We start from the raw sequence: 72,089 nt of genomic DNA, 5'->3' as shown, positions 1-72,089 counted from the left end.
CGAAGTAGCGGTCGGCTGTGCGAATAGTCCCAACGCAGCACAACGTCCAGATTTCCGGCGTGGGGCGGGTCATCAGTAGCAAACTGTTGTGCGAATAGTTCCAAGGCAGCAGAACGCGCTGAAATCTAGATGACACGAAAGTGATGTCTAGTAAGTTGCCACCCAGCAAATAACGGCGTGGGGCGTCGCGGGGGGTGGGTCTTCAGTAGCAAACTGTTGTGCGAATAGTTCCAAGGCAGCAGAACGATGGCACCAAGGTGATGTCCAGTAAGTTGCCGCACTGGTTTTGGTATCCTACAATGCTGCTCCGAATAACGGCGTGGGGCGCCCCGGGGGAGGCGGCGTGAACGGGCCTCTCCAGGTGGAGTGTCATCTGTTGTAGTGGGGCGCCCCTTTACCGTTTCAGTTGCCATTCCGTCCGTTTTTGGTCCACTGTGTCAAAAGCCGCAATTCAGCTGAGTTGCGCCCACTCTTGCGGTGCAGCGATAGGCGGCTGTCACAGGACTCTCAAAATGGCGGCAGGCTCTTTCCTTTTTGGGCCTGGTCCACTGAAATGGCCCTGGGACACCTTGGAAATCGGACGCTTGTCTGCTAGGTCTTGGACCCCATTCTCGAAAGCGTCCCCTCCGCCTTGAGAATTCATCAAAAGTTTTGGGGGCCCCGACTCCTGCAGGCTTCTGGTGGGGAGCGGCTGCCATGATTGCTCGCGGAATGACTACGACGGAGCTACGAGATGGTGGTGCTCTCATGCTGACGCCAGCTTCAGTCTGAAACATCCAGAAACAAGGTGGGGCTTTCATCGTTTGAAAAAAAAAAAAGTTTTCATCCAATGAAAAGTGTTGTTTTTAGGTCATATGATCAAGCCTTCCATCATTAGGAAACCAAAAGTAAAATGAACCAATGAAAAGTTTTATAAACAAGTCACATGACCTGTTATGCGGCATAGGGTATAAAATGCGGAGAAAATACGTTGGCACGTGAGGCGGCGTCAGTAGCGGACCGATGTGCGAATAGGCCGAAGGCAGCACAACGCGCCAAGATCCGGATGGCACCGAGGTGGTGTCCAGCAAGTTGCAGCACTGGTGTGGCCATCCTACAATGTTGAAAGTCGGCGTGGGGTGCCCCGTTGGCCTGTGAGTTTGCGTCAGTAGCGGACCGATGTGCGAATAGGCCGAAGGCAGCACAACGCGCCAAGATCCGGATGGCACCGAGGTGGTGTCTAGTAAGTTGCCGCACTGGTGTGGCCATCCTACAATGCTGAAAGTCGGCGTGGGGCGCCCTGTTGGCCTGTGAGATGGTGTCAGTAGCGGACTGATGTGCGAATGGGGCCAAAGGCAGCGCAACAATATTTTCTGACGAGAAGACACCACAAGGCGCTGAGATGCCAAGATCCGGATGGCACCGAGGTGATGTCTAAGTTGCGGACTGATGTGCGAATGGGGCCAAAGGTAGCGTAACAATATTTTCTGTATGGAAGATACCACTAGGCGTTGAGATGCCAAGATTCGGATGGCACCGAGGTGATGTCTAGCAAGTTGGTGTGGTCATCCTACAATGCTGAAACTCGGCGTGGGTCGCCCCATTAGCCTGTGAGATGGCGTCAGTAGCGGACCGATGTGCGAATAGGCCGAAGGCAGCACAACGCGCCAAGATCCGGATGTCACAGTGGTGGTTTCATAGTTGAGAGGCACTTCATCTGCAGTGGGGCGCCGAGATCCGGATGGCACCGAGGTGATGTCTAGCAAGTTGCTGTACTGGTGTGGTCATCCTACAATGCTGAAAGTCGGCGTGGGGCGCCCCATTAGCCTGTGAGATGGCGTCAGTAGCGGACTGATGTGCGAATGGGGCCAAAGGCAGCACAACGCGCCAAGATCCGGATGGCACCGAGGTGGTGTCCAGCAACTTGCCGCACTGGTGTGGCCATCCTACAATGCTGCGCCGAAAGTCGGCGTGGGGCGCCCCGTTGGCCTGTGAGTTCGCGTCAGTCAGTGGGGGCTGTTTGAGGATCTGACTGCATTGGAAAGCAATGTGATGCTGTGCGTCGCCCCCAAGATGGAGGTTCCTCGGCTGCAGTGGGGCGCCCCTTGGTGTTTCACTCGCTATGCAGCTGAGTTGCGTGCGCACTTGTGGCGAATAGGCCGAAGGCAGCACAACGCGCCGAGATCTGGATGGCACCGAGGTGGTGTCCAGCAATTTGCCGCACTGGTGTGGCCATCCTACAATGCTGCGCCGAAAGTCAGCGTGGGGTGCCCCGTTGGCCTGTGAGGTGGCGTCAGTAGCGGACCGATGTGTGAATAGGCCGGAACCAGCACAAGGCGCCAAGATCCGGATGGCACCGAGGTGGTGTCATAGTTGAGAGTTCTGAGCAGCGCTTGTAACACTGTCTGAAGCTTATTTGCACCTGCTGCAGCTTCACTATTGCCCTGGTGTGGCCTAAGATCGCCCATGACATAGGCGGCCACCTCCCGGGGTCCGGCGGAACTTTTTTCCTTTTCCTTTCTGCATCTTGTCCCAAATTCGTTTGACCTGAAGACACGACCAGGTCCCTGAATGTGTGCAGGGGGACGCTATTGATTGAATCAAAATGGCGGCTTCACACAAAGCTGACTCAAGCGTTTTCTGGTGGTTTCATAGTTGAGAGGCACTTCATCTGCAGTGGGGCGCCGAGATCCGGATGGCACCGAGGTGATGTCTAGCAAGTTGCTGTACTTGTGTGGTCATCCTACAATGCTGAAACTCGGCGTGGGTCGCCCCATTAGCCTGTGAGATAGCTGTTCTTTGGATTTGGGCCTGGTCCACTAAAATGGCCCTGGGACACCTAAGAACTCGAACGCTCGATTTTTTTTTCCTTTCCTGTACATGCAAAAAAAGGTAAATGCCCGGTATGTTACACGCTTCATCTGCCACGATGAACTCTCCAGAGGAACCGAAAAAATATATAGTTGTGGTAACTATACCATGCATCGTCATATGGAGAGGTGGCACCAATTAATTATAGTGCTGCATAAAAGAGAGATTTGGAGGAGAACCCCTGACCTGCTAGTACATTCATCAAAGAAGTGGCACTGAGAGCTTCAGAGGCAAGGGAAACGGTCCCAAATATTTAGAAGAACTTTGGAAAGATTAAAATGACATGTTTAGATTGTGGTAAATTAATTTCATGTGGGCAGATGAGTGTTACTCTAATAAATACAGCATATGAACATCATCATAGTCGATGGTTGGTAGAGACATTTTGACTATATCCTGGACCTGCCCGTCCTCGCCCAAAATGGCGCCGGAATAAATGGGACTCGTAACTCCTTGTTGTGTACTGGTTGCAGAACCTTGAAATCACGAGATACGTATGCAGTTTTGAAGCACATGGCGGGCGGGGACGAGAATTGATTGAATATTTCGACATCCCTATTGATATTAAGTTCTGATGTGTTATTGATTACTGTACTGTTGAAAGTTCGAATTAACGTCACCCATGGTACTTGCCCGCAAATGTATATCTAGATAATTTTATTGTAACTGGCCCTGTCGTATTTTAATTATAAAATGTACGTCCACCGATTCCGTAACTGTTAGACACCTTAGTTCTTGCAACCTAATGGCCCGCCCGTTACGTTCCTCTACAGTGTAAATGTCTACTCATCACATACGATTACAGTTTGCTCCGTGGCCGGCCCACGTGGTTATAGGCTCGTATTTGTATAATGAAATTTTCACAATAAAGGTTTTTAAAAGAAAACATGGTAGTAGTATATACATTGGTAAAGTTTGTAATAATAGTCACTGTTTTAGAATCATTAAAAGGCAAGTGAAATAAAGCAGACCAATTACATGAAGGGTAAAAGGTATAATACGAAGGAACGCAGTAAAGATAAATGGTCAAGGGCTGTTGTGTTTTCTATTCCTGCAACATAAAGTGATCGATAAGAATCTCATATTCAGGCGTATCGGCGACTAAGACAGCAGGTCGACCCTCTTTTGCTCAACGGCTCCATCATGGGACGAAGAAACGCTCTTTTTCTCGAAAAAAGAATATATTTTACTTGCAGGACAGTTGTAAAATTTCCGGGAAAGTACATTAGCCTGGAACATTATAACATATATTTAAGAAAAAATAATGTTCGGAAGTAATGAAAAGCGTAATTTTTAGGTCATATGAGCAAGCCTTTCATCATTACAATAAGAAAAGTAAAATGAACCAATGAAAAGTTTTATTAACAAGTCACATGACTTGTTATGCTTACGTTACGCGCTGCGCGCCCCGGATGACTTCCGGATGCGCTAACGCGGCGCGTCATATGACGCATTACGCGACAACGCAGGTCCAGAATATAGTCAAAATGTCTCCACCAACCAGCGGTCGGAACACAACCCCTTTCAGCAGGCTAAATAGTTCTGTTAAATGAGAACAGAAGGGACAGGCAACAAGAACCATCAGTGAAAGAGGGGAGGGCTAGTTCTTCTCTACCGGGTTACATTGGGGCGCTACCGGAACTGATCGAATTGGTAGTCTACAGTGTTTCTGGATGTTTCAGACTGAAGCTGGGGTTAGCATGAGAGCAGCATCATTTCGTAGCTCCGTCGTGGCCATTCCGCAACCAATCATGGCAGCCGCTCTTTATCGTTATTTTGGGCGGGGTGGGTGGCGGAGCCGAGCTGTTTTGCAGCCATCATTGTGTGGAGTTCAGTTCATCTCACTAGTTTTGTATTTGTCATGAGGTGTTGTTCCTAATGTTTCTATTTTAGCGAGGTCAAAAAGAGATCCCATTAGTGGCCTACTGATTTTGCTCGATTCCTTTTCTTTTTTTTTACACGATTTTTCGTTATCTGCAAAGACTAAACAGAGTATTGCGACTCTGTGTTTGTTTGTAAATAGAGAATGAACCAAAGAGAACTAATTCTAAAACAGTAAATACTTGGATAACAATCAATCAAATGGAGAGAGAAGCAGGCACGACGGATTACAACGGGGGCAAAGGCCTGCGTTAACTACCTTTCACTATCTGCAAAGAGAGAGTACTCCTAATAGAAATGAGGGGGGGGGGGCACCATTCAAAGCAGATCAGTGTGCATAAACACGAAAATGTTTTCACTTACCACGTACTTGACATTCGACAGCTTATGATATTTGCTATTAAAAAACCATTGAAATTCACTGAAAAAACCATAGGTTATAGACCATATATAGTTAGGAATTAGCATTTACAAAACCTTGAAAATTCACTGAAAAAACCATAGGTTATAGACCATATATAGTTAGGAATTAGCATTTAAAAAACCTTATTTTACTCACACAAAACCATTGAAATTCCATATATAGTTAGTTGCACTAACTATATATCGCGCACCTGCAATCCACTGCTGATCATGTCACATATTACATCATTCATGATATGGTCAGTGACATCACTGATGACATCACTGATGACATCTCAAATGACATCACTGATGACATCACTGATGACAACATCCAGTGACTGTATGTTTCTGTAAAGTTAAAATATATCTTACATATTGAAGAATGAGTGGATGTATAAGTGTCTGGATGAAGGATTTAGTAGGTGCGTGACTGACTGTATGAGTGAGTGATTAAATGTGTCTCACTGAATGCATGGGTTAGTGACTAAACTGTCTTAATTTGTGCATCATTATGTCTGTTGTTCTGTAAACTGCTGCATGTGTTGATCATTAGCTATACGAGAGGCTATATGTGTTATTAATTGCTTGCCCAAGTATTTCTATGGGAGATTGAGTTTGTGTGGGGGTGGCTGGAAGGTGTGTGACTCTATGCATAGATGTGTGAACAGTTTATTCACTAGGTGTATGAGTTCAAGAGTGCATGTGGAAACAGCTACATGGGCAGTTGACTGTGTGCATGAGTGTATTGATGAGTGAATGGATATCTCAATGCTACATGTCATAGTAAGTACATATGTAAAACACAGTACATGTGAGAGTTGGCATATATAAATAACTGTGCATGAGAGCCACCGAATGAGTGAGTGGTTGTATCGATCATTGTGAACTTGTATCAGGGATTGTATAAGAGAGTAAATATGTGTTAGTATATGTTTCAATAAGTAAGGTGTGTTTAACTGTATAGTTGAAGAAATGGAGATGAGATTGTTTCTTTGCATGACTGACTGGGTGTGTGAGTAACTCCATGGATGAGTGGAAGTGTGTGAGTGTCTGTATACACTGAGTGTATCTAAGGTTATATTAGAGTCTGAAGAGGTTTATCGTATTAGCACAAGAATGATGTCAAATGAGATGTCATCAGTGATGTCATCAGTGATGTCATTTGAGATATCATCAGTGATGTCATCAGTGATGTCACTGACCATGTCATGAATGATGTAATATGTGACATGATCAGCAGTGGATTGCAGGTGCGCGATATATAGTTAGTGCAACTAACTATATATGGAATTTCAATGGTTTTGTGTGAGTAAAATAAGGTTTTTTAAATGCTAATTCCTAACTATATATGGTCTATAACCTATGGTTTTTTCAGTGAATTTTCAAGGTTTTGTAAATGCTAATTCCTAACTATATATGGTCTATAACCTATGGTTTTTTCAGTGAATATATATATATATATATTCACTGAAAAAACCATAGGTTATACACCATATATAGTTAGGAATTAGCATTTAAAAAACCTTATTTTACTCACACAAAACCATTGAAATTCCATATATAGTTAGTTGTACTAACTATATATCGCGCACCCGCAATCCACTGCTGATCATGTCACATATTACATCATTCATGACATGGTCAGTGACATCACTGATGACATCACTGATGACATCTCAAATGACATCACTCATGGCATCACTGATGACATCTCAAATGACATCACTGATGACATCACTGATGACATCACTGATGACATCTCAAATAACATCACTGATGACATCTCAAATGACATCACTGATGACATCACTGATGACATCTCATTTGACATTACTGATCACATCACTGATGACATCATTCATGTGATAATACGATGAACCTCTTCAGACTCTAATATAACCTTATATACACTCAGTGAAAACAGACACTCACAGACTGTCACTCATCCATGGAGTTACTCACACACCTAGTCAGTCATGCAAAGAATCAATCACACCTCCATTTCCTCAACTATACAGTTATACACACCTTACTTATTGAAACATATACTAACACATATTTACTCACTTATACAATCCTGGATACAAGTTCACAATGATCCATACAGCCACTCACACATTCACTGGCTCTTATGCACAGTTATTTATATATGTCAACTCTCACATGTACTGTGTTTTACATATGTACTTACTTTGACATGTAGCACTGAGATATCCATTCACTCACCAATACACTCATGCACACAGTCAACCGCCCATACAGATGTTTCCACATGCACTTTTGAACCCATACACCTAGTGAATCAACTGCTCACACATCTATGCAGAGAGTCATACACCTCCCAGACACCCATAAACACTCTCAGTCTCCCATACAATTACTTGGGCAACCAATTAATGACCCATATAGTTAATCATATAGCTACTGATCAACACATGCAGCAGTTTACAGAACAACAGACATAATGATGCACAAATTAAGACAGTTTAGTCACTAACCCATGCACTCAGTGAGACACATTTAATCACTCACTCATACAGTCAGTCATGCACCTACTAAATCCTTTGTTCAGACACTTATACATCCACTCATTCTTCAATATATAAGACATATTTTAACTTTACAGAAACATACAGTCACTGGATGTTGTCATCAGTGATGTCATCAGTGATGTCATTTGAGATGTCATCAGTGATGCCATGAGTGATGTCATTTGAGATGTCATCAGTGATGTCATCAGTGATGTCACTGACCATGTCATGAATGATGTAATATGTGACATGATCAGCAGTGGATTGCGGGTGCGCGATATATAGTTAGTACAACTAACTATATATGGAATTTCAATGGTTTTGTGTGAGTAAAATAAGGTTTTTTAAATGCTAATTCCTAACTATATATGGTGTATAACCTATGGTTTTTTCAGTGAATTTTCAAGGTTTTGTAAATGCTAATTCCTAACTATATATGGTTTATAACCTATGGTTTTTTCAGTGAATATATATATATATATATATATATATATATATATATATATATATATATATATATATATATATATATATATATATATATATATATATATGTATATATATATATATATATATATATTGGGTCCAGCGCCCGCTCCCCAGAAAGGACAAGGCACGACACAACTCCGAGGCTGTAGGCAAGTGGCTTTATTGATTTTCTTTAGCGCGTGGTGCTAATAGTTCCTGAAACGCTCAGGCATACGCGTTTCAATTCTCCAATGGCTCTCATCAGTGCCGGTTCCACGAACTCCACGCTCGCTCTGGGGGTCAGATGACATACAGGTGGTGATTAGACCGCTCCCATGATGGTGTCATCGAGCTCCAGTGCAGGAAATACTCGCCCCTCACGCTCGTCCTGTCAAGCAGATGCATGCTGGTAGGTGTATATATATATATATGTGTGTATATATATATATATATATATATATATATATATATATATATATATATTACCTACTGGCGGTCGCCAGTAGGTATATATAGTTAGGATTTTTTCCCTAACATTTTCACTAATTTTCAACAAAATACGCTCCCTGGGGCGCTACCCGGTACGCGTACCGGGAGCTAACCTCGCGATTTTTTTTTTTTTAAATGTTTTTTTTTCGCACATATAAGCCTCCTCAGCCACCCTCAGAAAACCTAGGGGGTCAAGATAACTCTACCGTGCCCCCTTCTACCCATTCTGAACATTATTTGCCCTCCATCTTGTATCTTAATTCGACTGAAACACAAAATGGTGGACTCCCGGAACGCTTAAGGTCCGCGAACCGAGGCGCTCAACGGTTCGCGTACCGGGTCGCTCCCTGGGAAGATAAAGAAAATAAAAAATAATCAACAAATCCAACAATCAATTAACATACAGCATTTGAAAAGTCTATCATTCATTTTTCATTGTAGTACGCTCCCCAGAACGCTTCCCGGTTCGCGTACCGGGAGCTACCCACGCAAAAAAAACAAAAAAAAAAATATTTTTTTTTGCCCCGCGGGGCCCTTTTAAAACCTCCACATTAAACCTAGGGGGTCAGCGAGGATCTACTATGCCCCCTTATGGTTATTTCCCCCTTTGTTTTGGCCTCCTCTTGTCTCTCGATCCTACCGAGAGACAAGATGGCGGCCGCTCCGGACTGTTTAGAATGTTGACAGACACCGGAGAGCCAATCAGCTTCGCTACGCGAAGTTTTGGTAGGCTTAAGGTCCGCGAACCGGGGCGCTGCCCGGTCCGCGCTTACAGATATATATCTTTTTTTGAACGTTAATTTCTCAAAATCCACTGCAGCACATATATTGAGACCTACAAAAGGCACATCGGGCTACCAGTCCCTACAATTTAGCCAAGTTTCGTGCAAATCCATTCAGCCGTTCGGGCTAAAAGTGAGGCTAACCGCCCTATGGAAAACTCAATGTTAAAAACACGTTTTGGGACCCCCCTTTGTTCTCGGCCCCCCCTGGACGAACCCCCTCCAAATTTTCAGGGGCTGCTCAGAAACAAAATGTTCCATTTTCCAGAAAATTTCAGCCAATTCCGTCCACAAACGCCAAAGTTATTAGACATAGAATTTTCAAAAATCCCATAGGGAAAAAATCCTAACTATATATACCTACTGGCGACCGCCAGTAGGTAATATATATGTATTACCTACTGGCGGTCACCAGGAGGTAGATATAGTTAGGACCTAGTTTCCATAGGAAATCCGCAACATTCTATTGGGAATAACTTTGGCGCCGGTTGATGAATCTTTGTGAATTTCTCAAAGAAGATGGCCCGCTCTTCTCTGCTCCTTCCCGAAAGTTTTAGGGGGATTCGTGAAGTGGGGGCTGAGAAAAAAGGGGGTCCCAAAACGTGTTTTACCCATGTTATTTTCCATAGGACGATTAGACACGGCTACAGCCCGAACGGCTGAACGGAATTACAAGAAATTTGGCAAAATGGTAGAGTCTGATTCGCAGATCACCCTTTTGTTTAAATGGTACACGTACGGTACGCGTACCCCGCAATTTAAAAAAATTAATAAATAATCATTTGGGGCCTTGTGCGGCCCCCTGAGCAGGCCTAGGGGGTCAGGGTGCTTCTACCCTGCCCCCTTTTTGAGTTCTACACTTTTGTTTTTCTGCTTTCTCGTGCCTCAGTCTACCGAGGCTCAAGATGGCTGCCAACAATTTCTGTTTTGGAGTGTTGACAGACAGTGGCAGCCAATCAGCACGAGCAACATGCTCATTGGCTTTCACCACTTCAAACCAGGAAGTGTTGGCAGCCATCTAGTGCTCGGTAGACCGAGGCACAAGAAATCAGAAAAACAAACGTGTAGAACACAAAAAGGGGGCAGAGTAGAAACACCCTGACCCCCTAGGCCTGCCCAGGTGGTCCCACAAGGACCCCGAAGGCCCAAAAAATGTTTTTTTAAAACACGGTCTGTTTTTTTTCAAATTACCCCCCAGGGGGACCAAATCGCGGTGGCATAGTGATAAAGAAGTGTGGGGGGGCCCCCAATCCCCCACACTGCCCCGGGGACCACCGTCCCCCGGGACAAAGCAATGCAGCCCCTGGCGCATACTGGAGGCACCTGGTGGGCTAGTTGGCCCCCAGGGACCCCCAGTATCCAAGGGGAATTAGTTCCCCCTCTGCAAACGCGCCCTGGGGCTGCGTTGCAGAGAGGTGTAAAAAAGGGTGTGGCCTCATTACACCTCTCTGCAATGCAGCCCCCTGGCGCATACTGGAGGTGTCAGGTGGGCTAGGTGGCCCCCAGGGACCCCTAGTATGCAAGGGGAATTAGTTCCCCCTCTGCAAACGCGCCCGGGGGCTGCGCTGCAGAGAGGTGTAAAAAAGGGTGTGGCCTCATTACACCTCTCTGCAATGCAGCCCCCTGGGGAATACTGGAGGCTCCTGGTGGGCTAGTTGGCACCCAGGGACCCCAGTATACAAGAGGAATTAGTTCCCCCTCTGCAAACGTGTCAGGTGGCTGCGTTGCAGAGAGGTGTAAAAACATTTTTTTTTCAATTTATATTAAAAATATGTAATGTAATTTAAAAAATAAAATATCTAAAAATAAATAATTTAAAATAATGTAGTAAATCAGTATAAAAAATACAACAAATAATACATTTAAATATTATCATTTACAAAACCATTGAAATTCACTGAAAAAACCATAGGTTTCAGCCACATTATAGTTAGGAATTACCATTTAAAAAACCTTTGAAGTTCCCCCGTTATAGTTAGTTGTACTCACTATAACTTGCGCGCCCGCAATCCACTGCTGATGATGTCACATAATACATCATTCATGACATGGCCAGTGACATCACTGATGACATCTCAAATGACATCACTGATGACATTATCCACGTGACGATACACCTCATCATACACTAGAATAACCTTTCATCACTCACTGTAAAATACAGAGTAACATATTTAAATCCATTGACACACCGATACCAGTTTCTAAAAAAACACTCAGTGATTCGTAGATCTATACACACATCTAATCATCCTATTCACTTATGCATACAATGGATCATACTTACATTTACTTAGCTATACACTTATACAAACACCACTTTATCTATTCATATAGATAGTAAATTATACTTACTGTGTTATAAAATCACTATTACAAGTATGCAGTTATCTATACAGTCACTCATACAATCAGTGAGTCATACGTATACTTATTTATAAACAACAACTGACACATAAATTGCCTTTTATTTTTCGACTTTGTTGGACATGTACCATTAAGAGAGATATTTGCTCATCATCACACCCATAAAGATATTCACTCACCCAAACAACTGTTATAACATGAAGTCTTAACGTCATATACCTACTAAATCAACAATTCACACATCTTTGGGCAGTCATACACCTCCCACCGAACCACACACACATTCACTCTCCCAAACAAATACTTAGTTAACTAATCAATAACTAATATAGACTTTCAAATAGCTAGTAACCAACTGGAGAAGCAGTTTTTACAACAACTGACAAAGTGATACAGATATTCACACAGTTTAGTTACTATCCAATATATTTAGAGAGACACTTTAAATTAGTCAAGTAAACAGTCAATCACACTGCTACTAAAACCTCCATCCAGATATTTATATTTATATATCCACTCATTCTTCAATGCAAATTGCTATGTATATAATACATATTTAAATAACAAAGCAAACCACATTCACTGGATGATGTCATCAGTGATGTCATTTGAGATGTCATCAGTGATGTCACTGACCATGTCATGAATGATGTAATATGTGACATCATCAATAGTGGATTGCGGGCACACGAGATATAGTTAGTACAACTAACTATGGGGTCGATTATGATAGCGGATAATCTGCATCCTCCGGGCTGGCGGATACCACCGCCGGGCCGGAGGATGCAGATTATCCGCTGCGGACTGAAGAAATACCCCCCGTCAGATTAGGATGGCGGGGAGATATTTTTTCAGTCCTCAGCTTTTCTGCCGCGGTCGCTTTCCGACCGCGGCGGAAAAGCTCTAACATGTCTGGCGGTGTCTATCTAAAAAAAAAAAAAAAAAAAAAAAAAAAAATCTTTACCCATTGGTTCATAGCAGTACCAATTTCCTGAAAGTAAAGGAAAAACGAGCAAATCCCTCGTTCTATTTTCCGACAAACAACAATTACCCATGGTTCTCATAACAACCATTAGCGTGTAAACACCTCCCTCAGGCTTAGCGCAGGGATAGGCTTTTCAATCCAAGCCTCGGTCTGATTACAAACGCGCTCCGCCCAAGTGGGCGTGTGCGCCCCAAGCCTCGTTTCCAGCGTGACACGCCCAACCCGAACCCAACGAGGCACGCCCAACCCGGAATCGAGCGCGTAAACAAAGCGCTCTTAAACGCATTCACCGGCCCCGCTCTCCATCGTCGGGGTCCGGTCTAGAGGGTTCTAACAGGTTGCCAAGCGGGCTGTGAGCGCTGAGGGCGTGAGTCTGCACCCACAGCGGAACGATTACTACGATTAACAAAAGCTAAGTGCCTGTGTGTTGTATGGGTTATGCTGACATTTTTATTCCGGTTTTTCTTAGGATGTGCCAAGCGCGCTCCAACCCCCCTCCCGAGACCCATGGTGCAAGTAGCGCCCAATTTTAAAGTGAGATGTTCTCCATATTTCACCATCTTGTGGGGGTCACCGACCATTTGGTCAAATTGATCCCTTCTCATGGAGAGTTCACATCGCGTTTTTATCTCCTTCACTACAAACAGTAGTTTTTAACCACCTCTAGCACTTCACCTCCTAGCAAGTACTTATATCCCTAAGGGCTACTTGGATGGTGCATAAGTTATCTGTTATTGTGTGCACACATAGGTTTGCCACCATCTTAGGAGCACTATGATAAGTCTACGCTGGCATATACTAATTGTATGTATGTCTATATCTGTTTGTCTGTATGTCTTTTCTTACAGGTGCTGATACACCCCTAATTTGGGTTTTTTGGATTGAGCAAATTGCTCTCCCAATTTTTAAGCACTTTTTTCACTTTTCCTTTTCACTTTCACGCCCCCAGGTTAGGGTGGACTATTAGAGTGTCCATACCGCCGGGGTTATAGTCCTGAAGAATGCCATGGTGAATATATACCACACTGAAGGCAGAAACATGTTGACTGATTAATTTTAATAAATTTGTGGTATTTAGCTGAATTTAAACAAAATCCTAATAACCTTGGCTTTTAAATTCAGACACATATACCACTCACACGTGTCTTAGGGATCACTCATTAAAGTTTTTTTGATACCCTGTTAGTCACTTTTAATTTGAGAATTTTCACAACACTTCCTCCCCACACAACCAGCTCCGCAGTCTTTCTGGCGTCGTAGCACACCGAAGAGACACTCGGTCTCTTCGGTGGGGCCCGATGATGAAGCATGACACTGACTAGGTCGGTGTATGAGGGCTTTCATACTCAAATAGAGTGACTGTGATCCCACTCAACTAGAGTGACTGTGATCAATACTATCCACTTATCCTTTTGCTCCACATTTCTGGTAGTCGTGTACTTGACCAGACGAGACCTCTCTCTTTTTTTTTTTGTTGGACATTTAACCGGGGACTAAGAGAGTGTCTTTGAATTTCCCTACCTCTCTCCTTGTTGATATAAGTCTATCAGACACCGCCAGGCATATTAGGATGTCTGCGGTACTATGCCTTTCCACGGCGGCATTTCCGCCGTGGAAAGGCATTCGGTTTTTTGTTTGGGGGCCCGTTGCGGGCCCCCAGGGGTGAAGGGGGGTGGGGGTTGCACATGGGGGGTACCCTTTGCGTGCATGAAGCGGCAGGCACCACGCGGTGCCTGCCGCTTCGTGCATGCAAAGGTCAACATGCATTTTTTAACCTTGCAGCGGGTGCTGCTTGAAGCAGCATCCGCCGCAATGTTAAAGGAGGGGATGTGACCGCCAGGGTGGCGGTCACATCCTAATTGCTATGGAGGGACTGCCGCTGTCCATGCGGTCGGTCCCTCATCCTCGGGCGTGGCGGACGGACGCAAGTCCGTCCTCCATCATATTAGGGCCCTATATCGGAGGAATTTTAATGGTTTTGTATGAGTGAAATGTCCAGCTAACTATAACACCCCTAAAATCTACAGTTTTTTCAGTGAATTTCTAAGGTTTTTTTAAATGCTAATTCCTAACTATATCAGGCCTGAAACTTATGTTTTTTCAGTGAATTTCAAAGGTTTTTTAAATGCTAATTCCTAACTATATCAGGCCTGAAACCTATAATTTTTTTAGTGAATATACAACTGGGTTTCAGGGACATTATATTTAGAAATTAGCTTTTAAAAACCATTGAAATTCACTGAAAAACCATAGGTTTCAGGGACGTTTTAGTTAGTTGGACATTTTACTCATACAAAACCAAAGAAATTCCGCCGTTATAGTTAGTTCAGCTAACTATAACTCACGCCACCGAAATGCCCTGCTGATGATGTCACATATTACATCATTCGTGACATGGTCAGTGACATCACTGATGTCATCAGCAGTGCTTTGCGGGCGCGTGAGTTATAGTTAGCTGCACTAACCATAACACATAGGGGCAATGGTCCCAGAAAGACAGCAATGCACTGTAAACAAATTCAAAACAAGTATGCAAAATTGAACATAGAACACAAGGTATTTTGTTAGACACAGTGTTTAATTCATACTGAGCAACGTGGTCTTAACCCCTTGCATGCTGATGACGGCCCCCAGCCATCATGCACTAGAGTGCTCGTGTGCTGATGATGGCTGGGGGCCGTCATGACCGCACCCGTGCTGAAATCTTCAGCACAGGAGCAGAATCGGCCCAGCATGGAAGGGGTTAATGGAAATATATACATATTATTATATGTGACAATGTCCCAAGACGGGGGCATGGCGAAAGGATGGGAGAAGGAAGGGTCGGGAATGGTGCTTCAGTGAGGGTAGGAAAGTTATTAAAGGATAAAAGTGACAATCAAAAGCAGTATGTTATTTACGATATATGAGGCTCCTTCCTTGAGCCAATCAGTCTCCATTTCAATATAAATGGCGCCATGTTTTCAACAGTTGCGCTGTATAAAATATCTGTTGACCAGGAGCATTTTCTAATTGGAATCCCACAACATCATCACTTGTTAGTATTTTCTGTAAAGCTTGTTTACCATGTTTGCTTAGAACACCAATTCTTACATCTTTCAGAATACTTCCATAATCTTCATCACTTGCTTATCGCATATTCTGAGTGCGTTCTTTATATTCAAAATTTAACCAGAGATTCTCATTTCCAATACTTCCCAAATATTTCCTAGTGTCTTTATGTAGAAGAGTTTTAAAGACTAGTTCTCCTTTTACATGAGTTAGTTGTAGCAGATCTCCAAATACAATTAAATGTTTTCCTCCAAAGAGAACGTTGTAATATGTTTTTAATACCTTTTGCATTCTTAAATGTACGAAAGCAAGCATTAAGTTTGAGATCATGCTCACCTCATCAGTAATTAAAAGTTTAATCTTCTTCAGCACTCTTGACACTTCATAAGAAGCTTCTCCAGACAACTTCTGATATTCTAATTTATTATCATGCTCAACTGGTAACATCAGTAATCTGTGCATAGTAATTGCTTTAACATTGTGCGCAGCTAATCCAGTTGGAACTGTTACCACACAAGATAAATGCGAACCACTATTTTTTTGAAGAAACTTTTATTAAAAATCTTTTACCACCGTTCCAGCTTGATAGGTTTAAATGATGAACATACACATTCTTTTTTTATGTACAAACCATGTTCTATCTGTTCTCTCACTTGAACATATATTTCTTTCTGTTCAATATTTATTTGTTCTTCTAACTTTTCTAATGTAGTTTTCTTCTCTTGTGCTTGTTGCATTGCAATTTTGATCTCATGCATAGCAATCGCTACTTCTTTTTCTACTATTGGTTGTCCAAGTGGATCTTGACTACATGGACTAGAACGTTGACTATCTTGAGAACTGTCATTAGCAACTTCAGCTGTAGTAGTCCTTTTCTGTTCAACTTCATCATTCAACATTTTTAAATATGTAGGGAAAATTGAACATGCAATGCTATCTTTACATGCATTAAAAGAATCTTCGTAGCAGTCAAAATCTCCAAGTAATTTATTTTCGCTACACCATGGTTTGAAGAGTTGGAGACGTGCTAAATAGTAAAATTCTAGCTTATCTGGAGTTTCACAACTGAGTTTCTTGTGGTTGATAAGGTTACCTTTTGTGTGTTTTACTAAACATCCATGACATCCAACTACTGCATATTTTCCTTCTTTTAAATTCTGTTTAACATTTATTTTAAAGCTGTAATGTTGAAGTACTTCATACAGACATAGCTGTTCCAGATGTCGGCACATTTTAGGATAGTATGTATCCAACATATTAGTTTTAAGAATTTATGTACTGCCTGGTTTATTTGCTGCTAAGTATTCAATTTCTTCTAATAATTTCAATACTCCATTTCATGAGCAGGCAAGACCTAAACTTACCCAAATGATCCCTCGTGATTTTGAATATAAACTTGAAGAGCACAAGCGGTCTGAACATTCATAGGATCTAATTTCTCTTTGGGAAAGCATTTTAAAAGTAAAGCTGTACAATATTTTGCTACGGCTCTTCTCTTGTGCAATTTCTTTCCACATTTGCTTCATCTCATTTTTTTCTGATTTTGTTATATACGATGTAACGTAGCTTGCAGCAACAATTGAGTTGTCTGCAACATACTGGATGTCCATGCTTGCATTCCACATTTTAAAAAAAAAAACAGATTGTAGTCATTAATATACTTTGACAGTTCTGTTCTTTTTAAGTTGTAGGTATTATTTGGAGATTTGCGAGTTATTGTGTGCCTTACAGAAGAAGAAAAATAATTGACTCTTTGTTTCGAAATTACTGGACTTGGAAATCCAAACCGACACTCATTATAAAATGTTCCTTTAGACTTGTATTTTTGTTGGCAGTATTTTCAACAACGGTGACTTTGGAAACGTTAAACTTGCTGTCTCAAGCTTCTATCTCCTCCTTCTCTTGGTATCTCACATGTCACATAGTGTTCAATGAAAGACAATACTATTTCATCTGAATCAGATTCCAAGTTAGGTGCATCCTTGATCCATAATAGCATATGTATATGAGGAGCACCTCTCGCTTGGTACTCCTTTCTCCTAAAGAAATTGGTAACTTCTTCAAGAGGTGGAATCTTTTTATTGCAGATAAAAGACATCACAGCTTGAAACCCATGAATAAAATATCTGCGCACATTTACAGGATCCAAAGAACACAGTTCTCCAGGTGTCTTCGTTTCAACAATTTTTATATTGGAATTTGCTTCTCGTAGAAATTCAAGCAAATCTATTCATGCATACTCGGCACAGCTAGGTGTCAAAAACAATTTTGGTGTACTTAAGTTCAACATACACTTCAGTTCTCCTTGATGATGATACCAATACTCATTGGTTCCTCGTTGACAGGCCATCATATTAATTTACTGTGCTTCTAAATTTTCATCTGTTTGTTGAACTTTCTCCATATATCCTTTTGCTGAAAGAACTGATTGATTAACTTCAGTTTTCAGTATGTGATTCACTGCATAGGACAGAAAAGACAGATAGCTTTCACAGAAAAGGTGAAATATAAATGGAATACACTGTCGAAATCTAGAAACTTCGGAGTGTAATCTTGTTGGGCGATATTCTGAAGCTGGAATCCATACCGATCGGTCATCATATCGTCCACCTTCTCCAGTAGGAAACAGCTGAGGAAAACAACAAGCTTCTAAACTTTTCTGCCATACACTCATTGGAGTTCCCTTTGCTTTTTTCAATTGAAACAACTCAAAGCTGTTTCCTTTTACTTATTTTTAATGTAGATTACATATTGTGTAATGTTCATAAATCTCTTCACTACTTGACTTGTCCACTTTCTCTATTTGACCACTTGAAATTTCACACTCATCTTCCAAAGTTATTACCTGTTCTTTCACATTTACACTTTTTATAATAAATATTATTCTCCACAAGATATAACGTAGACTTTTGAACTTTTTTAACATCCACAAATTCTTGCCATATTTTCCAACTCTTTGTTGGTACTCCATTTACTGGAATGACTACTGCTTCATTTTTCTCTCTGTCTCCAACAACAATTTCAATATTTTTCTTAAAATCTAAAGGTAAGTACACCACTCTTCCTTTTAGACTTCTTTGTAAGTCTGTTGGTGGCAGTTTACCTGTTTTAGGTTCCATGCAAATTATAGTTTGAAATGGATGAACAGATTGAATTAGAACTGACTCATATGTATTTAAATCTGCCGGTTCCTCCGGAATAACTACTAATTCTAACTTATTTTGTACTGCTCTAAAGGACATGTTGTTCTCTTCAATTTGTTATAACAATATTTACAAACGCATTGATCATTGCCTAACTCAAAGTGACATTCTACCAAATAAGTACGTTGCAAATTCCTTCCATTTATCATTATTCTCCTTTTCAGATTTCAAATACAAATCAACCTTCCTAGTTTGAGTTTTATAATTAGTACATCGACAACAAACACAAATATAGTTTGGAATGTCAGAGCACACTATTTTAAACTTTCCAATTTTTTCTTCAAACTGATCAGTCCTAATCACTTTCCCATCTTCTTCAACATCTGTAATTGTCACACTTTCACTTTCTATTCACTGCTCTTCTGAACCGAAATATATCGCAACTCAATATCATCACACTTTTTTATACATCTAATGAAGAACCGTGTAAAAGAGCTGTATTCAGTTCACTTAAACGTAGTGCAGGACTTTTTACATAGAACACTTTCCTTACAAACCTCCGCATTTCTGAATGGTGTACTGCTAACATCCTCAAGTGATGAAAAACACTTTTACACACTTTTCGTGAAAGACAAGCCAGAGAATGCCCATGTTTCTCAGTAAATGTTCTTACATTACATGAATCTAGTCCTTGTAACAACCTAATCTTCTGTTTAACACTTTTCTGTGCATATTCTCGTTACAAATTTCACATTATATCAATAGATTCCTGTTGAATACTACAAATACTGCTACAATCCCATTTATACACAGGAGCTTGTGTGTGTTTCCCTTGAACTTCTTCAGCTATTAACTGTTCTGCACTAATACTAACCATTTCTTCTTGAAAAACAGGACAACCATTCTTAGCTTCATAGTAACGACCTCCAGCATCAACTGCAAATGGTAAACTATTTTCTTGAAGTAACTCTCTTCCTTAAAAAAAAGTTCACTATTAGACGTATGTTTCCATTTTCCACTGCAGATTTTACAAAAGTTGCTTCTGTTCACAAGTCTTTTTTTAACACTTTTGTCTTTTAGAATCTTCATTGTTTTATCCAACAGTTTCATCCTCTTCAAAATCAAAATGAATATTTGTTGTTTTAACTTAAAAGCAGTATCCACTATGCTTTCAATCTGCTGTTTCTGTTTCAATTGCAGCAGTTTCTTTTTATATTTCCGGCATCCTTTTATTAAATTCTGAATTACTCTATTTCGAAAAAGTCTTTGAGGAATTACTTGAAATTGTTTTTGTCTATGGACAACAAATACTCTTTCCATATCATGATTTTTTCTTGCAATTTTAAGTCGAAGTCTGCTTCTCCTTACTTGAAAAATTCTTCTTTTTTGTTTGTGTGATGTTATTTTCATTAAATGTTCATGCTGCTTATTTTAAAAATTGTCGAGTGTTTTTACCAGATGAAAGTCGTTTTTTAGTACTCTCATTTACTTGTAATCCACATTTGTGACTTTTTTTTAAGTAGATTGCCTTTTTGTCTTTCCTTTTTTTTAGTTCTTCTAGGCATTTTCAACTTTTAATCCAAACAAAATAATTTTCTGAGAAAGAAAAAAAAGTTTCAATTATTTGTTATATCTGCTCAATATGTAAAAATAATCGCATACAATTAGATACGTTCCACTGACAGCTTGCAGAGGGAATGCTGCATGGTAGTGGAGCGGAATAAGGGAACAGTTAGATGGCAGGTAGTGTCAAAGGCCGAACAGCACGTATTTATTGAATTATTTAGATTAATCTTCCCATTTTGGTAATGTGCCAGCCTACTCGTGGACGGACCTTTAATACCAGAAGAAAACCTTGTAATTACGTTAAATTACATTTACTTGTGCTTTAGTACTGTAAACAACACTTTGTGCCCCTGAAAGTACTGTTTATAAAAGTAAACAAACAGAGCTTTATCTAGTATAAAAATAGCACACTGTGGGAGTGTGACATCCCCCCCAAGAGCTGGCTCACGGAGGGAGAGCTGCTAGCCATCGGCTCCTTGAGGGACAGCTGCATGCCGCATCACGGAGGGAGAGCTGCGGGTCGGCGGCTGGCTCGTGCAGGAAGAGATGTGAGCCGACTGGCTGGCTCGTAGAGGGAGAACTGCGGCCCGTCGGCTCACAGAGGGAAAGATGTGGGCCGGCTCGCAGAAGAACAGCTGTGGGCCGACTGCTGTAGTGAAAGGTGCTGTTTGCTATGGCAGGGTGGGATTTGAGGTTCCCGCTCTGTCATAGCAAACTTGAGGACATATTATCAAGTGCCATTTCAACGCAATCTTTTTTAAAAAGCTAAAAATTAGGTGCAAATTATATTGTCCTATTTACTAGGCGACACTAAGATGCATTAATGCATGTTAGCAGACGGTTTGCTAGCGGCTCGCCTTATATATCCAATGAGTTGCAATGTAGGTGTTCCCAGTGGCAAGGTAGGTGTTCCTATGACAATATAACATGGAAGAGGGAGGTATGACAACAGCGTTGTATTTACAAGGCGGCCCTGGATTTGAAAACCGATAGAAAAGCTCTTGGTAATTGCGGTTTATTTTGGATCCTAACATCTGTTCTGAAGTAGACTTAAGCATGTTTAATATGTGAGGTGGATTGATATGTTAAGATATTCTTTTCGTCACACTCTCTTTGAATTGAGTGATCCTCTCAGGTATTGAATCCGCACCTGGTTTTCTGCGAGACACGAGCCGGGACACGACCTGCGAGCGAGCCGCGAGCGAGTGGAGCACACCGAGAACGCCGAGACCAGCGGCCAACGCTAGCGCCGAGACGGAGAGGCTGTCGCGGGTTGTGGGTGCTCCAGAGCTGTGGAAAGCCGACACGTGCAACGTGAGCAGTGAGTGAGCCGAGCGAGTGAGCCGCTTCCACTCCAGCCGCTCCAGGAGCTCCCGCCGAGAGTCACCGTGAGGTGCGGTGCAGAGCAAGGGGCAAAAGAAAGCGGGCAGAAGAAAGCGGCAGAGAAACAGCTGCGGAATTGAGGCGGCTGGAATATCGGTAGCGGAGCGCCAACACTACCGCCATTACCGCGAACAGCAAGACACCGCTGAGTGCCGAGACCTGTGAGCCGCCGGCAGTGTGAGTTAATCCCGTTTTTGTTGTTGCTGCCGGGAGGCAGTCCTGCGGTTGGGACATGTGGCGGGGCACTATTCAATTACAAAAGCAGCGCTAGAACTATTAACTATTGAGCCGTGAATTGTGGGAGGCGAGTGGCTTGGGAGCGGTTCTTGAAACGCCTAACAATTGTCGAGCAACTGCCGGAGGAACAACGGTCGCTGGCCGAGTGCCGAGTGCAGAGAGCAGTGAGCCGCGGGGTTTGTAAAAAGGCAAAGAGGCGTGAGGAGCCGTGACCCGTGAGGATACAACCGCCGTTAAACGCTGAGTTGAAAGGAGCCGAGAGGGGCTGCGGTAAAAACTGAACACCGTTTCAAAAGATCTTTGGGCAGTCAGGTGGTGTGAGCTTCGGGCAACCGTGCAGCGGTCAGTATCCAGGCTCATTGATAAAAGGCTCGTGGAGACAAGGCAGCTGGAGGGGGGCCCTCTGTTTAATACCATCGAGCTGAGTACCCACGGCATGTGTCTTTTACCAATGTGATTGGAAAAAGCACCCGATAGTGGTCTGTCTAAGTCCGACTAAGCCCTCGCAAACCCATGTTTAGTTGATCATTGACCACTGAACATTGACTACTGAACATTGAATATTGAATATTGAACATTGAACTGTGCGACTTGAAGTCAGCCTTACATAGTCTGTTTTGTTATTATTTGGTGTTGGTATTAGTTATTAGTTATTGTTATTGTTATAATTTGTAGCCCTAGCTGGGAGGCGGTTGATGATGAGATCTGGTCGTCAGCGCGGGGCTTTGCCAAAACTAAAACAACGCCAGAAGTCTGATGCATCAATTAATGTGGGGTCCCAGCTAAAGCAAGATGAAAACGAGGGGGTCAGTGGAACAAGCCGCGCAAGTAGAGGCTGTGCTTTTTCAAGGGAGCTGCTGAATGAGTCCGCTGAGTTGAGTTCCTCACATTTATCCCCCATATCTCCTATAACCCCCCGGGAAGATTCAAAAGATCTCCAAGACCGACGTCCAACCGTCGATTAAGAGTTTCTTTTTTAAGTACCACCACAGTCTTATTTATAAACAAAAAAGAAACACAACTAAGAATATTGATTCTATTACTGAATGTGGAATATCTGACTCATCATCTCCGGTATTATATCTAAAAAGTGCTCAGCCTTGTGAAACAACTGAGTCTAAAACTGGCTCAAAAGTAGCAAAGTCATGTGAAGGGGCTGATTCTCCAGAAAGGAGTTTAAAATCTGATCAATTCAGTACAGTAAAAGAGTCTAAAATCGCCCTGGGTTCATTCAAGTCGCATGAAGTGGCTGGCCTTAAGGAGAGGAGTCTAAAGTTTGACAAAGTGGTACAGGATTCAGTGCTCCTACCGCCCGAATGTTTATTGGGGCAGTCTAGCAGGCCACAGACGCAAGCTCAAATTCACTGCCAAAATATGGCGGAACACCCTACCAGGCCAATCCTGGTGGAGGACTCACAAAGTATCGGACCAGAGGAGCTCTGCAAAAAACCACTGAGAGCGTAAATGCTGTCGGCTCAGTAATCAATATCTCCTCTGGCTCGATCCATAATGTGAGTGATGTGGCCGTAGTGTTGGATCATAATGCTGACAATTTAAATAATAAAGGTGGTGTGGATGATTTAGTATCAAGCCCTATTGAACAACCTTTACCAACTGGTGATGCACGTCCTTTTAACTTGGACCAGTCTAGTATAATTTTGGCGAATAGTTTTTCTATCAATAAGTCTATTCTGATTCAAGGTGTGGCTAGTAGGCGCAATAACCCTAAGGCCAATACAAGTGAGCAATGTCAATCTCTTAACGCAGCTGACTTATCTTTGTTAACAAAATTTGACGGAAATTTTCAGGCAAGATCTGGTGCCTTCGAAAATAATTCCAATAAGCCAGAGCGTGGTGTATGGGATTGTATGCTAAACACTATGGATTCTATAACGAACGCCCTTAATTTTCATTCAGACAAACTAGCAACACATGTTGTAGGAATTGATGCAAAGCTCCTTCAACTAATTAAACTGATCCCTAAGGTACAAGCAGATAAAGAGAATCAGCTAATATCTTGCACATGTGCTCAATTGATTGATAACATTTCTGACTTGCCTTCAATTGTTAGCTCTATGGTCCACGAAGTAAAATTGTTGTCTGGTAGAAAAGTTGAGGGGTGTTATAAATCAACAAACACGGGAAATGGAGTCAATAATCCCCAAGTTTTAAAACGTACCCACTCGTTGATCAATAGCGACAAAAAATACCGCCCCTCCAGACGGTAGCTGGTAACATCCGTGTACCTCCTGAGTCCGATCAATCCCCAAATTCAAAGAAAAAATTGGAGTCGAATAAGATCTATATCAAAGAAAGTAGGGCTACAGAACTTACTGCAGAGTCCGAGGTTTTATCAAAAAGGGCGAGTAAAAGGTTAAGGAAAACACATAATAAAGCAGTACAGGACAAAAATAAACATAGTGGGGTAGTAAATATTAATCCCTCATTAACCACTAACTCTAAATCTGTGGCTCTCTTCCCTATTTTTAGACCAACGAAAGATTCTGAAGTCGATAAAAAGGAAAAACAATCTAGTAAAGACAGGAGTAGTGTGACAAAGGAGGAGTCCGAACTAAATGTGGGGACCAAAATCCAGGCCCAAGTATTTTCGGGGACTGTAGGAGGGCTAGCCCAGTCAATTTATAAATCAGATTCCCAGTATGGTAAGCAAAATTTTACTAAGCATAATCCGAATGCTACCATTCAAGTAATAGTAGGGCCCAAAGATAATACGCAAAAAAATCCAGGGGAAATAGTGCTAGTTCGATCTAAAGACGATGGAATAATCCCACAGGGAGTCCAACATATGGTTAACGAGAAAAGTGTAAATTCCATCAATTTAAAACATAACCAGATCAGTCAGAGCGAAACGCCCTGCAGCCAAGATCAAAATCCTCCTAATGGGAAATTTGTAAATCCCGATTACCTACAATGTAATACGAATGAACAGGAAGATCGGTTTCGCATTCTGGTCCAATCACCCTCAGAGCAGAGTGAACAAACAAACCTGCAGGTTTTAGCTCTGCCAATGAATGCTGGGCTTGATGGTATTAGTTGATTCAAGGGTAAGGGGAGATATAGAACCCCCCGAAGTATTGGTTGAAAAGAGAAAAGTGTTTTTTTTGTCCCCAATATTCTACTCGAGGTACTTATGATATGTTGAATAGGGGTAACGTCCTGAAATTACTAAAAGCAATCCCAGACCTAAAGGATGGATTATCTGGTTATCTGGATTCTGTGGAGTTTATGATCGATGGTGGTAATAGGGAGACAACCATCACGACTTGGCTAAATGAAGAAATTGTTAGAAAAATATTAGCCAATGCTAACAACTTTGAAAGTTGGGGGATTAAGGTAGGGAGACTCCAAGGTCTGCAATACCCGACCCCATTAATCCCGATTAAATTGTTGTGCGGTCCAATAGTGAAGAAGGATGCCCTACAATTAATTGAGGTTGATCAATTTAGAGTGTTGAAAGGCACCTTAGGCCCATCATCAGATTTAAACAAGTTATGTGGCATTAAAATCAAAAATTATCAGCCAGGATCACCTGTATGTGAGGAGTTAAAGAGGGTCCCCGAGGCGGTTGATGATTGAAGTTGGCTCCCATCTACACTATCAAGAAAAAATACAGTAAAGGCTGATTGAAGACCGAAGCAGGAATACGTGGGTCTGCTCTAACTTGGCTAACATCCTACCTTTCCAACCGTACCTTTCAAGTCTGGGAAGGCAACTCACAATCCGACTTAATACCCCTCCAGTGTGGAGTGCCGCAGGGCTCATCCCTGAGCCCCACATTGTTTAATGTGTACATGGCCCCCCTGGAGGATGTGGTCGCCCCTTTTTGGGATAAAAATAGTTAGCTATGCTGATGACACCCAACTGGTCGTCTCACTTTCGCAACTCGACCAATGCCCCAATAACTTCCATCAGTGCCTGACTAAGATCCATGCCTGGATGTGTGACTCCTCACTCAAGCTAAATGGATCTAAAACAGAAATCATGATGTTAGGCCACAAGTCGGCAACTATGCCCTCCTCCATCTGGCCGGCCTGTTTAGGGGACCCTCCCGCCCCAAAAAAAGAAATCAAAAGCTTAGGGGTCTGGCTCGATCCGGACCTTTCGCTTAAAACACAAGCGAATAAGACAGCAGGCACCTGTTTCGGCCTACTCCGCTCTGCCCGCAAAGTCCTCCCCCTCCTTCCCCTTCACTCCAGGAGGTTATTGATACAAGGTCTAGTTCTTTCAAGACTAGACTTCAGTAACGCAATTTTCCTAGGAGCCCCTGAAGCCACAATCAATAAGCTACAACAAACCCAAAATGCCGCTGCCAGGCTATTAATGGGTATCCCCCTCAGATCATCAGCTAAACCTGCTCTCAAAGCGCTTCATTGGCTCCCTGTGCGAGAGAGGATTATCTTTAAATCCCTCTGTATTACCCACAAAATCCTGCAAGGCAAAGGACCCCCTATTATGAGAGGCCTAGGCATCCCTTACAAACCCAATAGACCCTTGCGCTCAGACAAAGGGTTCCTGGCCTCGGTGCCCAGAATCAAGAAAGCCCGCACCGGAGGCCGCCGCTTCTCGGTGAATGCGGCCTCACATTGGAACTCTCTCCCACTGCAATTACGCGCTGAATCTGGCCATCTCCGCTTCCGGAGAACACTAAAAACCTTCCTCTTTCCCAACTGATCCTCTTTCCTCCCCCCCCTCAGAGTATCACTCAATCTCAGCGCTGGGATGCCTTCTGGTAACCACGCGCTTTACAAAAACGACATACAATACAATACAATGTTGGGGTACTCTAGTTAATGTACCTTCCTTTAAACTTTGCTCTTGGAATACGAATGGTTTTAATTCACTTATAGAGGATGTAAATGTTGTAGGCTTTTTAAAATCTTTTGATATGTTAATTTTGCAAGAAACATGGAATATGTGTAGCACTTCACTGATCGGCTATTATGAATACTTGTATGCGGCATTTAGGGATGCCGCTTTTGGTCGACCAAGTGGTGGTCTCTCTATATATGTTTCTTTAAGTCTTGTTGTTAAACACTATGGGCCAGATGTAGGTAGCTCAATACCGGTCGGAAACGGCCCAAAATACCGATTTCCGGCCGTTTCCGACCGGTATTGGTCTATGGAGATGTAGGGGCTGAAAAAACGTACATATTCGGTCATTTTACCGAATCGGTAATTTTACCGAATCGGTAAAATTACAGAATCGGTAAATTTACCGATTCTGTACATTTTACCCATTCGGTAAATTTACCATTCGGTAAAATTACCGAATATGTATTTTGAGATGTAGGTAGCATTTCTAGCAGTGCTACAGGGCCTTTAGAATTCGGTATTTATCATGCAATACAATTGCATGGTAAATTACGAATTCTTGAGTACATGCACATCTGTGCATGTACATCTGTGCCATGTGGCTCACAGACATGCCCTAAGGGCATGTATGTGTGCCACATGGCGCACAAGCCAGTTACAGGGGTGCAACAGGGTGTCAAAGTGACACCCTGTCCCCCTTAGCAATTCGGTATTTTTACCGATTCAGTATTTTTACCGATTCGGTATTTGCTATTGAATCCTATGGGCTTCAAGGCCCATAGGATTCAATTGCAAATACCGAATCGGTATTTACCGAATCGGTAAATACCGAATCTTACCGATTCGGTAAAAAATACAGATTTTTTCCTACATCTCATTTACCGATTCATAAATACCGAATCGGTAAAATTCGGTATTTATGAATCGGTAAATGAGATTTACCTACATCTGGCCCCAAGACCTTCAAGTCAAATGGATACAGTGCGTTAAATTGATTGCTGGACATTCGTTAATTTTTTTAAATGTTTATTTAAGTTCGAAAAAAAAGGTTAGATCGTTACAACTTATCCTGTTATGGGAAATGGTGAAAGTGCTATATTATGATCATATGGAGATTTTAATACTCATCTTGTAAGTTATAAAAAGCGAAATATTCAATCAGATCTTTTGGCCCAATGGTCTAATTGTGAGTTTATTAAATATAACTTAAAGATTTTGTATGATAGAAAGCATATTCCAACATTTAATAAAACTGATAATCCATCTATAATTGACTACACTATATTGTCAGATAAACTCTCTGATTTAGTTCAAAGTTATGAGGTTGTTCCAAGGATTGAGAGTGACCACAATCCCCAAGTTATCGTCTTTAGTTTCCCCTTTGAGTATTTACCAGAAGCCAGAATATTAAGATCTCCCCCCGTTGCTTTTAATCTCAAAAGGCTAATATGGAGCCACAAAACTGAGAAAGATATTATTGAATTTCTTTCTCATTTAATTCTTGAAGCCCTGGCTTCCAACTCCAAAGGGAATTCGATGGTTGCTCTATGGCCCTCCCTATGTGATTCCATTTTGGATACATTTTCTAAGAAGGAACCCTCTGGGGGTGTTATTTTGAACCCGAAGAACCCTGGTTGGTTCTCTCATCGCTTATTGTACTTGAAAAGAACCCTTAACCAAACAATAAGATCTTTATAACGAAAAGCAAAAGGGACTTCCTACTTTTTAATGTCACTTAAAATCAGAGACTTAAAGAGGGGTTATAAGAATGAAATCCGGAGGGCTAAACAATCGTATTATGAAGAAACTTGGGCCAAACTTCATTTCGCATGCAAATCTAAGGACTTGCGACTGTTCTGGGGCATTATTAATAATTTAGAAAATGGTAATTTTAGAAGTAATAGTGCCAATATAGATGATTTAAGTTGGATAAAATGTTTTTAATAAACTGAAAACAGCTCATCAAAGACTACCGATCGACGATGATGATCGTTTAGACCATGACTATATTTTGGAACCAGTAGGAGGGTGTGTTCCCCTAAGTATCAGTGACTCACTATGCTCCCACGATATTGAGCCATGGTCGGTTGACACAGTTAAAACTGTTTTACTTAAGATCAGATCTAATGGAGCACCTGGCCCTAATGGACTGCCGAATGGTATTTTTAAAGCTAAACTTATGAATTGGCCAGAGTTACTAATGCTCCTTTTTAATGACGTTCTCAAATCTGGTCATATCCGGGAATCATGGCGGGGAAGCATTATACAGCCGATCTATAAAAGTGGCCCCCAGGACAACCCTGCAAATTATCGCCTAAAAACCCTCACAGACGTAGAGGCGAAAATATTTGCAAGTTGTCTGTTAGAGGAGTTGGAATCTTGGGCGCTAAGAGAAGAACTGATTCCAATTTTCCAAACGGGTTTTAGGAAGCGTGAATCAACTCTCACTAACTTGATTTTATTGACATTACTAGGCGAAAGAGCAAAATGTAGGAAACAAAAATTGTACATCTGTTTTATTGACTTAAAAGCCGCTTTTGGTTCTGTCCCCAGAAATATTCTCTGGAATAAGTTATTTAATTGGGGTATATCAGAAACTCTTCTAAAAATGATTAAATTATTGGGTTCAGATCAAAATTGGCGACGGTAGACACACCACCCGTCGCCTTGATACAAATGTCGGCTTAAAACAGGGTTGTGTGCTCGCTCCTTGCCTTTTTAATGTATTTATGTCTGATCTCCCAGCCCATTTTAATGATGTAATTTCGCACTCCCCCGCTGTGATGGGTAAACAAATTAAATACTTACAGTATGCAGACTATACCATTTTACTCAGCTAAACTATAATAGGCTTAAAGAGACTAATAAATTCATTTAACATATAAGTTACTCAAAATGGTTTAACAATTAATACAAAGAAAACAAAAATAATGTCGATAGGGAAAGGCAAATCAGGGGTAAAGGATTTGAATATTAATGGTTTGACTATAGACTGTGTAAAATCTTATAAGTACTTGGGAATCACATTTGATGATGGATTGACATTTAGACAGCATTTTAATAAATTAGAGGCTAAAGGTATCTCTCGATCACTTACTCAAAGTCATGAGAGCAAAGCTTATTCCCTCCCTGGACTATGGATCAATAATTTTCAGGGGTAGGGATGCGAAATTGCTAGAGGGCATAGTTGTAAGGACTTGGTTTAAGGAACCAGTTATTGGTCCGCCAAGCTACATTTTTAAAAACATTATTGGCACTATCTCGAGCAGATGAGGGCAAGTTAGCAAATTTATGCTGGCGAGAGATCTCGAAAGGCCAATATTCGAGAAGATGGCAGGATTACCTATCCGAGTGTCTTTTAAATTCCGAATGCCCTAATCTGGTTGATGAAGTGAGGAGCAACTCGGTATATAAAAAAATAATGAATTCAACCGTTGCTCTGTTGTCAGAAATAAAGGATAAAGATGAACTGAAAAAAAAAACACTTCTGGTCTATAGCAAACTCCTTTGAGAAACCGTTTGTCCAACCTTATTTATTTTTTCATCTAAAACCCTTGTTTAAAAAGAAATTTATGCATTTAAGGTTTGGCATATATCCAACCAAATATGGAACTCCTAAGTGGGAGTATAAATGGTCATCAAATATTTGTAGGCTTTGCGGGGTGTATGAGGAAACCTTTCTGCACATTGTAACACTATGCCCAAAAATGTGGCAGGAAAGGAAGATAATTTTAAAACCCATCTTTAAAGAAATGGCAGTCAGAACTTGTAGATCGGCATTACTATCCTGTTTAAGTGGTGTCAATGTTTATAATATACAGCAATTTGTTCAATTCATTTTTAAAGCGGAAAAGAAATTATGTAAGGTTGACATCCAAAGTAAATGATAAACCCGTTACGGCTGCGAATTAATGATTTTACTGTTTTTAGGGAGCAGATGGGCAATTTTAAGGCAATTTTAATTTATTTTAAAATTGTGTAATATTTGTATGTTGTGTGTAATATTTGTATGTTGTTAGGCAACTTTTATAGCTATGGTCGGCTTAAAGACCTGAGTATGTGCACTTCATTTCCGAATGGTGCTATGTTTTATAGATTAGTTTTAAAATCAATCAATAATTTGTTGCTGCTAGTATAAGGCACTTTAGCTTTGTTGGTGAAAAATGTAATGCACTTTTCATTTTGCTGCTGACAGCATAAGTCATTTTAGTATCGATGTTGAGATACTATTGTATTTTTGCTGCTAATAGTTATAGACAATCTGCAAATTTGTTCTTTTACTCTGCTGCTAACTGTTATGGTATATTTGCTGCTAGCACATTGCACCTTAATCTTTGCTAAGTGAGCTCATCGCACTTTATCTAGACATTACAGGCTGCTATCAAAATTTGGATAATATCTTTTGTTAGCATCATGCACTTTAATCCCTAACTGGAAAATGGTTAAATAATTGTCGAGCATTTTATATTTTGGCATTGTATTCATATATGTTCAATCAGACTTTGTGCTTGTCATGTATTTTCTTTTTTGTAATGATTTTCATTAATCAACAAATAAACAGTTTCCAAAGATATGTAAAGTCTACAGTCATGTTAACAAGCTTTTCACTTGCGGACATGAATTATCGCTGTATTTCTCACGATATTGGGGGCATATTTACAAGGACAGCGTTAAAATTATCGTCACTTTAGCGTTGAAGTGCAATTAAAGCGGCAATTTTGGGCTCAATAATAGGCTTTTGAGAATTTGTGAGAATTCCAATAGAAGCCCAGGTGGACACCAGAACATGTGAACGCTATCCTTGTAAATATGCCCATTACAGGCTCCTAATTTTACTGTAAAAAAAATATCACCTACTACTAATTTTTATTCTTCCTCTAGATCCCATCCCATCGGCGTATATTCAACGTTGGGGACTGTGGGTGGACGCCCAATGTCCCTAGGGTGCCAGTCGGCTCCCTGTGTCCTTCGGAAGCCACCAGTACTTTTCCACATGGGGACCTGCTAATATGCAGCTTTCCGTGGGGAAAACCAATTTGCTTTGCATTTAAAAAGAGAGAGTAGGTGTTTGTGTTCTCTCTTTCAAAATGCAAACCAAGTTTGCTACGGCAGGGTGGGAGCCTCAGCTCTCACCCTGCCATAGCAAACAGCAGTGTTGAAAAAATCTTCCGGTAAGACAACAAAGGATTTTGAAGTCCATTATCGTCGTTTTAGCTGTAGTTTGCTGCTGTTAAAGCAGCGAAAATGTTAACGTCGTCCTTGTAAATATGCCCCTAAGTTTTGGAATGTCGACAATCCAGTCTCCCATTTAAATAGGCATTCAGTATTTAGTGAAGTGCACACTGTGAATCGTGAAGCAACCGTGTCTGATTGTGATCGATAAATAATTGCCCATTGTTGAGTACAAAGTAGGAACATTGTACATGGGGTTTTGTAACGTCAGTAGCTATTCCTCGAGCCTTCTCTTGAGGTTAATTCGAAAATTTGTCTACTTTATTTGCTCGTAATTTACATAGTGTCCTGTCGTCTCAGTTTGCTTTGCCCTCTGTCATGTACAGGATCCTGGGTAAATATAACGGCTTCTGTACAGCCAGTACCTTTCAACTCTACCCCCAAACTGCTTACTGCCTGTTACCATAGTAACAGTTCATGGAACACTTAACTGAGCACACAGGTCACAAGGTCACCATACAATGTTGCTAATCCAATCAGCAACTGTGCTGGACTTTTTAAAAATTTCCATAGGAACCGTTAATCACAGCTACAGACTCTTGTAAAGAGCTGGTAAAGAGTTAGCCTCAGTATTATACTTCTAGTTATAAACATCAGTTCTAATTTTTTACTTTTAAATCTTCTCTAAGCATATGATTATCACACTAATTAACAGTGAAATGTTGTCAGAAAAAGAAGACGTATACACTCAGTTTTTTTAATTAACTTTTATTAAAACAAAAACAAATAAATAGAAACGTATCTTTAACATAAGAGTATAATGAACAAAATGTGAGATGGACTCCAATGGTAGGAGTGTAGGTAACCTGCAAAACAAAAATGAAAATAAGTCTTTAAAATTAGATTGATGTGATTGAATGAGGTGAGAGATTACATCCTTACGAAAGGCAAGATCGTCTTTTCTCACATGCACACAGAATCAGCCTCAACTAGAGTCTGTAGGGCAACGCTGCTTGTAGGCTTAGGCCTTTCTTATGGTATAGATGGTATTTAAAATGAGAAAAAAGATGTGACTGAATGAGGTCAAAGATCACAAATTAACATAACACTTGGCAATATTGCTTATTCACACGTGTGCAGTGTGCCTGATACATCCCACCCCTCTCATAGGCCTGCGCTGAAGAGGTGTCTGTAGGGAAGTGCCTAACGGGTCAGATCTACAGTATGGTCCAGCAGGTTTTTAAAATGATTCAGAGATGAGACAGAACTAGGTGAGAGATCACGTCATTATGCAAGACAATACCATTTATTTAAAACATGTTTAATTGGAGGCATTGTGTATCTATGCCGCTCTGCTTAGCTTTTGGAAACACTGTTTTCAGCAGAGCTCACAACTTAAAGTCTGCTTTGGTTCTATACTGCAGACTGTATTACACTCAGCCTTGAATTATTTATGTGCAGAGTAGACAGCAGTGTCCATAGCTTAAAAAGAGAAAGAGAAACAATGTGAGAAAGAGGGAGAGAGAGAAAGAGAGAAAAAACAACATTGAAAGTGTGAGAGAGAGAAAGTAATAGATTAAGCAGGGGAGGTAGTGTTGATACTTGAAAAAATCTTCACAGCTCACCTTTTTGCCTAAGGTGTGTGCCCAAGCACGTGCCGATTCATAGTACACCCTCAAGTTTAGTGATCTGAAAGATAGTATAGAGTTAGTAATAGCAGAGTAAATATAACTGCACACGTATATTTCTGCGTTATGCCTTTGGACACTCAAGATACTGTAATACATCAACTTCCACTGCGAGGAGGTGTCTGTGCACTCTTTTTCTCCTAGGGTACTATACTCATGCACTGCATAGCGGTGAGTTTGTATTACTGCGTACCCAGACTGTTGCACCCCATTGACTCCCAATGTCCGGAGGGGAGTGCCGGTTCTTGCGCACCCAGACTGTTGCAACCTATCCACTCCCACTGCCCGGAGGTAATTGTACATTCGTAGGCAGTCAACTTGCTGCACACTATCCATTCTCTCCACCCACAGGTGACTTCTCATTGCTTCGGAAACATGCTTCTTTGCTCACCTTGTGCCATTGCAGTCCACCACGTGTCGAAGCTGCCTTCTAATCCGTTGTTACGATGGCCACGCATCATCGCAGAATCCTCAAACGTTGAGCTTTGGAGGTGTTGGGGGGAACGACAATTTGTGAAACACAACCTGTTAGATTAAAAGGAAGATAAGATTGTGCATCATTTCTTTATCAAAGGAGAGAGGAAGTGAGAGACTGACTGAAAAGAATATTCGCAGCTCACCTTTCTGTCACCGGTGTGTCTTCCACCATGTGCCGGGACATAGTACACCTTGAAGCTCTACATCTAAAAGATAGTAAAAGAAAGATGTTATGATTGGTAATTGTTACTATCTTAATGTGGAGTAGAATAACATTGCCCTTTCTCACACCTTCCCTCCTGCATTAAAAATACAACTATTTGTACAGTTCCAACTTGTTTAATGGGCGTTGATTTATGAAGAATTAGTAGAGTAGCAATGTTTTCCATCTAGGTATAGAAAACAAGTGGTGCGCAGAGATCCACGTGGTTTCAATCATTACGAGCGACTGACTTTTGACTGACTATAAAAACTTTCCAGCTATAGGAAAAAAATACAAATGCAATAAGATACGGTATATAGGACTGCGCATGCCTAGATTGCTGTGTCGCTTTTTTGTATTCAGTCTGCTACACCCCATCTGCTCCCTCCGCTGCCTTCCCAGGCCTCACTGCTCAAATTTTCGCGGACAGGGTACGTTCTACATCATGCAGGCCCGCTTTGCCACGAAGAAGTCTCACATTTGGTGCTGAGTCTTGATATCACTATGGCAAAGGATATACTCATGCACCTATCTTCATTGCAGATTCCTCACATGCTCAGTCCTTGTGGTACCACTAACTAAGTGACCAAAGAGGCCACACACATGGTGGTGGGCCTCCTCTTTGGTAGATCAGGCCTACATGCAGCGTCCGAAGCACTAGGACGAGCCATCACAGAGCTTTTGATGGGAGCAACTCTAAAATGGCGTAGAGCACGTGCACCCCGTCTTTTTTATTGGTAGGGTCACATGTGTTGTGACGCATGTGCTGGATGGGTGTGGTGTGGGTGTATACCAGCAATGAGGGAGGGTGTGTGTGTGCCGTTCTGACAACTAGACCTGGAACTAAGAAATCACTACAATGGAAATCAGGGCAATGTAGCGTTGTTGTGCTTTCCTGGAAGCGTAAGCGGAGTGGGCTGGACTGACGTTCAGCAGTGCTGCGCGAGGCTGTGAACGATGACTCCGGAGCTATGGACATGGTTCCGTCGTGAGCTACATGAGAAATCAACTGATTCGGGTGTCTGTGTTGTAGGGCTGCCGTCACCCGGGTCTTACACTTAAATGTGTCATTATGTCTGTAAAGTCCCACAACGTTGCCAACATGAAAGGTACAGGGAATCACTAATCCTACATTTATCCATAGTTGCACACATAAAAGATGGTGGACATGACGCATTTCTGCGAATATGAATGTTTGTTGTACATTCAGTGGAATGTTGTAACTGTAGTAATACAGGGCTATGAAAGCTTTAGGTTGCAGTTTTTGGCACATGAAGGGCAGCTAATATATATACGTGTGTGGTAATTCGGGTATACTGTCGAACTTGGTGCTGGAAATCAGCGTTCAAGGCTTGGAGTCGCGTCCACATCCTGTTATTGTAGAAAAATGACGTAATCTACATGTGCCTGAAAATGTCATGTAAATTGCAAATATAGTTTTGGGTTGAGTTTGCGCTATATAAATATGCTAAAAAAAAAAAAGAATTGAGCAATAGCACAAACTTATAAATTTACTATACACTTTGTTTGCAGTATTGTAATGATCCAGTTTGTACGTTCATATTTGTAGAATGAGCGAGAGAAAGGTATATAATCAAAGCTTTTGTTACTGGCAGAGGTAAGATGGTTGCCTATGCTATTTACAGCACAATATAATGTGGTAGGGCGCAGGAGCAGCATTTTACAAACATAATAAATACACGGACACAGATAGATATTTGAAGTGGGTACGGGCATGTGTGCTCGACTCCATTTTATTACATTGCTGTTAGTAATAAGTAGAATAGTAATCATGATATCATACACAGATATTCAATCATAAAGGTTTCTGACTTCTGCTGTAAAAAGGTAGGAGCACTATATGTGAAATATTACACAGAAGATTCTATCGTAAAGGGTTCATGAGTTGTGGTGCACTGAGGTAGGGGAGGTTTGTGTGGAGCCTGCGATGATGCGTTGTTCAGGCAGACCGCACTGGTAAGAATGTCTTTTGACTACTGATTTTTGCCATAATAAGGCCACTTGGTGATTATTTATGGTGTACTGAGTTAGTGGTACATGTGGTGTTTAGCGTGTGCTCACCCTGCGATGATGCGTGGTCTGAACGGGCTGCACTCAAAGCATTGACTGTTGCATACTGGACTACATGAACTTTGAGGGGAAAAAAAACTACCATTGATGGTTATCAATTGCTCTGCACACTAGGTCTACCGATTGCGCCCCATAACAAATTAAATGATTGCTCTTCATGCAGTGCATTCTAACTTTCTCAAAATGGGGACCTATGTCTGGTGGCGATGTTGAAGATGATGTCCCAGAGGTAATTGGTATTGCCGGTGGTGGAGGTACATTTTGGCGCATTCTTATACATTCTTTGTGAGCATAGTTCACAGGATGCAGGGATCGAAGGCGCTTGCTCATACTAGCAGTGCCACAGGAGTATTTTTTGTCTCTGCCTTAAATAAATCGAGGCTGAATTCAATGCTGTCTGTAGTATAGATCCAAAGATGGATTTAAGTTGTGAACCCTACTGTCCGCAGTGTACATGGAAGGTAGTAGTTAGCACAGTAATAGAAGAATGCTTTTTTTCACTTATTTTAACAAAATCTGAATGCATAAAGTATAATTGTCTCTGCATTAGGTAAATCAATTGTGAATTCACTACTGTCTGTAGTGTAGATGCAAAGCTAAATTAAAGTTGTAAACCCCGCTGTCCGCAGTGTAGATCTTAGGCTGGACTGCATCATGTGTAATCACGATTGAAATAACAGATAAAACATGTATGGAATACATTGTGGAAATATGTATGTTTCAGGGACATTATAGTTCAAATTGTGACCTGTGCTGTCCGTAGTGTAGACTTATTCAACTAAACCTATAAGTGATATAAAAGAAGTTTTTGAAGGAAGCATACTAAAGGGATATTGTATAGGTTTGATAGGTGTTATACTTAGTTTGGTATTGTACTCTGCAAATAATGAATCAATATTCTATTTCATTGTGAGCTCTGATGACAACAGTGTAGGCAGGAGGCAACGGTTAGCAAGAGCCTACGGCCACGTGGGGTTGAATCGAGCTGCACAGTATTGGTAATTTAGAGTGTGTGCAGCCAGTGATGATAAGTGGTGCACTGGGTTAGTGGCACCTGAAACAACAAGGTTCTGTGGAGCCTGCGATGATGCGTGATCCGGGCATGCCGTACTTATAGTAATGTTTTTTGTCTTGTGAATTCTGCCTTAGTAGGGACACGTGGGAATGATTTTTGGTGCACTGAGTTAGTAGTACCTTTGGCGCTTAACGTGTACGTACCCTGCGATGATGCATGGTTGGGGGAGGCACAGTAATTGTAGTAATGTCTTTTGTCAATTGAATTCTGCATGAATTCCATTTAAAAGTGATAGTATGCCTCATTGCTGACATAAAACTGTTCATTCTTCTTTGTGATGATTTATGGTGCACTGAGTTAGTAGTATCTTTGAAGCTGAACTTGTACGCATCCTGTGATAATGCGTGGTCCAGGGGGGCAGCATTCTGACCAATGTCTTTTGTCTGTTGAATTCTTCCTGAATACGGCCATGTGGCGATGAATTATGGTGCACTGAGTTAGTAGTACCTTTGGTACTGAGTGTGTACGTAACCTGTGATAATGCGTGGTCCAGGCAGGCCGCACTGGGAGCAATGTTTTTTGTCTAGTGAATTCTGCCTCAATAAGGCCACGGGAGACTTGTGGTGCAGTGAGTTAGTGGTACCTGAAGAACACTGCAAGTGCGCACTCTGCAATAATTCGTGGTTCGGGCGGGTCGCACTGGTACAATGTCTCTTGCCTACTGGAATGCGTCATGTTCAATCGCCATTCCACCTGAATCATGAGCCCTCAAAAGGTAGTTCTAAGGAAGTAGTCAGACATTCACACATACAAAACCATTGAAGTTCTTCCATTATAGTTAGTTGTACTAACTCTAACTCTCGCACCCGCAATCCACTGGTAATGATGTCACATAATACATCCTTCATGACTTGGTCAGTGACATCACTGATGACATCACGGATTACATCTCAAATAACATCACTGATGACATCACTGATGACATCATCCACGTGACAATCAGATACACCTCATCATACACTAGTGTAACCTTTCATTACTCACTGTAAAATACAGAGTACCATATTTGAATCCATTGACACAGCAATACAAGTATCTAGAAACAAACTCAGAGATTCCTAGATCTACACACACATCTAATCAATTCCCTATAGATTCACTCATACATGTTGTCAATGATCAGTAGAACACTATCAAATATACTTATACACCTATATTGATATTACACACCAGCACACATCCTATTCAGTTATGCAGTCATCCTACTCACTTTTGCAAACAATGTATCATATTTACCTTTACTCAGCTACACACTTATACAAATAGCACTTCATTTATTCATATAGATAGTAACTCATACTTAGTGTGTTATGAAATCACTATTACAAGTATACAGTTATCTATACAGTCACTCATGCAATAAATGAGACTTATGTATACATATTTATATACAACAGCTGTCACCTACACTTCCTTTTATTTTTTCTACTTTGTTGGACATGTACCATTGAGAAATGTATTTGCTCATCACCACACCCATAAAGATATTCACTCACCCAAACAACTATTATAACACGTAGTTTTAACATCATATATCCACTGAATTAACTATTCACATATCTTTGGGCAGTCACAGATCCACCACCGAAACACACATACATTCACTCTCCCATACAAATAGTCAGTTAACTAATCAATAACTAATATAGACTTTCACATAGCTAGTAACTAAATGGTGCAGCAGTTTACACAACAACTGACAAAGTAATACAGATATTCACACAGTTTAGTCACTATCCAATATATTTAGTGAGACACTATAAATTAGTCAAGTAAACAGTCAATCACACTGCTACTAAATCCTCCCTCAAGATAGGTATATATCCACTGATTCTTAAATGCAGATTGCTATATATATATAATACATATTTAAATAACAAACCAAACCACATTCACTGGATGATGTCATCAGTGATGTCATCTATGATGTCATTTGAGATGCCATCAGTGATGTCACTGACCATGTCATGAATGATGTAATATGTGACATCATCACCAATGGATTGTGGGTGCGAGAGTTACAGTTAGTACAACTAACTATAACAGAGGAATTTCAATGGTTTTGTATGAGTGAAATGTCCAGCTAACTATAACACCCCTGAAATCTATGTTTTTTTCAGTGAATTTCTAAGGTTTTTTAAATGCTAATTCCTAACTATAACCATATATATATATATATATTCACTGAAAAAACCATAGGTTTTACACACGTTATAGTTAGGAAGTAGCATTTACAAAACCTATGAAATTCACTGAAAAAACCATAGGTTTGACACCAGTTATAGTTAGCTGGAAATTTTACTGATATAAAACCAATGAAATTCCACGTTATAGTTAGTTGGACTCACTATAACTTGCGCGTGTAATGCACTGCTGATGACGTCACATATTACATCACTCATGACATCACTGATGACACCATCCAGTGAATGTGTGTCTTTCTGAAAAATAAATATGTGTTATATATGTATATATTATTGAATATCTTAGTGAATACATATATTACTGAGTAATGCTTAAATATTTAAATATATGTATTAGTGTTTCACTTTGTGTATAAGTGGCTGCATGGGTTGATGAGTAGGTACATGTGTATGTATATAGGTTATTAGATGTTTTTCTTAGTATCAGTATGAGTGTTTGCATGGTTTGGTGGGGGTATTACTTACTACATAGATGCAAGAATGACTGAGTCTCTGTTTGTATGTGTTTTGAAGACAGCATATGTGCACGACTGTATGGGTGGATTAGTGTGCATATGTCTGTGTTAGTGAGTGAATGACTGTCTTATTAGTGTCTTTATCAGTAACTACATATGTTTTAATGTAGTATATGTGAATATTGATGTATATAAGTGACTATATGTGAGAGTGAGGGATTGTAAGAGTTCCTGTTTAAATTAGTATGTGTTTCTATAAGTGATTTTTTAAGAGAGTAAGTATGTGTAAGTTTCCTTAGAAGTAAAGTGGTAGTGTGTGTATAGCTGTTTATGCAAATAAATGGATGTTCAATAGTTTATTTGCATGTGTGAGTATGTGTGTGAATAACTTTTGGATGACTGTCGGTGTGTAACAGGATGTGTACGTGTATCACTACATATGATTAGTGAATATATGTATGACTGACTATATAGAACTGTTGGTGAATTAGTGCATGTGTATATAGATGGTGGAATTATTGAATTGGTTGTTGTAACTGGTATGGGTATCTCCATTTTTTAAAAAATTTTAGTTTCTATTTTTGAATATGCGTTTCAAGGGTTAGATTACAGTGAAAGGAGGTCTGTCACTGTGTCACAAGGATGGTGTCATCAGTGATGTCATGAGTGATGTAATATGTGACGTCATCAGCAGTGCATTACACGCGCAAGTTATAGTGAGTCCAACTAACTATAACGTGGAATTTCATTGGTTTTATATCAGTAAAATTTCCAGCTAACTATAACTGGTGTCAAACCTTTGGTTTTTTCAGTGAATTTCATAGGTTTTGTAAATGCTACTTCCGAACTATAACGTGTGTAAAACCTATGGTATTTCAGTGAATTTCATTGGTTTTTAAAATGCTAATTTAGAAATATCTCGTGTATACAACCTATACTTTTGTCAATAAAGTTCTGGCAATATTTTTTTCAGAAACAAGCCGTTTTCTTCACTGTTCAAGTTGCATAGAGACTCCTTGTAAAGCGATACATAATTAGAAAGTCTGTACCTTGCCTTTTTTTCAACGCATTAAAATTTGCCTGTAAATAAAAATAGCCTTTCTAAACTTTTGTGCACGACCCGGTGTGCGCACTCTCGGCAACAGTTCTCAATAAAATGGATAGCGCATTTCCAGGCTTTCGTGCGCGACCGACTGCGCGCACCCGCCTATATATTTCGTTAAAACTTTGCAATCTGAACTTATTGAATTTCTTCATAGACCCATCAAAGAACTTATACTACGTCAAAGAGACTAAACCTAGGCTTCTTTTTTAATATTATGAAAATTTTCATTAAATGGAGCCGAATGTCTTTTTAAACTTTCGTGTGTGACCGAATGTACACACCTTGGTATTTTAAAAAAAAATATAAAAGGTTTTATACTTTAACAATTGTATGCTTGAATCGAGCTCAGAAGATATATAAAATCCGGATGTGTTTAGATTTACTCCTTTTCACGTTTTGAAACTTCGCTGAATTAGACCGCTACTTCCAAATGGCGTACGTGACCAGATACTATCACCGCGTACACGTCATGAGACGCGCATGTGAAGTCATGTGACTTGAAAACAACACTTCCAATTGGTTCTTAGTAGTTTCTATTCTGCAATTTACACGGAGAACTCCACCCACTTCTCTCACTATCTTTTCTACTCTCAAAAGAGAACGACGTTCAACACCCTTCGGAAGACTTTGCTGAAATGGCTGCCGCCCCGCATTCATCTTCCGAATCTGAAGGAAATGAGCGACTACCATTAAAAAGAAAAAATGAATCTTTTATTTGGCAATTTTTCACTTATCCTGAAGAACAAAAGAAAGTGAATGCGCCAAAAGTTACCTGCACGATATGCAATTCGGTTCTCTCAAGAGGAAATCCAAGAAAAAAATATTCCTTTTCCATACATACCATGGTGCGGCATGTCAAACAAGTGCACCCTGTGGAATTTGCAAAGGCATCGACAAGAGCCCTGGCCACGCTATTACCATCAGAGGTGGCCAGCACATCTTCTGGTGGACGACCTGTATCTCCATCGAGTGCTGTGATGGACTTGAGACCATATCTTGCAAAGGTGCACATGAAATACAACGAGTGTGGAGAAATTCTTCTGTACGGAGTGCAGAGCCTCGTTCTTACTAAACTAAAAATTGAGAGTCATAAATGCCCCGAGAAAAGATAAATTTCTTCATTTCATTTTGATCCTGTGTCACACTTGAAAATGTTGTTGCAAGTTTAAAAAATCAAAAACAACATAACAGTTGTTTAAAAAAAAAAAAAAAGTTATTTTCAGAACTAACTCATTGTACCAAAAACAGCTCCAGGAGCATATTATAAAGGGGGTTTATCTCCGCCTTTTTGCCTTTCGTTCGTGCGCGACCGTGTGCGCACACCCGCCTATATATTTCGTGAAAACTTTGCAATTGCAACTTATTAAACTTCTTCATAGACCCATCAAAGAACTTATACTACGTCAAAGACACTAAACCTAGGCTTCTTTTTTATTATTATGAAAATTTTCATTAAATGGAGCCGAATGTCTTTTTAAACTTTCGTGCGTGACCGAATGTACACACCTTGGTATTTTTTAAAAAATATATAAAAGGTTTTATACTTTAACAATTGTATGCTTGAATCGAGCTCAGAAGATATATTATATCCGGATGTGTTTGGATTTACTCCTTTTCACGTTTTGAAACTTCGCTGAATTAGACCGCTACTTCCAAATGGCGTACGTGACCAGATACTGTCACCGCGTACACGTCCTGAGACGCGCATGTGAAGTCATGTGACTTGAAAACAACACTTCCAATTGGTTCTTAGTAGTTTCTATTCTGCAATTTACACGGAGAACTCCACCCACGTCTCTCACTATCTTTTCTACTCTCAAAAGAGAACAACGTTCAACATCTTTCGAAAGACTTTCTTTTCACGCGATAATGTGAAATACTGAGATTGTTACAGGATTTTCTATCAGATATGTGTTCCCATTTCTGTTGAAGCACTAACACCGTGGAAAATTCCACCAATAGCAGTGATATTTTTAACGCCGAGCACCGGCGATTTTTATCACTTAGAAGCCTTCCTATTATGAAGGTTTATCTCCTAAGTCTCTGATTCTCAAACTGTGCAACGCGGCTCCCCTGTGTGCCGTAATGAAGTGCTAGGGGCGCCGCCCACACTCTAGTGTGACTAACCATCTATAAATTCCACAGACATCTCTACCCTGTTATCTGCAATTGTGAGCATCAAAAGGAGCTGCGCTACGCCCCTGTGAGAGGCCTCACTCCCACTGCTGCAACGGCTTGGCAGTCCTCCAGATGCACAGGAACTCCGATCCATTGAAGTTCTGTGTCGGTCTCAATACCACTTACAAAATGAAAATAAGCACTGAAGAATATTCAAGTATGTAGTACTCCTCCTGCTACAGCATACAAAATGCATTCTATTACCTATAAAAAAGTCAAACACCCACGCTACAATCATATAGAACACTTCCTCTAAAGAAGCCTGTGAATAACTTTAAAACATCAGGTTAACCTTTTTTTACTCTCTCATCATTATTAAAGATAAGTATTTACAATGCTATATTAAACAATGCCATGGTTCTTGCTTTTTAATTTTAAAAATCTTGCAATCTTTCACAAACCCAATGCTCATGGCTTCTTTTTCGTGACAAAAATCTTGCAATATTACATACCTACATAGAATAACAGAAAAAACATAACACTACAAAGGCCGAACACTCTACTAAACGCGGATTTGTAACCTATGGGGCAGATTTATGTTAACTACTTCATACCCAGATATGCACCAGTTAATGTGCACCACAGTATGCTAGTGCTCCGTTACCCATGGTGTGCCACATTTGAAATGTGGCGCACCATGGTACAAAAACACCATACATGTGTAACACATCTGTGCTGAAAAAGTAATACATTACTAGAGTTGCATCGCAAATGTGATGCAGCTCCAGCAAGGCTCACCAATGCACTATATTCACAATACTGCATCAATACCTACGCCTGCTTCAAGCACATGCACAGTTTTGAAACAGCATGGGTCTGAAAGTCACTGAGTGAAATATCATGCATTACAGTCAGCCACTTTCAAGACGCATTCCTTCAGAGGAACACTTCTTTATGGTGCAGGGCTTTAGAATGTGACATATCTCCTAGATCCATAACGTTGTAAATATGGTACATTATTTCCACTGTCATTGTATTAAATAAACTGACGAAATTGTGGCGCAAAGAGACGCAACGTCAACATAAAGCTGCCACAATGTGTTTTAAAGTGCCCTTTAAATTACAACCAACACTCTCTTTGAAGAGACCCCTCAGGTTTTTTTAACACCTGTTAAGTCCTTCCATGCTCATGACAGAGCCGCTCCATCACGAGCATTACCTCAGCTGTCCTCAGGATGGACCAGTTTTGTCATGGGCTTGCCGCTGTGCTTGCACAGCACTAATATTGCGCCTCCATGACACGTTCTATTGACTAAGCAGAGCCATGACAGAACCACTGTATCATGAACAGATCTCAACCGTGGCTCATGAAGGAGTAGCTCTATCATGAGCATAGAAGTACCACTCAGCCCCCCGGCCCCCTAATGCTGTGGCAGAATTGCCACTGCAGCAAAGAACTTAAACTCCTGGAAAGAACAACATGTAACATTTAATATCATTTCCCACCAATGTTTTCATATATCAGTGTTGCTGAACTCACTCAGTGAAATGTCGCTCATTTCATTAAATCACTTTTAAAGCATGCCTTATAACAATGCACCCAATCCTATGTGGAAGTGCTTATATTAAACATGACATTGCTTTAAGCAGGATAGACAAAGAAATGACACAGTGATGTAAAAGTTTCTTTATTTTTTATACTTACCTAAAAAATAATAAAAAAGTAAAGTAAATTTCTTTTAAACACTTAGTACCTGTGGAAGAAAAGTAAAAATAAGATTATAATGTACATTTCATAAAATAAAAAAAAGTAGGAGTCAATAAGAGAGAGGCAGAGAAAACTCTTGGATGTTATTAGTTGTACTTACCTTATAAATATAATATCTGTGGAAGACAGTAAAAAAATATGTTATAATACATATTTCTAAATTCAATGTAACAAAATAACTCAAACAACATATTAAATGGTTTATTTTTGCTGTCCTCAGAATACAGTGATTTTCACTATAAACAGTGATTTCAATATTAATCATCATATAACAGCGGGGAAAAAAAACACAATCAAAATGATTGTGTTTAAAAAAAACATCTAAAATCTCCATACATATTATAAATACCTGAAAAAACATATCTTAAATGTTTTTCTCAAATTCGCAATTTCTTGAGTAAGCACACTACATCTTCTACAGTTACAAACTAATTAAACTATACGACCTATTTTTAAATATATCTCAAAAAAACACCGTGCAAGTATCTCCTATAAAAATCTATCTTAAGTATACATTTTCTTCTCTCATACCTTTCCGCATGGCCAAATTGTATAAGTTAACTCATTACCTTTTAAATACCTCTCCCAAAAACATGCGACCATATATGTTCTAAAATAATTATCTAAAGTACTCATTTTCTTCTCTCATATTTTTCCACATGGCCAAATACTATGAGTTAAGTAGTTTTTTTCTGAAATTTCCTAATCCTAATCTTATCTATTCTTTTGTGAACCTTTACAGTAAAAATGTGTAACATGCTTTATACCACCAAACATTAACTAAATTTCTACCTGATGTTATCACTATACCAAACACAAATTTCATTTATAGATTTGTAGACCCTCAGTCACATGATATTTGTAAACAAGAAAGTTTCATATCTTTACAGTATTAATCTTCCTACAGCAAGTGATTCTACTGAAATTTGGGTTCCAAAAATAGCAGATAGGAGTTAGTTAAGGCAAAAGGCAAACGTTTCTTAAAAGTCAATTGGGTATCATTGCAAAGCGTCCAGCCACTTCCACACTTCAAATAAGCTGTATAATGTCCTGATGATGTGGAAGGCCCTTCATGAAAAATAATGGCTACAGTTACAAATGTTCGTCTAGAAATAGATACTTGAGTAGCCACAAAATTTTTAATTAAAGTTGACAATTTACTCCCATCAGCTCTGCATCGTTGAAACATTAATATTACATATTGTCCATATCTATGGATAAACAAAGTTGATAACATTTCAGACTTACATTGAGAACAGACCATGTTCTGATGCGCATCTTTAACTAGTTTATTAAAAGACACTTCTTTACAGTCTGGTAATGTTAAATATATAAATCTTTCACTGTGTATATCAGTACTACTTGAAAATGAGCAATTATCACAGTTATGTTCCCATTTATAAGAAAGGCCAAAAAGATTATCAATATCTACACCTTCATCTTCCAAAACTGTAAACATATACATAATAAATTCCTGACAATCTTGCTGAATATTCTGTGAAAATTGATTTACTCCTGCACATATGTCTAAAACATTCCTTAGTTCTGAAACACTTCCTACTTCACTTTCACCACTACTACATTTTTCAAATATAGAATTTAAGGAATAGCAAAATGTTTGCTCCTGATTTTCTACAATCTGTTCCCTAACATTTTTTAGAAAAAAAACAACATTAACTACTACATTTGCATAACAGTTGACACCAGACCTGTTTTCAAACTTAAATCCAACAATCTCTTCAATACTAACGGTTTTCTTATGCCTACCAACAACAGCTACATATTTTTTTCGTCGTTTCTCAACTACTTCAGCACATTTCTCCTCATTTTTCCTTTTCTGACCAACCATACGCCTTTCAATGAAAGGATATTGAGGTAAACTTGGAGCATATTCTCTTCTTAACCTATTATACTCCTTCACACAATTTAAATCTGCACTAATCTTTGTCTCATCATAATCAATTAAATAAAGTCCACATAAAGTTCTAACTCGCGATAAAGCAACATATGCCATACCCTCTTTGAATACAGTGCTTCCAATATTTACCAAAGCACAATCTACACTTAAACCTTGAGATTTGTGAATAGTCACTGCATATGCCAAACAAATTGGAAATTGCTTCCGACGGAAATATAAGTCTTTCACAAGCAAAAAACGATTTGAACAGCGACTAATTTGCTGAACTTCCTCAATTCCATCAAATTTTATTCTTAAAAATTCAATCTCATCTCTATTTGTATAATTAACAAAACCAACAACATTACCCATTGCTCCATTTACCAATCCTCTTTCTACATGTAAATTTCTCCTTAAAATTATCCGACAATTTAAACATACATACAGATTTTTCTCTAAACCAGCAGTTTTAGATATACTTTTTTGAAGAGAATCCAATTTTAACTTTAACTTTTCAGACAAAACAATAGTACTACCTTCATGCTCTATTCTATCTTTAGCTTCCAGTTTCCTAATTTGTTGATTTTCTAAATTCAACATTTTCTCATTAAAAACTGAACATTCTTTCACAGTTGGCATCAAGCATATCACTGATTTATCTGCTACATCTTTACTATATATTTTCTCAGGTACATTATCTTCATTAGGAAACAGCTTGGAAAGTAATCGTGTTCGTAGAGTAAGTTTCGCATCTTCAGTTAGTTTTCCAATCCTGATATCTTGAAGAATATTTCCATATTTAGTATCCTTTGCCTGTCGCATATTTTGAATCAGTTCAGTATATTTGAAATGTGACCATATATTAACATTTCCAATACTGCCCAGGCACTTTCTGGTCTCCTCATGCGTAACAGTTTCAAATACAGGTTGTCCTTTCACTGGAGTTAGTTGGAGTTCATCTCCAAAAACTATGACATGTTTACCTCCAAATAACACATCATACTCTGTCTTAAGTATCTGTTGCATTCTTAAATGCACAAAAGCAAGCATTAAATTAGATACCATGCTTACTTCATCAATAATAAGAAGTTTCATTTTTTTAAGCACTCTAGAAACTTCAAAACAAGCTTCTCCAGATAGCTTGTGATATTGTAATTTATTTTCATGTTCAACTGGCAGCATCAGTAAACAATGTAAAGTAATACCTTTAATATTATGTGCTGCCAAACCAGTTGGAGCAGTAACAACACACGACAGTGTTGACTGAGTTCTTTGCTGTAAATATGTAGTAATTCCTTTAATTAGGAAACTTTTACCAGTTCCAGCTTCTCCACTTACATATAATCGAATAGGTTCAAATGACATACATGAGCAATCTTTTCTCTCATGACGAAAGCCATGCTCAATGTGCTCTGTCACTTCATCATATATCTGTCTTTGCTCAATATTAAATTGCTTCTTTAATTCTTCTAAGTTGATTACTTCCTCTTGACCTTGCTGCATTGCTCTTTCCACCTCATCCATGGCAGTGGCTGCTTCATTTTGGATAGTTGGTTGTCCCAGTGGATCTTGACTTAATGAAGCCGAACTTTGACTATCTTGTGAACTATCTCTAGCAATCTCCGCTGCAATTGTCACTTCTTGCTCTATTTCATCATTCAACATTTGCAGATAATTACTAAAAACAGTACATTCAATACTACTTTTAGATGCGTTGAATGAATCTTCATAACTATCAAAGTCCCCAAGTAGTTCCTCTTCTCTACGCCATGGTTTAAAGAGTTGCAAAAGAGCAAAATAGTAAAATTCTCTTTTGTCAGCTGTTTCGCAACTCAGTTTCCGATGATTAATCAAGTGTCCTTTTCTTTGCTTCACCAGACATCCTTCTTGTCCAATTACAGCATATACACCTTTATCAATGTTCTCTGTAACATTCCTTTTTAAAGTGTAGTTTTGAAGTATTTCATACAGACAAATGTTTTCTAGAAGAGTACTTCTATTTGGATAGTATGTATCCAACATATTTGTTTTCAGAATGTCTGTACTGTTTGGTTCTTTCTGGGCTAAATATTCAACTTCTTGCACAGGTTTTAGAACACGGTTTCGTGTTTCTGCAAGACCCAAACTCACCCAGAGAATAGTCCTTGATTTAGCATAAAGACTTGCTGATGATAATCGGTCACAACATTCATATGCTCCAATTTCTCGATGAGACAACATCTTCAAACTGTACGTATACAATTTCTTGCTTAGGCTCTTTTCATGAGAAATGTCTTCCCACATCTCCTTCAGTTCCGTCTTTTCAGATTTTGTGATGTAAGACGTTACATATCGAGCCACAGCAATAGAGTTGTCTGCAACATATTGTATGTCCATGTTAGCATTCCACATGGACAAAATGACTGGGTTATAGTCATTTATATATTTGGATTCTTCACCTCTTCTTAAATTGTACGTATTTTTAGGTGACCTTCTTCTGATGTTATGTCGCAAAGATCACTTTATATTTATCAGTGTCACATGAGTGATCCCACAAATCAATAGAGTGACCCGAGGGTTTATATCAAAAATATATTCACTTTATTTTTGATTATGCAATTTAGATTTATTCTATGCACGGAAAAAGTATCAAAAAACTGGCAACAGACAGACTAACATAACATGTAAACTAAATGCTAGTCTACACACACCTACAGCAAAAAGTGTGGCTACGTACTCTAAACCACAACAAAGTAAATAATTACACATAGAAATTCACAAATCAATTTGCACAGTGAATTATACAGTGTATTGCATGTCAGGTGTTAAGCGTCGACGTTTCGGTCCATGCTGGTCAAGTAGATCCGTCGGACCATCTTCAGGACAAAGACGTTGCACAGCAATGTCTAGTATAAACACAACAATAACAATAATAAACCCTGAGGCACATGGAGACCAATATCCAGCTTAGCACAGACCAACACAAAAAACCAACAAAGTGAAGCCCAATAGCATGTTAACTACTAAAAAACTACTAAAAACCACACCAACTAGAACATTCAACCCATGCAGCCAGTGAGCATGCGGGTTCAGTACTACAAGAGGTGGTATAATTGTGTGACTAATATTCCACATCTCGCCAAATGCGTGTAATCTTCAGTGAAAAACACACCAGGTGAAAGAATAAAAGGGGGTGTCTATAACTGTAAACTAAATCACGGGCATCTTAGTATCCCGAGGTCTGAGTAATACTCACGAGAAATAAAACGCCACTCAGGTCGTTCTATATATGAATTAAAAACAAAATATAACATAAAACATTAATCCCAAATAGTGCCTGTAATAGCGTAATCAACTGCCACTGTAATCATGTACCAGTACGCCAAGTAACAGAAGTCAACTTACATGTCAAAATGTCGCCACGTAATCTATAAACAAATGACATGGGGAAGCGTTAGCGTGTGCGCCTGCATAATCAGGCATATCAAGATACGAAACACGGAACGGGCTCCAAAAACGGAGCAGACGTGTAAAACTTACTTAATCAGCAGCTATGCGCCGGCTCTTCGAAGTCCGTGCTCGTTCACCGGTAACTACTCGGGACGCCCAGACATCAGAACCATCACGTGGTTAAGTAAACTAGTGACGCCAACGCGGCCCGTTAAGGCGGCGGCCATCTTAGCCTAATCACAGGCCGTGGGATAAAGTGTAGTTCTTAAACATATAACAACAGTAAAGTGCAGAACAACCGGCTATAGCCATCATCGTGTAACATTACATAAAAAATTACATAAAAAACGTGTACATATCGGAAAATTTAGAAAGATCAGCCAACACGGGCTAGTAATTCCTACACAGATGGATGGAGAGGAGGGCAGAAATATCCATGAGTGAGCAGTAAGGTATAAATAATCAGATAGCATTTACATCCATATAAACAATATAAACAGGCGCACAAGCAGTCAGGTCAAAGTGGCCAAATTGTGCCATTCAATAAAACTGTTAAGCCCATTTTCGACTGTGTCACACAACCAAATCAGTTTGTTTTCCCTTTGTGTCAGTAGTTTTTCGACATTGGGTCTTCTCCTTGTGCCTCTTACACATTCTATTACATACCATTTCATATCAGTAGGAGCATGCGACAGTTTAGTAAAGTGCTCAACTAGTGACTACAAACATCAGTGGTTTGAAGTGCCCTTCAACATTCTTCCCGGCAAATAATTTGATTCCTAAAGAAATAATCACTTTCGAGAATGTGGTCTTGACAGAAATAGAGCAGCTCTTCCAAAACAGAAAGTTTGTGAAGTTCAATTTGTCCAAAGATGATATGTCTACCATTAAAACATTGGCGGAACGAGATGACCTTGTGGTCAAACCGGCCGATAAGGGCGGTGGGATCATTTTACAAGATAAAATCTCATATGACCAAGAGGCTTTAAGACAACTTGCCAACCCTGAACATTATAAAAAGCTCTCCTGTGACCCTACTACCAGAATTAGAAAACTTATTCTGACCCTGACAACTAAGGGCTATGAGGGATTGTGGATCAGTAAAAAGGAATTCGAATACTTAAATAAAGATGATTTCAGTATTCCAGCGTTTTATACGCTGCCTAAGATCCACAAGAACAGCCAACAACCGCCTGGAAGACCTATAGTGGCTGGCTGCCAGTCGGTGTTGCAGCCGCTGGCAGAATACGTTGACCATTTTTTGAAACCTTTTGTCCCTAATACAAGATCGTTTACTCAAGACAGTAGGGACGTGATTGTCAAACTCGAAGGTGTCCATTATAGCCCAGAACTTAACATCCTGGCTACAATGGACATCGAGAGTCTATACACCAACATACAACAGGCAGAGGCAGTAGAAATGATCCGTAACATCTTAGAGACCCGCACACGTCCCCACCAAGTACCTACCTGGTTCATTACCGAGTGTGCTAGGATTGCACTATACGAAAATTATTTTCTTTTTAACAATGATTTTTTTGTACAACTGAAGGGCGTGGCCATGGGGGCGGTTTTTGCCCCCACAATAGCGAATTTGTTTGTTGCAAACTTTGAGGAACGAGTGGTTTTTGAGAATAACCCCTTCCTAATACATCTGGCAAACTATTTAAGGTACATCGACGATGTTTGTATAGTTTGGGAAGGCACACAATCTGAATTAAAAGATTTTCATCGTTGGCTGAATACTAAAGACAAAAACTTACAGTTCACCTTAGAAAGTGATGCTAACAGCATCAGTTTTCTGGATTTAACTATCATGCATGTGGATGGGACTCTTGCCGTCAGCTTATACACCAAACCGACGGCTCGAAATACCCTCTTAAAATACAGCAGCCACCATCCCCGCAGTCTGCGAGATAACCTCCCTTTTGGCCAGTTTCTCCGGATCCGGAGGAACTGTACCAGAAGGGAGGATTATTTTCGGGAGGCCAAAGTATTACAAGAGAAACTGGTGATGCGTGCATATCCCTATCGGCTGGTAAAACACGCAATGAAGCGTGCCTGGTTTTATGACCGACAGGCCCTACTGCAGAAAAAGCAGTCAAGAACTCCAGATTCCAACACTGAACAAACTACTTGTGTCTTGACTTTTGGTACAGAATCGACAGCAATAACCAAAATTATCAGAAGCAATTGGCATCTGATTAAAAAAGTTGAACCCCAATTGGCTATGCCAAGATTTGCGTTCAAAAGGGGAAGAAACCTAAGGGATCACTTGGTTAGAGCCTACACTGAGGCTAAACCAAATACCCTCCCAAACATTTGGGGATTGGCCCCCATTGTGGGACACTTCCCTTGTGGTAGCTGCACTGCTTGTGCCACCACTCAGGCCAAAAAAAGTTGCTGTATTAACGAAAAAACATTTGTATTCAAACATCATTCTAACTGCCTGACCAAAAATGTGGTTTACTGCATTCAATGCCCGTGTGACCTCTATTACATAGGCAAAACATCGCAGGAAATAAGAAAACGGATTACCCAGCATCAATCTCGTATCAGATGTAAAGTTATGACAGCACCACTAGTTGAGCACTTTACTAAACTGTCGCATGCTCCTACTGATATGAAATGGTATGTAATAGAATGTGTAAGAGGCACAAGGAGAAGACCCAATGTCGAAAAACTACTGACACAAAGGGAAAACAAACTGATTTGGTTGTGTGACACAGTCGAAAATGGGCTTAACAGTTTTATTGAATGGCACAATTTGGCCACTTTGACCTGACTGCTTGTGCGCCTGTTTATATTGTTTATATGGATGTAAATGCTATCTGATTATTTATACCTTACTGCTCACTCATGGATATTTCTGCCCTCCTCTCCATCCATCTGTGTAGGAATTACTAGCCCGTGTTGGCTGATCTTTCTAAATTTTCCGATATGTACACGTTTTTTATGTAATTTTTTATGTAATGTTACACGATGATGGCTATAGCCGGTTGTTCTGCACTTTACTGTTGTTATATGTTTAAGAACTACACTTTATCCCACGGCCTGTGATTAGGCTAAGATGGCCGCCGCCTTAACGGGCCGCGTTGGCGTCACTAGTTTACTTAACCACGTGATGGTTCTGATGTCTGGGCGTCCCGAGTAGTTACCGGTGAACGAGCACGGACTTCGAAGAGCCGGCGCATAGCTGCTGATTAAGTAAGTTTTACACGTCTGCTCCGTTTTTGGAGCCCGTTCCGTGTTTCGTATCTTGATATGCCTGATTATGCAGGCGCACACGCTAACGCTTCCCCATGTCATTTGTTTATAGATTACGTGGCGACATTTTGACATGTAAGTTGACTTCTGTTACTTGGCGTACTGGTACATGATTACAGTGGCAGTTGATTACGCTATTACAGGCACTATTTGGGATTAATGTTTTATGTTATATTTTGTTTTTAATTCATATATAGAACGACCTGAGTGGCGTTTTATTTCTCGTGAGTATTACTCAGACCTCGGGATACTAAGATGCCCGTGATTTAGTTTACAGTTATAGACACCCCCTTTTATTCTTTCACCTGGTGTGTTTTTCACTGAAGATTACACGCATTTGGCGAGATGTGGAATATTAGTCACACAATTATACCACCTCTTGTAGTACTGAACCCGCATGCTCACTGGCTGCATGGGTTGAATGTTCTAGTTGGTGTGGTTTTTAGTAGTTTTTTAGTAGTTAACATGCTATTGGGCTTCACTTTGTTGGTTTTTTGTGTTGGTCTGTGCTAAGCTGGATATTGGTCTCCATGTGCCTCAGGGTTTATTATTGTTATTGTTGTGTTTATACTAGACATTGCTGTGCAACGTCTTTGTCCTGAAGATGGTCCGACGGATCTACTTGACCAGCATGGACCGAAACGTCGACGCTTAACACCTGACATGCAATACACTGTATAATTCACTGTGCAAATTGATTTGTGAATTTCTATGTGTAATTATTTACTTTGTTGTGGTTTAGAGTACGTAGCCACACTTTTTGCTGTAGGTGTGTGTAGACTAGCATTTAGTTTACATGTTATGTTAGTCTGTCTGTTGCCAGTTTTTTGATACTTTTTCCGTGCATAGAATAAATCTAAATTGCATAATCAAAAATAAAGTGAATATATTTTTGATATAAACCCTCGGGTCACTCTATTGATTTGTGGGATCACTCATGTGACACTGATAAATATAAAGTGGTTTTTGTGAATGACTCCTACCTGGACATTTAGCTTATCTATCTGATATTACCCAGTCCCGGTGGGATTACTGGGTGGCTCTATTCTATATAATGTCGCAAAGATGACATCAAATTGTTGACTCTTCCTTTTGAAAGTACCGGTCGTGCAAATCCAAAACGACATTTGGTGTAGAATTTACTCTTTGATTTGAATTTTCGCCGACAATATTTTCCACAACGATGACTTTGAAAGCGTAACACTTTTCCTCTTAAGTCCTTATCAGTTGTACTATTAGGTATGTCACAAGTGGCATACTGTTCAATAAAAGACAGTACAGTCTCATCCGAGTCTCTTCCAAATTTAGGAGCATCCTTGATCCATAACAGCATATGAATATGAGGAGCACCTCTTGCTTGGTATTCTTTTCTCCAAAAGAAATCCAGTACTTCACCAAGAGGCGGATTTTTCTTGTTTGTAAGAAAAGACATCATAGCTTCAAATCTATGATTAAAATATCTGCAAACATTAACCGGATCTAACGAACACAGTTCTCCAGGTGTCTTGTAGTTTATATTTTCTATGTTTGCATTCGCCTCCTGAAGAAATTCAAGTAAATCTTCCCAAGCATACTCTGCACAGCTTAGAGTTAAAAACCATGTTGGTGCTCCTAAGTTTCTAAGCATGCACTTCAAATCTCCATGACGACGGTACCAATACTCATTAGTACCACGCTGACAAGCCATTAAATTAATTAGGTGTGAATCCAAAACACTATCTTTCTGTTGCACTTTATCCATAAATTCCTTTGCTGAAATATTATGCAGATGAACTCCACTTTTTAAGATATGATTTACTGCATAAGAGAGACCAGATAAGTCACTCTCAAACAGAAGATGAAACAAATATGGAATGCATTGGCGAAACCTCGGATCTTCTGCATATAATCTTGTTGTCCGGTATTCAGATGCAGGAATCTGCATAGGTCGATCATCATATCGTGTACCTTCACCTGTAGGGAAGAACTGTGGGAAACAACGACCTTCCAAACTTTCTTCCCACACACTAATAGGATTTCCTTTCGCCTTTTTCATCTGAAATAATTCAATAGCATTCCCTATTGCTTCTTTGGAATGCAGTGGATGAACACTGTAATGTTCATAAATTTCTTCACTTCTGGATAGGTCAACTTTTTCAATTTGTCCAATAGACAAATCACTCTCCTCTTCTTCACTTACATCTTCTTCTTCTACGTATACATCTTTATAGTACTTATTGTTTTGAACTAAATACAACGTTGCCTTTTTGACTTTTCTAACATCCACTAAATCTTGCCAGATTTTCTTACTCTTTGTAGGTACACCATTAACTAGAATAACTAGAGGTTCCTCTTCTACATTTTCAACACCAATTGTTTCCATATTTTTTTTTTAAATCAAGTGGCAAATATACAACTCTACCCTTTAATCCTCTTTGTAAATCTGAAGGATTTAATTTACCAGTCTTAGGCTCCATACGAACAATAGCCTGAAAAGGATGTACACATTGGATCAGAATAGTCTCATAAGTATTTAAATCCATCAATTCTGATGGAATATTTATCAACTCTAGATTATTATGAACAGCTCTAGCAGGCATTTTATTTTCATTTAATTTATTATAACAATATTTACAAATACGTTGCTCAAAACCCAAATCAAAATAGTTTTCCACCAACAAATAAGTTGCAAAATCTTTCCATTGACCATTACTTTCATCTTCACTTTTTAAATATAAATCTACTAACCTAGTTTGACTTTTGTAATGAATGCGTCGACAACAGACACAAGAAAAATTTGGTTTCTCACCTGCAATTACCTTAAACTTTATTATTTCCTGTTCAAAATTTTCAATATTAACATGTCCAACATTTTTCTAACACATTTCCTTCTATAATTATATCAGTTTCTGCATTACCTTCCTCTGGACCAAAATAACTTACCTCAATTTCTGCACAAATCTTCTTACCATCTAATTCACATCCATACAAAAGAGCACTATTTAACTGTTTAAGTTTAAGTGCTGGACTTTTTGCATAATACAACTTTCTCACCAATTTTCTCATTTTAGTATGATGATGCACTGCTAACATCCTGAAGTGATGAAACACACTCTGGCATATTTTTTTAGAAAGACAAGCCAGAGAATGACCTTGCAGACCTATTTTTTCTCGCACTCTGCAATGATCTAATTCTTGCAACATAACAATTTTTTTTCTAAGACTTTCTTTAGTGTACTTACGTAAGAAATTGCGAAAGAAATCAATTGAATCCTGTCGTACACTACAAATGCTACTACAATTCCAACTGTAAACAGGAACATTAGCACGTCCCCCTGAAGCTTCTCCAGCCATCACCTCTTCTGCATTTCTGACCACAATTTTCTCTTTCTCAATTACACATCCCTCCTTCACCTCGTATCCTCGACCACTGGTGTCAACTGCATGCAACAAATCGTTACTTTGAAAGTAACTCTCTTCATTAAAAAATGGTTCAGACGTTGAAGTATGCATCCACTTCCCAGAAAACACTTTACAAAAATTACTCCTATTGATGTGTCTCTTCCATTTACTTTTAGCTTTTAAAACTCGTATTGCCTTATTTAGCGTATTTATTCTATTAAGTACTAAAATAAATAATTTTCTTTTTGTCTCAAACGCGCGCTCAACAATACCCTCTATATATTGTTTCTTCTTAAGAAAAGCAGATCTTCTTTTAGAAACTTTCTCCTTTTGTAATAAATTCGAAACTACTCTGTTGTAAAACATACGCTTCCTGATTTGGCTAAATTGATTCATCCGAGTTTTACTGTACAGATTTTCCTGTCTCCTGATTCCAGAAACATTTTTATCTTTGGTTCCATGTCTCCTTCTCGATACTGGTATACTTTTTTCCTTGTGCACTTCAATACTAACATTTTTCCTTCCACATATTGCTCTCAAAAACTTTTTGGTTTGCTTACCAGGAGCACTCTTCTTTTTATCCGTCCTATGTTCTTTTGATACTTCTTCAATTCCTTTCTTCTTCAAATTGTAAGTCCGTTTATAGAGCTTTCTTTTTTCAGTTCTGGTCGGCATCTTAATTTAAGATTTTGATGAAATTCTCAATCTGTAAAACACAAACATAACAAATATTATAGTTGACTACTAGCATATAACATACAAATTTAAACCACAGATTCATTTTCTAAGTAGAATAAAGAAAATAACAGAAAGTCTCTGAACAGAGTAGGAAATCCTGTAGTGAATGTTGGTTCTTAATTTTATCACACTCCATATCTGTTTTAACATTATAGACAGTTTTTAATTCTAATTTTTAAGGCATACAAACAGTACACTTTTTTCAAGAACTATGGGTCATCGTAGATGTTTTAATCTTTTTTACTACAATCTCTTTTACACTTCATGAGAACATGTCTTATCACTCTCCTAAAGCACATCAACGACGAATAGGACAAGAAAACTGTCTTCAAGAATGCTTTACTATTTAAATCTTCATAATTTTGTAGAACTTCCACCATTATATCATCAGGGACTTCTTCAAGTCCAAAGTCCTCATCTCCTTCTACCATCTCTAAGTGAGCGGAGTCTAAAGACATGTCCATAAAATAATTTTTTCCATCTATTTCCTCTTCAAAGACTGCGTCTAAAATTTCCTCCATCACTTCGTTAATGATTTCAAAATGAATTTGTTTCTCTTCTGAGGAATTCTCCATAACTAGACTCAGTTTATTCTTCTGTATCCTTTTAAAAAAATATAGAGACTAAATTATATCTTTTTTCATAAATGTATAACTTAAAAGTACCTTTACTAATTTTTAAACTACATATATTTTTATAATTTCTAACTTACTAACTCTATATATTTTAAGATACCACGTTCCTCTTGTTTTGAAAAGAAATTGGCAATATAACCCTAAACATTAACACTGATCTTTTTTTTCCATTAAATAATTACTGTTGTTAAAAGACATTTTACTGTAAAATTTCTTTTTAGATTTTCTAGATATCACAAATATTGATAATCTGTAGAATTAATTTTTAGAGACCCATTTTTTCAGTTCACCAGTACAAAGACCTATGTAAACTATATGCACTCTGAAGAGAAGGCTCACATTATACAAACCATAGCATTCACTTAACAGATTACTACTTCCCACAGAGACAGTTCCTTTTATGTTTCAACAGCATACTCACCATGTAAAAGTCATAGCATATACAAAATGTCATACTAAGCATGAAGAACAACCTCATAATAAACCTCTGCATGAATATGTAAAACAATGCCTATACATAGTATAATCACAGATATACAGGAAAGATACCCATCACACCTAGAACCATATCATAATACCTCTTTGTAAATAAAGGAGAAAAACTGCCAAACATAATGCAACAAGATTTCAAAAATCATGAGCACTTCACAAGATTTAAGTAATGGAAACATGAAAGAATTATACTCCAATGATCCGTAAATCTGAACTCCATCAAAAAGAACACATGTACCAAGCCCATTAAAAGATAATTTCAACTGTCAGTGGAGAATATCTCAAAATACATATCTACTATAAGCAGATACAACCCATGTGAATAATTCAAGATAAAATCATATTCCAAAATGAAATTTTACAAACATTTCAAAAAATCTTCTTCATTATTTTCATGTGCACCCAAAAAAATTGCCTATGCAAAAATACCAACTCACCTGAAAAAAAGAATATAATTCCTCAAATTCTGTAATTCAGAAGGCAGGTTGTTGCTTTTCAGCACCAAACACTGTAAAAAAGAAAATAATAAAATTTAATTAACTTATTACAGACTTATTTCTTACACAACATAGAGCCATTATAGCAAAGAACAAGCATAACAGATAAATTCCCCAAGATTCTCTATCATTACAATAAGATACAAAATGTCTCATTTATGAAACCATTGCGCCACAGATATATCACTTTTTCCCATGTTAAAACTCATGCACCAGCGACACAAGGCCTTCATAACTAAAAGCCCATGTGACGGAGAACAAGTGCATAGACAGAAAATACAGGGCCAACCATGGGCATATGCAAGCAGTACACCTGCACAGGACCACCAAACCCCAGGAGCCACCATAATAATATATATCCTTAATATAATAATCCTCTAAGGATGCATACATATTTGCGTAGCGGACCATGGCAGGAATTTGGCGTGCTCTGCCTCTGTTCCACTTCCAAACACCTTGATCCACCCCCCCCTCTTCAGTGGGCTGCACGCTCCGCCCCGCCCAAACCCCCTGTTACAGAGCCCCCTACCTACGCTCCCTGCCCAGGGCTGCTATGACCCTATACCCGCCCCTGGAAAATGTATAAGACACAGCAACAGTAAAAATCAAAGAATAGGCAACATGCAGAAAAACTGCACAGTAGATAAAGAAACATATGTTTAAGATAACCCCATTGAAAAACATGTAGTAATTTTTTTAATCTGCCATGCATCTAGCCCTCCACGACCGCTTTGGAAACTCCTGCTCTAAACCTTTACATTTCATTTTTAAAACAAACGCACGTTTTTTTTCAAAGCTGCATATTAAACGCCTAAACATGTATTTAGTCGTCCACATGCAGGCACTTTCAATTACATGACTTATTTAAGTGGAATCCCTGTAATGTTGCATATCTTTCCAAAAATACACCAGTGCCTATTATTATAACGATTTTTTTTCATTCTTCATCAGTGATATTATTTTTTACATATAATGAAAATCACTATGACTTTTTAAACGACAAAGCTTACGCGGTAAAAATCACTCTGCATTTGCTTCCCTTTAAGAATGTAGTTTATCTACCCCACGCATGTGAACCTTGATATTTCCATCTGGCAGCAAATTCCGGCCTTGAATCACAAGACATGAACAACAGCCTTATTGTCACAAAAAGAAGTTAGCGTAGCATCTGTTCGCGAACATATCTTTCACTTAGCTAATATTCACAGACAACACCATTCCTTATAAAAGAGTGGCCTTCCTTTACAATGTACTGAGGTGACTCCCTTAATTTTAAACGCATCCTCCACTTCAAGACAGGCTATTTTTTTTATAACTACTAAGCAATGGTTTAGTGACCGGACTGCCAAAAATTATATCAAGTCATTCTGCTACTCTTCACTCCATGCTCTGTGACCTATTTCTGTGGACTTCCTGTTGAACTGCCAGTGCTGCGATGTTTGTGTTCCCATCTCGTTTATTTCAAAATGGATGTCCCTCCTGTCTTCGCAAACAAGCCGGAACACTTAGAACTATTTCGCCAGAAGATGCTTGACTACTACGGCATCTTAGCACTCTCGACTCTGAATACTTCATATCGATTATCATTTCGATATTCCTATTTCACCTGTGTGCAGCCTGTATTTCATTGCCTGAGCTGTGATTTCATGTGGGCCCTGGACTTATGTCTCTGCAACTTGGTACCTCCTGAAGTGAATTACAATCATCTCATGAATCCGTTAATTGATCATGAACAGTTTTGTTGCAACGGAGGGATTATGGCCTTTGCAGCGATACAAGGAGTTCTGTGTCATTGGGATATATTCGCAGCGGCGCAAGATTTCCTGACAGACAGCTACATTGAAAACCCACCGAGCTGTCCTCTGATGGTACTAGAGGCTCCGGTAATAACAGATCATGAATGCTGCTTTCCTCTTTTCAATTGGATGGCTGACATGTTTTCGGATCATAACAGTGACTTCTTGTTAGAAGCAGTTGCTGCCTACTTTGCCTATACAATCCTGGGTTGACTGTTATGCAAGCCATTGACATCCACATTTCGTTTTGCCTCCCTATCTTTTTCACGTTTTCTTGGATATTTTCTTAACATGAACAGACCTATTGGCTTTACTAACAGTGGACATTATGATTTCCTACTGGTTAAATTTTGATCTTTTATGTGGACTAAATTTTTTTTCTTCACCTACTCGATTTTGAACTTTATTTTTTATTAAAGTCTAATCTCAACAATTCTATTGTATATCTTATCTTATGTTATTTCAAACGTACTCGAACCAAAACTCGCTAATATATGCTATATGTGCCCTAATTAATGTGTAAATATAGAATGAGTTTTTTATAACTGTAAACGCAATTTCGCATTTGAACTGCTTAATTCCGCCTCAGACACCTCTGATCATTTAATTTTCCATAAACTAAAATATTTTGATTACATACATGCACCTCTCGCCATTTTGTCGGTTTTGGCGCGTTTTTTTTCCCTTACACAATAACAGAAACGTGATAGTGCTTCGCATGCAGAGAGCTGATTGATAAAGACATAATGTCTAACCACTAGCATTTTCATGTATCATTCCTAAACTGAAAGGCCAGAGACCTTCTTCCATTTATTAAAATATAATGAGCCTTATTTATGAAGGCCTTGCGCCGCCGGTGCGTCACTTTTTCCCATGTTAAAAGTGACGCACCGGCGGCGCAAGGCCTTCATAAATCTGCCTCAATATACTTCCTCATAAGAGTGTATATTTAATTTTGCTAAACCATATTCATTTTTCATCAACTATACCGTTTGTATTATGTACTAGTGACTATACCGATTACTTTGTTTTTTGCAATGTCTCTACTCGTATTAGATAAGAAACTTGCCTTGAAAACAGTGCATTTCTGAATAAACATTTCAAATATACACGTTCTCTCTTTTAACCTATAATCACTGCTCCCACGCTTCTACAGACCAGACGCTATGTCGTATTTCACTCCTTATCACGCTTTAATCTCCACAATAACAAACACTTCTCCGCCAGCCACCAGAGAACAGAGTGCAGATGCAGAGGCACTAAGTAGTGAAATACAACATACCCTCTGCTCTTTGGAAACAACCGAGCGGTAATTGTGAAAGAAAACATTCACTAGCGCTTCAAAAAAGCATTTCAATTATATAAATAGTTTTTTGAAAACGTTCCAACTACTTTGATGAGACTATCTGTGTGTGCCTCCACAGCAAAGTTCCTCAGCCCGGACTGAAGGCAGACACAGACAGACACACACACAATAAGATAACACAGGGCAACGGAGACGGAAAACAGAAGAGAGATGAAGATGCAGTCAAACAGCAGGAGTGAGAGAGATATTTTTATACTCCGTTTGGTACCTCAATTTACGAACACATTTACTGCACAAATCTGTGTACAACCTCATGGTCAGAACTTTTCATTTTATTTTACTCGACCACCTCCCCCTCTCACTCCACCAGTGCAAGCCGCGGCCACAAACTACAATGTAATTTTGTCGTCTGTCAGAAAGTTTAAGAATTCATTAAGCATTACCACTTTTTCAAGACGGTATCACATGTAATGTACCAACTTTTCATTTTATTTTACTCGACCACCTGCCCTTCTCACCCTAAGCCCACCATCGCAGGCCGCGGCCACAAACCACACTATAATTTTGTCGTCTGACACAAACTTTAAGAATTCATTAAACATTACCACTTTTTCAACACGGTATCACATGTAATATACCAACTTTTCATTTTATTTCACTCAACCACCTGCCCCTCTCACCCTACACCCACCAATGCAGGCCGCGTCCAGAAACCGCACTCTAATTTTGTCGTGTGACAGAAAGTTTACGAATTCATTAACCATTAACATTTTTTCACGACGGTATCACATGTAATTTACCATTTCTCTCTCTATCTGCATTATCTGTCTCTCTGCTAATATCATTTTTTCACTTCATAAACAACTTCTCTCATTATATATAAAGGCTTCAAAATCACACAAATAATTACTCTTTATATTAAACATATTTTATACTTCATATTTCACATTTAAATTAAAAATAGTTTTAGAAATACAACACATTATGACAGCCAAAAATGAGTTTAGTTTCAAACTATGAGGAAAATCAATCATTGTTTGTGAATAAACCATATTTTACGGTACATGACAAAACAAACAGTTACAGACTTACCTTTACCAATGCTTTGTACGATGTACAACAGTGACAGTCACAAAATAGATATTCGTTTGACGGAAGTCTCAATTATGCTGCTATCACTGCAACCAAAATTCAATGGCACAGATATCCAGTCAATACAGACTCATATATGTCTCTTCAGCCAATCATATTTCCTCCCGCAAAATTTTGTATTCAAATTTACATTTCAGTTGGTTGTCCCTCACAATATTTTCAATGTCACATAAAAGTCACCCATCACCCACTGCCATCTCTGACTGTTTCCATGGTAACACCTCATTCTGCACCTGGCTGAAGGCACAGGTCAAAAGTTCATATCTCAACGTTCTACAGCAAACTAACAACACTGTTTTCCCTCCAGAAACACCTGCCTATCCACAGCTCTTTACATGTCATTTTTTTCACACCCAATACTACTTTTTCTTTTACATAACATTAACATGCAACGTAGTCTTCAATCTTCACGTATTAGAATCAACCAATCATTTTTCGTTTTTCAACCACACCAAGCTTCATCCATTTTTTTATCCTGACTTTCAGCTTCTAACTGCCATTCCACTTCCAGAACCCATCGGAGTACGAGTGCATCTGCCTTGAAAATGAAGGTTTGGCTTTTAGGACACAGCTATATTCACTGGAGTGGAAAATATGCAGCAAGCAGACGAATTTCCAACCTTGATTTACCAAATGTGCAGATAACGTGGATTGGGCAAAGAGGATTAAGATGTCACCAATTAATACCATTGGTGAAAACTTTTATGCATCTCCCAGAACCAGACCTTATAATTGTGCACTGTGGTGGGAACGATCTAGGCACATTGACTGGGGTAGGTCTGGAAATGCTTCTAAAAGACACCTTTCGACAATTGATGATACTTTTTCCTCGAACTGCCTTGGTATATTCCAATATATGCCAAAGACAGAAATGGAATTGGTCCAATCAACATTGTGCACAAATTGAGAAAGCAAGGAGACATGTTAATAAATCTGTTTCTGCTTTCCTCAGAGATTATAGCATGGGTTCTATTTACCACAACAACTTGCGTTACCACATGCAAGACATCTATAGGACAGATGGTGTTCATTTCACGGATGAGGGAAACAGAATCTTCCTCTGCAACATCAGACTCTGCATTGGTACTTACTTATAAATGCAGAAAAAACTCAATTAACACAAGGGCTCTTTTCAGAGCCACCTTATATCAAAGCACTCAAACTTCTGATTTATCTCCATTTTCACACTCTTGTAAATAGGTGTGCGCGCCCGAGTGCGCGCACCCCGCAACTTTTAAAAAAAAATATATATATATATTTTCGCGTTTAAGGGCCTTACTGCACACCCTGAGAGAACCTACGCAGCAAAACAATCTCTACCTTCTCCCCTTTCCATGTTCCAACGCTTTGAAATGACAATATATTAACTCGCAGTGACAAAATGGCGGTCAACACTTCCTGATTTCCTTCGAATCGAACGTTAACAGACGTCACGCAGCAAAAAAAAAATTCCGCTCGCGCGCAGCCGCTTGAGTGCGCGCACCCGTGCGCGCTTATAGATGTATAATTGACTTTAACTTTAATTTTCTCAGCAACTACTGAACAGATTTACACCATTCCAAAAAAAGCGTAATCTGCGAGCCAGACTCTACAGTTTTGCCAAATTTCTAATAAATCCATTCAGTCGTTCGACCTGTAGCCGTGTCTACACGTCCTATGGAAAATAACATGGAGAAAACACGTTTTGGGACCCCCCTTTTACCTCAGCCCCCACTTCACCAATCCCCCCAAACTTTCAGGGAAGGAGCGCAGCGGACCGAGCCATCTTCTTTGAGAAATTCGCAAAGATTCATCCACCAGGGCCAAAGTTAATCCAAATAGAATGTTGAGGATTTCCTATGGAAACTAGGTCCTAACTATAACTACCTACTGGCGACCGCCAGTAGGTTTGGGGTTGATTTGTCAAGTGGGGGCCAAGAAAAGAGGAAGGTCCCAAAACGTGTTTTCCCCACGCAATTTTCCATAGGGACCTTTAGCCAGGGCTAACGCCCGAACGGCTGAATGGAATTATACCAAATTTGGCAGAGAGGTAGAGTTCGGTTCGCAGATTGTGCTTTTTGTTAAATGGTGTAAATCCGTTCAGTAGTTTCTGAGAAAATTACAAGTACAATCATAGCGATATCTAGAGACAGAGGATGGAGATCCGTTCAATTACGAGCCAGAGCTGCATGCTGATTAGCTGTGAACTGTCTGTCAACACTCGAAACCAGGAAGTGTTGGCGGCCATGTTGTGCCTCGGTAGAACCGAGTCTCAAGAAAACAGTAAAACAAAGTGGAGAAATAAAAAAAGGGGCAGGCTAGAAACATTTTTACCCTTTACGCTTGCTCAGGGGGTGGTACATGGATGTTTAGGCTCTTTTTTTATTTTATTTTTAAAAAAGAAAAATCTAGGCGTACGCGTACTTAAATACATACAATTACGAGCAGGAGCTGCATGTTGATTGGTTGTCAATACTCCAAAACAGGAAATGTTGGCAGCCAACTTGTTTGTCGCGAGAGCCGAGTCACAAGAAAAGTGTAAAACAAAGTTGAGAAATAAGGAAAGGGGGCAGGGTAGAAACATTCTGACCCTATAGTCTTGGTCAGGGGGGTGGTACATGGATCTTTAGGCTCAATTTTTTTTTTTATTAATAAAAATGCGGGGTACTCGTGCAGTACTTGTACGCGGTGGAAAAGGTGATAAAAAACTAGAAGTCAGTTTTATTCATTAGGTCCCGGGGGGGCAAATTACGGGGGCAATTTTTAGAGCTATATTTCTATGACAGTATGTAAAACTTTCCGGGTTTTTTTCATGCATCAGTTGTACTCTCTACGCAGGCGCAGCCTTGTTTACAAGTGCATTTTTTTTCAAGTTCGCCAAGCAAACCTCTCCTGATTTTAGGTATTAAATTTGCCGCTTTCTTTTCCCGGGTGGTGTGTGTCATCCGGTGCTATACTTTTGTAATATATTAATAAACATATTGTATATTACGAGCACGAGCTGCATGCTGATTGGATGTCAACTGTCTGTGAACACTGCAAACCAGGAAGTGTTGACAGCCATTTTGTTCGTCTGAGAAGCGAGTCACAAGAAAAGTGTAAAACAAAGTTGAGAAATAAGGAAAGGGGGCAGGGTAGAAATATCCTGACTCTCTTTGCTTGCTCAGGGGGTTGTACATGGATTTTTAGGGTCAATTTTTTTTTTTTTTAAATAAAAAATGACGGCGTACGCATATGGTACTCGTAAGCAGTGCAAAAGGGAAAAGAAACTAGAAGTCAGTTTTATTCATTAGGTTTCGGGGGGCAAATTCCGGGGGTCATTTTTAGAGCTATATTTCCATGACAGTATGTAAAACTTTCCATTTTTTTCCCTGCATCAGTTGTACTCTCTACGCATGCGCATCCTTGTTTGCAAGTTTACTTTTTTTCTTTTTCTTCAAGTTCGCCAAGCAAACCTCTCCTGATTTTAGGTATTAAATTTGCCACTTTCTTTTCCCGGGTCATGTGTGTCATCCAGTGGTATACTTTTGTAATATATTAATAAACATATTATATGTATATTTATTTGAAATGCAGTGTCGAGGCGCCAAACGTTGATTACATACTCCGTCCAACCGCCATTGTAGTAGTTTTCCTCCGTTATTTTTATTATACCTGTTACTTTCATTTTACCCTGCGCATATTTTCTCTGTGATCGATGAGATTTCGTGCCACAGATACCACGGTGTTTGTCCTTGGTCTCTGATCTTATCAGACTTGGTCACACGTATACCTAGAAACTAATTTGAAGGACGTAAGGCACAGCCATTACAACACGTGTTGGTCAACAAAAAAACACTATTAAGATTATGCGTTTATCATGTGTGGTAAATGATTCTACTAGTTGTAAAAGCATGTGTGGAAAAGCGATATGCATGCTAATGGTTTTGTGGTGACGATCACGTGTGCTTATGAACCGGGTCTGGGCATGGTGGAGTCTAGGGTACCAGGCAGAGGGGCACGCAGCTGCACTCATACACTATAGAAGTAATATAGGATTTTTAAAACTTAAAAATAAATTATTCCATAATTATCCTAGATAAAGTCTTCTGTTAGTATGTTCATTAAATACATGAATATATGTTTTTAAACAATTAAAAACATTTGCGTCTTTTTTGTATGGGGCGCCGTACATGACGTCACACCGAAGCTTTGATGCGACATGTAACGTCAAAGGTTTTTCGTAGCGTATGCTGAGAATGATTAGCAGTACAAACTGTGGTGCGATCACTCTCTCACTGTCAAATCAGAGCACAGGGTGCGCTATGAGAATGGTTAGAAGTGGTCACTCATTGGAGATCCAATTCAGTTGTGTGGCTTATCCACAGTATCATAAGGTTTTTTTTTAACTGGTTAAGTTTGAGGTTTGCATGAAATACTATGCTGTAGGCAGATATGGATGTTTAGGGAGCGCTTATCTGCATGAAGCCTGGTTATTACCATTTACATATAGGTGTCTGAGGGAGGGAAAAGAAGTCTATGTGAATGGCGAGGATAGCACAATAGTACCAGATCACTCCTTAATTTGTAGACACATACAATTGCATGGCTCTTGTATACAAGATGTGCCTAATTTGGACTGAGTTTTGAAAGGTAGTCCGACACCTACTATCATAACAACGTTCAGTTTACTGGAAACGGGAGTTATTTACTTTGAAATAATGGAGATTGTTGTGCAATGTTAGCGGGCATCGCTTACATGATTACGGTAACTGAGCGTGTGGTTTGAATAAAAAAAAGTTGTGTTACTTGATGCAAATTTTAAAATTGTTTTAACGTTACTTACTTGCTGCTTCTCTTGCTCCTGACCCCATTCCGCCGCAGCTGTGTGCCGATCGAGCGGAGGGTCTTTTTGCGAGCAACACGCCCTACACCACTTCCTGCCTGCCACGCTCTTCATGCAGGTCAGCGCGCTAGTTGCTGCAAAGCTCCAGGCTACTTCTAGGGGTGGGCTCTGCGCTTCATGTGACAATTGTGTCGAGTCAGGCTGCCTGAAGCTCACTTAGCGCTAGCCTCCTCCGTGTTCATGTTTACTGTGTATACTGCTATGGTGTGATTTTCGACACTTGATGCAAATTTTAAAATTGTTTTAACGTTGTGTGCCGATCGAGCGGAGGGTCTTTTTGTGAGCAACACGCCCTACACCACTTCCTGCCTGCCACGCTCTTCATGCAGGTCAGCTTTTGACCCCCCTCTCTCGGACCTCCGCCCTGCCCTGTCAACTCGGTGAAGAGCCTTGGTGTAATTATACCAAGTGACTTGTCCATAAGGCCTCAAATTAATGCTGTTACATCCTCCTGCTTTTTCCATCTACGCAGGATCTGCAAAATTCGCAGGTTCCTTACTACTGAAGGTCTCATACTTGTCATCATGGCTCTTGTCACCTCCCGTATTGACTACGCTAACTCCCTCTATGTTGGGATACCTGCTTACCATCTCCATCAGCATCAGCTGGTACAAAATCAGGCGGCCAGACTGGTCTTCCAACAGCCCAAACACCAACATGTCTCGCCCTTGTTGAGGAGATTGCACTGGCCCCCAGTGGCTTCTCTCTGCATGTTTAAATTGGGCTGCACTGTTTTTATGGCCCTCATTGCTCTTGCCCCGGCTTTCACTACTTCCAGCCTTAAGCGTCACATTCCCTCAAGGGATCTCCGGTCCACTGCCCACAACCTGTTAATTGTCCCTAGGTATTAACGCAAAAAGCATGGAGGCTCGTGTTTTTCTTTTCTTGCCCCCTCACTGTGGAATTCCCTTCCGATCTCACTTCGACTCTGTCCCAATTTTACCTGTTTTCATAAACTACTTCAAAACTCGTTTTTTTCAATCAGCTTATGAGTAATCCTGTTGTCCTGTCCCTCCGCAACTGTCTGTGAGCGCCATGAAACCGTTTTGTGACCGTGCGCGGTATAAATGATTTTAACATAACATAACATAACGTTAACTCCTCTGCATGGGAAGCTGGATGTTTCCATCTGGCTGTCGATTTTGAGCTTGAAAGCAGAGTCAACTAAATGAGTCGTAAAAGAGATTTATTGTCTCAAAAAGAGGTCACTCTTATATCTGGTACAGAAACATTTGTCCTTCATGAAGCAAACACTCGCACAGAAGTGCATGGTTTATTAAATACAGACGTGCTCTTGAATTTTGGGGAGTTAATTTAGAGTATCTTTAATGTGTCCTTGACCACGGGGTTACCTTACTTTTGTAGAAAGTATATTTTGTGACTTTTTGGGATTTTTTCATTCGATTTTTTCCAGCATCTTTGGTGGTTTGCGCTTAATACTCGCATTAGTTGCCGGTGTGCTTTTATTAATTTGTTTACATAAATATAGATGCACATCCTGCAGCAGACGACAATATGTCCCAGCTGTTGATGGTTCGCAACCAAATGATTAGTTATTACGGAGCGCTGCCTTTGGCTACATTGAGTGCAGCTTATGGATTATCGTTTCAATTTTCCTTTTTCACTTTTTCCATTGCCTGAGCTGTGATTTCGACTGGGCCCTGGGATTGTGTCACTGCAGTACGGTGTCCCCCAATGCGGATTATGACCCTGAGTGGTTCATGACGTGCTCTGTTCTGGTGGCGGGATTATGGCCTTAGCAGCGACACGTGGAATAATGGGACGTTGGAATGTTTTTGCAGCGGCGCTTGAATTCTTGGCACGTAGTTACATTGAAGATGACCCGAGTTTTCCTCCGATGGTGACAGAGTCTCCGGTCGTTGAGGAACATGTATGCTCATTGGATGGCTGAAATGTTTTCAGATGAGAACAATGACTTCCTGTTGGAGGCTGTTGCCACATACTGTGCTTACACACTGTTGGATTAAGACTCTTTGATTTTTCTACGTATTCAAAGAGCGAATAACTTTTTTGTGGAAATGTGAACTTGACTCTGCTTTTTAGGCTTGGACTCTGCGTTCCTAATTCACCCACGTTTATATTACGTGCTTTGATCAAGAAAGGGTGACGTGGGGCTGAGCCTTGCATGCACACCCTGTTAGCATGGGTTTATTAGAAGCTTACACAATATTTTTGCTTTCCTGCTCTGCTTTGCACATGACACGTACTTTCCATAGGAAATCCACAACATTCTATTTGGAATAACTTTGGCGTCGGTGGACGAATCTTCGTGAATTTCTCCAAGAAAATGGCCTGCTCGGTTCCGCTTCTTCCCTGAAAGTTTGGGGTTGGTTCGTCAAGTGGGGGCCGAGAAAAAAGGGGAGTCCCAAATAAATATATATATATATATATATTCACTGAAAAAACCATAGGTTATAGACCATATATAGTTAGGAATTAGCATTTAAAAAACCTTTTTTTACTCACACAAAACCATTGAAATTCCATATATAGTTAGTAGTACTAACTATATATCGCGCACCCGCAATCCACTGCTGATCATGTCACATATTACATCATTGATGACATGGTCAGTGACATCACTGATGACATCACTGATGACATCTCAAATGACATCACTGATGACATCACTGATGACATCTCAAATGACATCACTGATGACATCTCAAATGACATCACTGATGACATCACTGATGACAACATCCAGTGACTGTGTATTTCTGTAAAGTTAAAATATGTCTTACATATTGAAGAATGAGTGGATGTAGAAGTGTCTGGATGAAGGATTTAGTAGGTGCATGACTGACTGTATGAGTGAGTGGTTAAATGTGTCTCACTGAGTGCATGGGTTAGTGACTGAACTGTGTTAATTTGTGCATCATTATGTTTGTTGTACTGTAAACTGCTGCATGTGTTGATCAGTAGCTATATGAGTAAGTATATGGGTTATTGATTGGTTGCTCAAGTATTTGTATGGGAGACTGAGTGTGTGTGTGGGTGGCTGGGAAGTGTATGACTCTGTGCATAGATGTGTGAGCAGTTGATTCACTAGATGTATGGGTTCAAAAGTGCACGTGGAAACAGCTGTATGGGTGGTTGACTGTGTGCATCAGTGTATTGGTGAGTGAATGGATATCTCAGTGCTACATGTCAAAGTAAGTACATATGTAAAACACAGTACATGTGAGAGTTGGCATATATAAATAACTGTGCATAAGAGCCAGTGAATGTGTGAGTGGCTGTATGGATGATTGTGAACTTGTATCAGGGATTGTAAAAGAGAGTAAA

Source organism: Lissotriton helveticus, chromosome 10 (genome assembly GCF_964261635.1).
Source record: "Lissotriton helveticus chromosome 10, aLisHel1.1, whole genome shotgun sequence".
In the NCBI taxonomy this organism is placed as follows: Eukaryota; Metazoa; Chordata; class Amphibia; order Caudata; family Salamandridae; genus Lissotriton; species Lissotriton helveticus.
Note: the sequence above shows the minus strand (reverse complement) of the source record.